Raw genomic sequence first — 72,089 nt, 5'->3', positions numbered from 1 at the left:
CGTTTTCCAATAATATACGATCACACGTCAGCGGGGGTAGGTGAATAGATGGTAAACATCTAGAAGCAGTGGCGATTGGCGAAGTTACCTAAGTAGATTGGGTATTTCGCGTAATTCCCCCGTTGCCTTTGAGAATCGATTTCTTGATTAATGAAAAATCAAGCATTTGAGTGGGGAAATTTTATCTTAAAGCGAAAAAATAGAATAATTAAGGATTTGTCTCAACAGTATAGACAATAACTCAAGTAAATCTTAATTAAGGATAAGTTGATTGAAGTATTATCACCCGCTCGGCCTCAAAAAATTGAACGTTCATCATCAGAGGTAGTAGACCATTCCATATGATATGCGTGCAACTCAAATAAACTTCAAAATATTAATGTATCATTGATCACATGAAACTACGGTAGAAACACTTGCCAGAATTAAAGTGAATCAAAAACCAAGTCATAGTAAGTAGCCATTACAAATCATAAAGGGAGGAGGTAGGAAACATAAGCTCGTCAGGAGAATTTGGGAATCAAATCAGAGGGGGCCTTCTGAGTAATACGCTCATAATACAGGAAGCTACTAGGAGGAGTAGAAGTTAAATAACCGCCTTCATCTCGTTGTTTCCAGAGAGCCTTGCGCTCCCAAGGTAAGTGCTTGAAAAATAGAGGTAACAATTGGAGCGTTAAATTCTTGAGAGGCGAAAAGCTGCTTCTTTTTCTTCTTCGCCTGGAATCGATCTTCTTCCCCCTCACGGTAGTGTTTCCACTCAGATTGGATTGCTTTCACTTCAACTTGAACAGATACTAGATCAGATTGGGTGCTCTCCAAGTCCAGTAGCAATGAGCTCTTCTCGGTAGTCAGAATGACTAGCTCAAAAACTTTGGCTTGTAGGCGAGCATTTTCTTTAGTTTGTTCGGCCAATTGCGCTTGTGTTTTCTCTCGGAGACTTATTTCTACTCGAAGTTAAGCCTCCATAGATTCCAGAGTGGCCGTTAATTGGTCCGCCTTCTTCAGTTCATTTCTGGCCTTTTGAGCTTCCTGAAGTTGAACTAATAATTCTTTTATTTGGTCAAAAGAATTCTGTTGTTTCAACAACTCATTCTCTTGGGCTAAGTCGTGAAGGCATTGAACAGCATGCATATTCAAAGCTCATCCTTGGATAATGAATAATAAGTAAAGGCACGAATGTATGATCAAACTAAAGAGAAAAAGGAAGACAGTAAGCAATGTCAATTATCATACCTTAGTTTGAGTATAAGCTAACTCATCCGACAGCTTTTTATTAGAAAGACCGAGGTATGAGTTTTTAGCGTCGGACCACGCACTCACCAAACGACCTCCCAGTAGTAGAAAAGGAAAGGTAACAGAGGGTAAATAATTGGGGGAAACAGGACTTGGGGTGGAAGGAAGGAAAAAAAACATAGGAGAAGGGTCAGGTTCTCCGGGTACAACACTGCTAGAATCTTTGAGAAGAGAAGGTAAAGTAGTAGAAGCTGGGGGATCGCTTGGTGAAGAGAAACCTACCCCAGTTTAAGGGGGACTAGTTAGTCTGAGGTTCGGATAGAGAGCTGATAGGGTGGGCTCTGGGGATTGTCTTTGCATTTCCTTAGACACATCATCTTCTGGAAGGGCAATCACCTATCTTTTAGGAGAGGGAGCAAGAATAAGTCTTCATCCTTTTCATTTTTCTCTTTAAAGGTGCTTCGAGCTCTGGAGAGACATCCTTTCCTTTCGGTGAAGGTGAGGAGATAAGAGTGGGCTCTTCCGGAGCCGCCGCGTCATTGACACTAGGTGCTGAGACAGAGGTGGTAGTAGGAGGCAAGCTTCGTTCAGCTAGTAACTCTCGCTCTTTAGCAAAAAGTTTCTCCCTAGAAAGAGCAATCTTCTTGCTAATCAAGGCCTTTTGGATGACATCTACTGTACCAAGAATATTTCAATTAGTGATAACATAAGCATTTAACTACTAGAACTTATCAAAAGAACAAGGTAGACGCTTCTGAACAGAGCTTAAATCAAAGAGATACAAGAATCCATCTTGAAGCCATTGATGGATCTTGAATCGTTGGCTACTCAATTTGGGGAGATAAGAAGTGAAAATAGTATCCTGTTTAAGCTTGGTAGAATCAGGAAAAGGAAGAAATGAAGATTGTCATGAAATGGACCATGTAATTGATTCTGGAATCTCCAAAAAGAAGAAATGTGATTTCCAATTCTTTATGGAGGAAGGCATGTCTTCAAAGAAAATTACCTTTGGGCGAGACTAAAAAAGGAAGCTTCCGGGTTTTGACTTTTTAGGATAAGTGAATAGATACCGGTTGTGAGGGGTAGGAGGAATGCCAAATAACCGAAATAATATATACATCCCACATAGATACTGAAAGACATTTGGGATAAATTGTTGTGGGGGAATACGGAAAAACTGACTTACTTCAGAAAGAAAAGGGTGTATAGGAAAACGCAAACCTGCTACTATTTGGTCAGAGAAGAAGGTAATGTGGTTGGTAGGAGGAAGATGAGGACGTTCGTCCAGAGAGGGAAGGCGAATTCGATAATTGGGAGGTATTTCATATTTGGAATAGAGGACAGCTCGATCGGAAGCATCGAAGTCAGAGGAAGTAATGATGTACCACGGGGTAAAGGATTCTTCAGCCATAATCGGTTAGAAGGAATGCTAAACGAAAGGTAAAAAACTTTACTGAGTATGTTTGAAAGTTGGGGAAGAAAGAGTAGGGAAGAGGAAAGATCGTCGTAGAAGAATTGAGTCAAAGTAAGAAAAAATGAAGGACAAAAGGATACATATGGTTTAGGGTTGTACAAAGAAAGAATATGATCATCACCGTCAGATTAAAATAGTCGGGGCAAGAAAGATCTTGATTTGATTAAATATACCTTCGCGATTTACTAAGACAAAAAAGGAATGTGGAGGGATGTTATAGAGAATGAGTGGGTTGGACACGTGGCTTCTATCTAGGAAGAGACATTTATAAGTGAAGGGACAAGTGATGTAGGAGGTACTCGAAATTACCTTTTCGTACGAGCCTTGGTAATGGTGTGGGTAAAAGTGCGAATCATTTTTGAAAAAAAGATTGCTAAACACTTGAGACACGAAAAAGAACCAGAACCACTATTTGACCAAGGGAAAATTCTATTAATCCACAAAAATATGTAGATTTGGTTGTCCTTCATGTTGTTCTTTTTCCTTTATGATAATAAGGGGAATTTGCATTAAAACTTGAGTCTAGTTAATCGATTATGTCTCATTCGACTAGACTTGAAGAGAAGGCTAGTGATATGGATTATAAAGACCGGTACCAGAGGATGATGTGATTATTTAGGATTATAATGTAGAAGTTGAAGGTTAGACAGAGCAAGAAGGGTTATCTGGTTCTGCCTATCGCTATATATTGAGGGGTCCGAAATTACATCCGGAAGTCCCCTAAATACGAATTGATCGGATAAATAGGTAGTCTCTAATATACTATCGGCTAAATGAAGGCTGAACGAATATAAGACTCTGCATATATGTTTGGTTGGGCAAAGCCCGAACGAGCTTAAGTATATTTGGCCTCATATGTGTTGGTGCAATATCCCTCAGGTCAAGGTTGACCTGGTTGACCAAGCTTGAGTCTTGGTTTGGGTTTCAATGTTTGACAATACAAGACTTCAATGAAGTGGACAAGTGCAGATGCAGTTGTCATTTGGGGAGATTGTTTGGAGCAATTCCCCTCTGATCAGGATCTGATCAGGTTGATTGAAGAAGAGTCAGATGGGTCAAGGTTGACTGGATACTTGACTGGGAAAGTCCTAGTGAGTGAAGCCAAGCAGAAGAGAAATCCTAGTGAGTGAAGCTAGGTGAAAGTCCTAGTGAGTGAAGCCAGGCAGAAGAGAAAGTCCTGGTGAGTGAAGCCAGGCAGAAGAGAAGTCCTGGTGAGTGAAGCCAGGCATGAGGGAAATCCAGATGGGTCGAGGTTGACCAGACATCTGGTGAAGGCCCAAGTAGGTCAAATGATTAACTGGATACTTGGCACGGAGAAATCCAGATGAGTCAAGGTTGACCAGACATCTGGTGAAAGTCCAAGTAGGTCAAGGGAGTGACCGGATACTTGGCATGATGAAGAAAAGTCCAAGTGGGTCAAAGGGATTGACCGAACACTTGGTGAGGGAGTCTTAGCAGGTCAAGGATGACCGGATGCTAGGCATGATGAACCAACAGGTCATGGATGTTGGATCGAGATCGCGCTAGAGGGGGGGGGGGGGTGAATAGCGCTCGTGGCTATTTCTCGCGATTTAAAACACACAGTAGAAACGCAGCGGAAAGTAAATGCAAACACACAGAAGACACAAGTGTTTTACTTCGTTCGGAGCCTATGACGAGTCCTACTCGAAGGCCCGCGATCCTTGATCGCTTACGGTGGGCGACAACTATAGGCTCGTTAAATGATTACAATTTGAAGTACAGTAATTAATAACAATAAAATATACCAACGACAATGAACGATGGAAGAACTGAGCTCCGGGTCGTCGGGATGATGAAACAGCACTTCGAGATCGCCTTGTTAGCAGCAGGAAGTAGAAGGTTCGCTTCTGTGATTGATTATCGAAGCTGCTCCCCAAGGCTCCCTTTTATAGCTCTGTAGACGCTGATCCTGATCCCCAAGTCTCGGGATCAGTTTTGACCCGAAGCGGATTGGTCGACCGATCCTCACGTTCGGTCGACCGATCAGATGATCTCCACCGCATCTGATCCGTCCATCCGTCGCTCCGCTTCGATCTGGTCAAACTTTATCCCTGGGATCGGTCGACCGATCCCAAGGTTCGGTCGACCGATCAGCTCCTCTGACCCGCACACCTCGGCTTGATCCAGTCGACACCTATCCCAGGTTCAGTCGACCGATCCCGAGGTCCGGTCGACCGATCCCTGGTCGAACCTGGTCCAACTTCTGGCGATCTGGTTTGGTAGCTTGGAGGCTCGGTCGACCGATCTCAAGGTTCGGTCGACCGATCCCGGTCAGTACTAACCCTGCACAAAAGTGTTAGTTTCCTGTAAAACAAAGTTAGAACACAAAAGATAATATATAAACAAATGAGTTGACAGCCTTTGGATTGTCCGGGTCTGACTTCGGGTTTCCGACCGGAAACCCTAGGTCGACCCGACGCCTACTGTTCCCTCTACGGGGAACGCGTCCTCACCTACTCCACTCAGGAGATTTACGTGATGCCAGTCCGGTCCTCCAGACTGACTGGACTTTCCGCATAGGGTTACCACCCCGTAGGACCTAGGGTTACCGCCCCCTAGGGTTTTTCTCCACCTAGGGTTACCACCTCCTAGGACCTAAGGTTACCGCCCCGTAGGGTTTTCCTCCACCTAGGGTTACCACCACCTAGGGTTCCTGCAGAACAGAGTTAGAACATAAAAGATAATATATAAATAAATGAGTTGACAGCCTTCGGACTGTCCGGGTCTGACTTCGGGTTTCCGACCGGAAACCCTAGGTTGACCCGACGCCTACTGTTCCCTCTACGGGGAACGCGTCCTCACCTACTCCACTCAGGAGATTTACCTGATGCCAGTCCGGTCCTCCAGACCGACTGGACTTTCCGCCTAGGGTTACCACCCCCTAGGACCTAGGATTACCGCCCCCTAGGGTTTTTCTCCACCTAGGGTTACCACCCCCTAGGACCTAAGGTTGCCGCCCCTTAGGGTTTTCTCCACCTAGGGTTACCACCCCCTAGGACCTAAGGTTACCCCTCTTAGGATTTTCCTCCACTTAGGGTTACCTCCCCCTAGGACCTAGGGTTACCACCCCCTAGGGTTTTCACCTGCCTAGCCGTAGCTAGGACTTTGCCTAAGTATCACTTAGGACTTTCCTACAAGCTCCATGAACCTTGTTAGATAACACCACACCTTAACTTTGAGCTCTTTCCCATAATCAAAACTCAGGTTCGATCATCTAATGCTCACTGCACCAACAATCTCTCCCTTTTTGATTATGACAACCTTGGTTCAAAGTTAAGTAAAACATAACATTCAATAAAGGAATAAATAATGGAAGTTAACCATGAGCAAAGTTAAGTAAAACATAACATTCAATAAAGGGATAAATAATGGAAGTTAACCATGAGCATCAATGCAATTTAAAGTTTATGCTCCCCCTTTCATTTAATTTCTTGATTTCTTAACTTTAACTTTTCTCTCCCCCTTTGACATAAATAAAAAAGAATTAATAAAAGAGAGAAATAGTCTATTTAATTTTAAGCTCCCCCTAAAGGGTAGAATAGTTAAGTACTTAGACTTTGATAAAAAAAAATTTGGTTAAGTACTTAGCTTAATTTATAAGGCTTTTGAAAATAATAATTTGGTCACGTATTTAGTCTTAAAAATACTTAGCTTTTCAAAAAGACTTGTTTTTAAAAAAACACTTAGCTAAATTTGAAATGCTTAGCTATGTTTTCAGCTTAGAAATGATTACGTTGAGAAAACACTTTGCCGGATAGCTAAGTTTAGAACATAAGTTTAGTTTAACGAAAACTTGTTTAAGCTTGAAAAATACTTAATTTAAGGATAGATAACGTAGTCAAAATGTTTTCAAAAGAATATTGACTTGATTTTTCAAAGAAAACTTAGTCAAAGTTGTTCGAAAGATACTTAATTAAATTTGAAAAAACTTTCGAAGCAATATTTAGTTAACTTAAGAAAAACTTCTTGAAAGAAATATTTAGTTAACTTTTTAAACTAGAAAATGATTTTAACAAAAGTATAACCAAATTTGAGATAATTTTGAAAGACCATATAATACGAAGTTAAATTTGAAAAGTTTTTTTTTTTTGAAAGATATTTAATTAAATTTGAAAAGCTGAGTTTGAAAAAAAAAAAGACTTTTCAAAAGTTACTTGATAATTAGCTTGACTCTGCTTACTCCCCCTTAATTAATGCAAAAATGAATTCCTAAGGTCCAAACATGTCTTCAAAGGTAATTATTTTCCTAATTTACCATCACACCCATTCTAGAATATCAAGCATCTTCAGCTTATGAGTGAGTGTGAGATAGAGTTGCCTTTATTTAAAAAAAATAAGTTTAAGTTTGATTTTCAAATGAATGAACATTTAGAATTTTCATGAATATATTAAAAATTAATACTTTGATTGAAATTAATTCGCTTTTAAAAATTATGATTGGAACCTTAATAATTAAAGAATTAAAAAAGATTTTTGACATGATATAGAATTAAATAAGATTTACGATTTTAAAATTAATGATTTCAAAATGGCTTTTTAAAAGAATTTTTCAAATAATTTTGAAATGATTTTTAAATAAATTTTTCAAATAATTTTTAAAATGATTTTTAAAAAAATTTTCAAATAGTTTTGAAATGATTTTTAAAGGAATTTTTCAAATAATTTTGAAATGATTTTTAAAAGAAATTTTCAAATAATTTTGAAATGATTTTTAAAGGAATTTTTCAAATAATTTTTAAAATGAAAGAATTTTTCAAATAATTTTTAAAATGATTTTTAAAAGAATTTTTCAAATGACTTTTAAAAGAATTTTTCAAATAATTTTGAAATGATTTTTAAAATAATTTTTATTATTTGAAATGATTTTTAAAAGAATTTTTAAAATAATTTTGAAATGATTTTTAAAAGAATTTTTCAAATAATTTTTAAAAGAATTTTTCAAATAATTTTTAAAATGATTTTTAAAAGAATTTTTCAAATAATTTTTAAAAATGATTTTTAAAAGAATTTTTCAAATAATTTTCAAAATGATTTTTAAAAGAATTTTCAAATAATTTTCAAAATGATTTTTAAAAGAATTTTTCAAATAATTTTCAAAATGATTTTTAAAATAATTTTTCAAATAATTTTTAAAATAATTTTTCAAATAATTTTGAAATTATTTTTAAAATAATTTTTCAAATGATTTTGAAATGATTTTTAAAATAATTTTTCAAATGATTTTTAAAAGAATTTTTAAAAGAATTTTTCAAATAATTTTGAAATGATTTTTAAAGGAATTTTTCAAATATTTTTTTAAATGATTTTTAAAAGAATTTTTCAAATAATTTTTAAAAGAATTTTTCAAATGATTTTGAAATGATTTTTAAAAGAATTTTTCAAATAATTTTGAAATGATTTTTAAAAGAATTTTTCAATTTAAGTTTTAAATTCCTTAGTCATCTCACCTGATCTAAATTTTCAATCAGGAAATCCTATAATCTTTGTGAGATGAATTGAAGTTCAATTTCAGAATTATATTTAACTTTGTGTTAGATTCAGGTTTAGCTTTGGGTTCAACAAGTAAGCATTCTTTGGATAAACTTCTGGGCTATGGTGAGTCACAAGGAACTCATTAAAGTAACCATGCCTTCGAGGTTTTCCAAATAGTCTTACCCATTGAACTTAATACTAAACTTTGGTCTAACTAGTTATGATCCATTTAAGGGTAGCTTCGGTCAGTTCCACTTGGCCAAATGCACCAGGTCAAAGCCATATCTTCCTAGACATGCGATGCCCAAGCTTCCCTAACGTACTATCATCCAAAAACTTCACCAGTACCGTGGGTCAAGTTAAACCTAGCCCATTTTATCTAACCTTAATTACCCTGCCGGGTAGTCTACTCTTGTTTACCCATTTCGGGTAGATTAAATTCGGAGGTGCCAGCTATTCTGGAGCCTTCCTTTGGATTTTAAATTTGATTTTGATTTAATTTAACTCGAATTTAACTTGATTTTAATTTAATTTGAATTTTAAGTTTATTTAATTTGATTTCCTTTTTAGCTTGTTTCGTAGTATTTACGTTTTACTTTAGACTTGTAATCTAAGTCTAGATTTTGTGATTTGACTAAATTATTAACAATCTTCTCTAATTTATCAATTTTATATTTTAAAATATTATTTTGTATTCCTAATTTTCTTAAAGTTAATTTCTTATTTTTACTTAATAATTTTGAGTTATTCCTGTTTAGATATGGATCAAATTTAATCATGGTATTATTAGCATGCGTATCTAATTTTGAAGAAAAATCTATACTTGAGTAAGCAAGATTAGTTGAATTATTGCAATCATGTATTATAAAAACTGGATTTTCATATAATGTAAATTTATTTACCTCGATTTCTCCCTCTGGATTATTGGATCTTCTTTCTGGGCATTGTCTTTTGCAGTGTCCCATTTGTTTGCATTTGGAGCATTTAATTTGTTCCTTCCCTCTTTTGATCATTTTCTCCTTCTCCTTCGATTGTGCCGGCCGAGTCTTATGAGTAGGACACTCGTTTTTATAGTGCCCTCTCTCCCTGCACTTAAAACAAGTTATGTGACATTTGCATTTTGAATTTACAATCTTACCTCTCAAAGTCATGACAGGATCCTCCCCCTTGACTGTTGCCACCTCGAGTTCAGACTCAGATTCAGCAATTTCCTCTCTAGCCATTAGTGCTATGAAATCGGTCTGATCTGATTCTTCTGAGTCTAGTTCAGAGGTTGACTCTGGAGATTCGTATTTAGGTTCGCAGTCTTGTTCAATTTCTGACTCTGAAGAAATCTCATGAAGTTTGAGTAGTTTCTCCCAAAGCTCTTTAGCAGTGTCGAACCTTCCGACTCGATCAAGCTCTGAATTTGATAGTTCGCCCAGGAGAATACATGTTGCCTTTGCATTTGTCTCGAAGTTTCTTATCGTTTGTGCATCCCACTTGTCATAGGTGATGGATACACCTTCTTCAGTTGGGAGAATGAGTCCAATTTGGACTATGGTCCATGTCTCCACTTGAGCTTTCAGTTGGTGCTCCATCTGGTTTTTCTAGTAATCAAAATTTTCGCTGGACAAGAGTGGTAGGCTTGCGGTGTTGTATCCATCTTCATAGGCCATTTGAAAACCTAGCACGCAATATGAGGAAAAAAAATTGTTCCAAGACTTGGTCTTAGATTAGTAGTGCAGAATAAAGATAGAAAATAGCAATTTACAAATTTTGAGGAAAAAAATAATAAGATAATAAAAAAATATTATTAAAATAATAAAAAAATATTATTTCAAAATTTGCTAAATGCGATATTTCGTTAATCCCAATCAATTGTGAAAAGATGAAAATGAATTTTTGAAAACAGTTTTGGAGGGAAAAAACGAAAGACGTAAGGTTTTATTTTTAGCCTAAATAGATGAAAAAGTCACAAAAAAAAAATGCTTGAATGGTGGTTTCACCTATTCGAAGCGACCCCGCTCTGATACCAATTGTTGGATCGAGATCGCGCTAGAGGGGGGGGGTGAATAGCGCTTGTGGCTATTTCTCGCGATTTAAAACACTCAGTAGAAACGCAGCGGAAAGTAAATGCAAACACACAGAAGACACAAGTGTTTTACTTCGTTCGGAGCCTATGGCGACTCCTACTCGAAGGCCCGCGATCCTTGATCGCTTACGATGGGCAACAACTATAAGCTCGTTAAATGATTACAATTTGAAGTACAGTAATTAATAACAATAAAATATACCAACGACAATGAACGATGGAAGAACTGAGCTCCGAGTCGTCGGGATGATGAAACAACACTTTGAGATCGCCTTGTTAGCAGCAGGAAGTAGAAGGTTCGCTTCTGTGATTGATTATCGAAGCTGCTCCCCAAGGCTCCCTTTTATAGCTCTGTAGACGCTGATCCTGATCCCCAAGTCTCGGGATCAGTTTTGACCCGAAGCGGATCGGTCGACCGATCCTCACGTTCGGTCGACCGATCAGATGATCTCCACCGCATCTGATCCGTCCATCCGTCGCTCCGCTTCGATCTGGTCAAACTTTATCCCTGGGATCGGTCGACCGATCCCAAGGTTCGGTCGACCGATCCCAAGGTTCGGTTGACCGATCAGCTCCTCTGACCCGCACACCTCGGCTTGATCCAGTCGACACCTATCCCAGGTTCGGTCGACCGATCCCGAGGTCCGGTCGACCGATCCCTGGTCGAACCTGGTCCAACTTCTGGCGATCTGGTCTGGTAGCTTGGAGGTTCGGTCGACCGATCCCAAGGTTCGGTCGACCGATCCTGGTCAGTTCTAACCTTGCATAAAACTGTTAGTTACCTGCAAAACAAAGTTAGAACATGAAAGATAATATATGAATAAATTTGATTGTCATAGGACTGTCCGGGTCTGACTTCGGGTTTCCGACCGGAAACCCTAGGTCGACCCGACGCCTACTGTTCCCTCTACGGGGAACGCGTCCTCACCTACTCCACTCAGGAGATTTACCTGATGCCAGTCCGGTCCTCCAGACCGACTGGACTTTCCGCCTAGGGTTACCACCCCCTAGGACTTAGGGTTACCGCCCCCTAGGGTTTTTCTCCACCTAGGGTTAGCACCCCCTAGGACCTAAGGTTACCGCCCCTTAGGGTTTTCCTCCACCTAGGGTTACCACCCCCTAGGACCTAAGGTTACCCCCTTAGGATTTTCCTCCACCTAGGGTTACCTCCCCCTAGGACCTAGGGTTACCACCCCCTAGGGTTTTCACCTGCCTAGCCGCAGCTAGGACTTTGCCTAAGTATCACTTAGGACTTTCCTACAAGCTCCATGAACCTTGTTAGATAACACCACAGCTTAACTTTGAGCCCTTTTCCATAATCAAAACTCAGGTTCGATCATCTGATGCTCACTGCACCAACAATGGATTGACTGGATGTTGGTTTGGGGGCTTTGGGACTTGGTTTTGGGCAAAAATCAGAAGCTGGATCGATCAACCGATCGATTGGCTGGAGCCCAATCGATCGATCGATCGATTGGGGTGTCCCTGCGAGAAGCCTTCGTCCCAATCGATCAGTGGATCGATTGGGAGGAAGTCGCGAGCGCACAAAAGCTTGCTGGATCGATCAGTGGATCGATCCAGAGGTCCCAATCGATCAGTGGATCGATTGGGAGCTGCGATTTCGCGCGATAAGCCCTGGATCGATCCACTGATCGATCCAGGCTATTCCAGAGAGCACAGAGGCGCTCTGGATCGATCCATTGATCGATCCAAAGCCTCCCCGATCGATTGGGAGCATTCCAATCGATCGGGATCCGACCGTTGGCATCGTATTTAGCTGTAGGCGCTCGACTCCTTCGGAAGATACTACGCAGTGCTTTCAGGTTTCATCTCCGATCTTCACCAGCGACTCCACAGAGCTCTCGACGCCAGTTCTTGAAGGATCTTGGAGTTTCTTCCAAGTCAAGAGGCGGCTCTATTACAAGAAGAAGAAGCTAGGGTTAGGGCTTTTGTACTCATTGTAAGCTTGTGCTTGTATTTCATTACCTTTCCCTTTTCTTCTTGTATTGAGAGTCTTGTAGGGCTTCTCCACCTTTGGTAGTAACCATAAAGGAGTGTTTTATTAGTGGAGGGTGCGTGAGTAGGTGTCGATCCTTGGACTAGTCACCTCTTGTGAGGTGGATACCAAGTAAACCATCCTTGTTAGCGTTGTGTGTTTTTGTTTCTTGTATTTCCGCTGCATATCTCTGAAGAAACAAACAACACCAAGCACAAGAGCACGCGACGAGCTATTCACCCCCTCTAGCTACTTTTCGGTCCCAACAAGTGGTATCAGAGCGAGATCGCTCTTCACCTGAGTCATCGCCGGAAGGGGCAAACAAAGCAAGCAAGCTAGAGGGTGAAGAAGTTGGATCAATTCTACAAGTCGAAGACTTCATCACAAGAAGCTCAACTTCAAATGGAATTCCGAGATGGACTCGGATTCGACACGAGGGTGCCTCCACCATACACATCTACAAGCTTTGATCTTTGAAAATCAAGGATCGAAAACTTCTTAATGGTGGAGATAGAGCAATGGTTTGCTCTCATGGAAGGTTTTGAAGCTCCCACAAATTCCAAGGGCAAAGTACTCAAGAGGAGCAAGTGGAGCCAAGACCAAATCCAAAGATGTGAGGCAAATAACAAAGTAACCAAGCTTTTGGTCAATTTATTGCCGAGCAACATCTTGGAGAAAATAGGAGAATTTGAAGATGCCAAAGAGCTATGGAGCAAATTGGCAAAGATTCATGAGATCCCCTCCACTGTACAAGATCAAGAAGAATCCAAAGAGGGTGACTCATTGGATCAAGACCAAGAGGAGGAAGACTCCGAGGTTGAGAGATGCTCAACTTCCGAAGAAGAGGAAGTCCAAGAAGCTTCATCCTCAAAGGAGTGCAATCAAAAGAGCAAGGAAGGAGTATATCCCTTGTTTCATGTACAAGAGGATGAAGAAGAAGGTGAAGTCTCCACCTCTAGGATTGAGGGGGAGCAATCCTTGGAGACACTGGATCAAGAAGAAGAAGAAGCTTCTACATCCGGGTCAAGAGAAGAAGTGGAGGAAGAAGCTTCCACCTCCACAAGTCAAGCTAAATCTATAGGAGGAAAATCATTTGCGGATCAAGAGGAAGCCTCTACCTCCGGATCTAAAAGAAAAAGTGCCATCCCTACACAAGAAGGTATAAATAGTTTAATTAATAATAAAAATCATATTATATGTTTTGAGTGTAGGAAGAATGGGCACTACAAGAGTAAGTGTCCCAACTTGGCCAAGAAGAAGGGCCAAGTGACACAAAAGGGCAAGGAGAAGCCCAAGGAGACGATTCCCGGAACAAAGAAGAGCAAGGAGCACATTGTGTGCTTTTCTTGCAACCAAAAGGGGCATTACCGAAGTCAATGCCCTAAGGGGAAGAAGGTGGTCAAGGCTCATGGAGGAAGCTCAAGTCAAGGGGGAGCCTCCAAGGTAAAAAGAAAGGTAACTTTCATTGAGCCTACCCCTTTAAATTATGGTAAAAAGCATGATAGTTCTAACTTATATCATTTTAATGCTATTTACCATGAAAATATGAAGCATGATAGCGTTAAGGAAAAACATATAGCTTTTCATGCTAAAACTACTACACCTAAGGCTAGGAATGTAGGTAAAAGTCTAGGCAAGAAATCAAAGGATTTTAGCTACAAGCCTAGAAACAAAAATGCTCATGGATTTAATGGAAAACCAAAAACTAAGGACTTAGTGATGGAAAATCAAGTCTTGAGATCAAGACTTGACAAACTAGAAAAGACCCTAAAAAGGATGGAAAATATCTTTAAAGGGCAAAGTGAGCAAAATCTAGGTTTAGGACAACAAGGGTCATCCAAGGGCCATAGAGATTTGGGATACAAACCTAAAATCAAAAAGGATGTACCTACTTACCATAGGGTTCCATATAGCTATGGAACCAACTCTAAGTCTAGAAGTCAAGCCAAGGATACAAGGGAAGTCATCCCTAGAAGTATCTTTGCAACAACAAATGTGACTAAGACTTCTAAAAAGTCTAAGAAAATCACTAACAAGGTCACAAGGGAAGCAATCCCTAGGGTTGACCTAGAAAAGGTGACCAAGGCTTCTAAGAAGCCAAACAAGGTCACTAGGAAGGTATCTAGGGAAGTTATCCCTAGTGAATACCTAGAGCATCCAAGGAGCACCAATAGATTTTGGGTTCCTAGGAGCATCTTCTCTACCCCATAGAAGGGTTAGAGAGTGTCAACTCTAAGAAGAAGGGTAGTTAACCCAACTTTGAAGAAATTGACACTCAAGGAGCATTTTCAAGATTATTATTAACCTTTGAAAATGAAATGGATTTATGTTTACTCTTGGGAAGAGTAAAATGTGTCACAATTTGATAAATTGGATGATATTTTAAGTGACACAAATTGGGAAAATCATAAGAATTACCAAGTTGGGATTTTGGTATTTTCTTAGTAATTTAAGGTAAATCTAAGCCTTAATTTAAAGTGCTACTCTTGTGGAAGAATGAAATATGCCAACATCTGAGGAATAAGCTTAATTTCAATTGGCATAAATTAATCAAGAGAATTAGAAATGGCCATTTAGGGTTTGACATTTTCTTGAAGCACTCTGGGCAATCTAGGGTTTAAGTGTTAGGATTAGCAAAGATTAAGGATACTTAGATAGGTAATCTAGGTATTTTATTTATGCTAAACCTTGCCATGATTGTTTGCTCATTATATGCCATGACATCATGTTTTATTTTTGCACTCATGCCTTATTATGAAAAATACAAAAATACCATGTCATGTCATACATACATCATGTAGTTATAGGAATCTTTCTTTTGAAAGCTATTTCATTTTGATGTATGCCATAACATTATCATGCATTATGTTCATTTCCTTAAAATTAAGGACAAATGACATTAATCAACAAGTCAACAAGTGACATCCTAGGTGGATGTTCAATATCCACAAAATGCCTAGATAGATATGCATGATCCCTAGATTAGGTCAAAACCAAATCTTACATCTCACAAAGACCTATAAGATGACTTGTATGTGTTTTAGTGCACATTAGATACAAGTGAGATGTAAGGATGATGAACAAAACTCAAGATGTTAATTTAGTGCATTCTTTTGAGTTTTAAATTCATCAAAACACATAGTTATGTGTTTTCCCATCATTGGGAAAGCTAATGTACAAGTCATGTACATTAAGCCCAAGGAACATGGTGGGATATTGGTTTTGAAAATGTTTTAAAATGATTTTGGAAAACTTTGGTGAAGACTATTTTTTGATAGTAATCACCATTGAATAGTTAGACACAAACTTGAAGAAAATACTAAAGTTTTTACAAGTTTTCAAATTTGTATCAATCTTTGAAAATATGATGTATTTTCATAAAAACCTATTTTTCCATGATAAAGTATACCCTAAATAATGTCTACACAAATTTTTTACAATTTTTGGAATTTTGTAGAATTTTCTAGGGGTTTCTGAAGTTGACTGAAATAGAATTTCAGCAACTATCAGAACTCCAATCGATCACCCGATCGATTGGAATACCTCAATCGATCGGGCGATCGATTGGGAAGGCAAATCCCGCAAGCAAAAGCTCGCTGGATCGATCCACTGATCGATCCAACCCTTCTGAATCGATTAGTGGATCGATTCAGCATGGTCCGATCGATTGAGACCTAACTCCAATCGATTGAAGTTGCTGATTTTGGCTGGTAAAGCCTGATTTCAGCACTTTTGTACCATGGTTAGTCTAGGTAACCATTCCAAACCCTTAAAAATATATTTGTATACATAAAAAGGGTGTTTTCGTGTTGAAAACAAGGATGGATTGGTTAAGGAAGACTAAATTGAAGTTAAGGTTGAGATTTGTTTCAATATTGAATTTTTGAACCTCAAAACTTCTAAATTTGGGTTTTCTAAAGGTTTAGGGATTCCAAGTCATTGTTGGTGCAATGACAGAAGTTACCACCATGTCTTTAGGGGGAGGTACTCTTTAAAGACATGAAAATTATTTTTCATGAACCTTGGAAGGTGGTTTACCTTCTTTTCAGACAATGCTCAAGGTTGAGCGTTTGAACTTTAATGGGGAGTGGATATCCTAATTGTTCAAGTGGTTTAAGTTAAAAAATACTCAAGGATGGGCATTTGACTACATTAATGGGAAAATGTAGGGTTAAGGATAATGAAGGGTATGGGACTTTCATTATCGTGTTGATCACAACGAGTGAAGTTGTGAACAATGATGAGCAACTCTTCAGGGGGAGAGTCTCAAAGGGGAGAATTTTCAACAAGTGAATTTGTTGATGTGTGCCCAAGGATGGGGCATGTTGTTAATGTGTGCCAATAGGGGGAGAATGAAGGGTTTAAGTTAGGACTTCATTACCTAGAGGGAGTTTGCCCTCCTAGGAGGAGAATGAAGGGTTTAACTTATGCCTTCATTACCTAGTGGCATGAAGGAGGTTTAGGCTATGAGATTAGTCTAACTTAAGTGTGGTATTGTCAAACATCAAAAAGGAGGAGATTGTTGGTGCAATATCCCTCAGGTCAAGGTTGACCTGGTTGACCAAGCTTGAGTCTTGGTTTGGGTTTCAATGTTTGACAATACAAGACTTCGATGAAGTGGACAAGTGTAGGTGCAGTTGTCATTTGGGGAGATTACTTGGAGCAATTCCCCTCTGATCAGGATCTGATCAGGTTGATTGAAGAAGAGTCAGATGGGTCAAGGTTGACTGGATACTTGACTGGGAAAGTCCTGGTGAGTGAAGCCAGGCAGAAGAGAAATCCTAGTGAGTGAAGCTAGGTGAAAGTCCTGGTGAGTGAAGCCAGGCAGAAGAGAAAGTTCAGGCGAGTGAAGCCAGGCAGAAGAGAAGTCCTGGTGAGTGAAGCTAGGCATGAGGAAAATCCAGATGGGTCGAGGTTGACCAGACATCTGGTGAAATTCCAAGTAGGTCAAAGGATTGACTGGATACTTGACACAGAGAAATCCAGATGTGTCAAGGTTGACCAGACATCTGGTGAAAGTCTAAGTAGGTCAAGGGAGTGACCAGATACTTGGCATGATGAAGAAAAGTCCAAGTGGGTCAAAGGGATTGACCGGACACTTGGTGAGGGAGTCCTAGCAGGTCAAGGGTGACCGGATGCTAGGCATGATGAACCAACAGGTCATGGATTGATCGGATGTTGGTTTGGGGGCTTTGGGACTTGGTTTTGGGCAAAAACCAGAAGCTGGATCGATCAGCCGATCGATTGGCTGGAGCCCAATCGATCGGCCGATCGATTGGGGTGTCCCTGCGAGAAGCCTTCGTCCCAATCGATCAGTGGATCGATTGGGAGGAAGTCGCAAGCGCACAAAAGCTTGATGGATCGATCAGTGGATCGATCCAGAGGTCCCAATTGATCAGTGGATCGATTGGGAGCTACGATTTCGCGCGATAAGCCCTGGATCGATCCACTGATCGATCCAGGCTATTCCAGAGAGCACAGAGGCGCTCTGGATCGATCCATTGATCGATCCAAAGCCTCTCCGATCGATTGGGAGCATTCCAATCGATCGGGATCCGACCGTTGGCATCGTATTTAGCTGCAGGCGCTCGACTCCTTCGGAAGATACTACGCAGTGCTTACAGGTTTCATCTCTGATCTTCACCAGCGACTCCACAGAGCTCTCCATGCCAGTTCTTGAAGGATCTTGGAGTTTCTTCCAAGTCAAGAGGCGGCTCTATTACAAGAAGAAGAAGCTAGGGTTAGGGCTTTTGTACTCATTGTAAGCTTGTGCTTGTATTTCATTACCTTTCCCTTTTCTTCTTGTATTGAGAGTCTTGTAGGGCTTCTCCACCTTTGATAGTAACCATAAAGGAGTGTTTTATTAGTGGAGGGTGCGTGAGTAGGTGTGGATCCTTGGACTAGTCACCTCTTGTGAGGTGGATACCAAGTAAACCATCCTTGTTAGCGTTGTGTGTTTTTGTTTCTTGTATTTTCGCTGCATATCTCTGAAGAAACAAACAACACCAAGCACAAGAGCACGCGACGAGCTATTCACCCTCCTCTAGCTACTTTTCGGTCACAACAATATGGAGTCTTCAGTATACGATCAACCAAATGAAGGCCGAATGAATATAAGACTCTGTATATATGTTTGGTCGGGCAAAGCCCGAACTGTTAGGACCCTTGGCGACCGGCTAGAGAGGGGTGAATAGCCCCTGCACAAAAATAAAACAAATGAACCTTTCTCAGACTTGAAAGAACACTTGCATATAAGAAATAATTAAGATACTTAAAAGACAGAGGCACAGCAGGTTTACTTGCTTACAATTGGGAAGATTGTTAATATAAGATGGATAAAGTTGTACTAATTTCTCCTTCAGGCGGAGAAGTCTCTTTACAGCAATGAAAGCTCAAAATGACAAAGCTAAATAGAAAAGGAAGTGTGTACAAGTGTTGCTTAGATCTTTCTTGTTGTGTTTAGCTTTTAGGAGCAGGACTGCTTATATAGCCCTGCTCGAGGTGCTTGGAAGTGTTCTAGGCTCCTGGAGGGGTAAAACTTTATCCCATTCGTAACAGATTATGTTTGATTGCACCCGGACAAAGAAAGTCAACCAAGTTGACTTTTTTCCAATCCAGGCCTTCCGCTTTGGTTTCACTCACCTTGGTCCGGGTCTTCCGCTCTAGTTCCTCTTTCTTGGGTGATATCGGCCATCTGAAATAGAGCTCACCTGAACCCAACTTCCGGCCTTCTCGAGCAAGCTTCTACTCCAGCTTCTCGTTCTTCGGAATCGCCGTGTGCTTCCTTCTCGTCCGCCAGTGTAATCTTCCACAACTTTTCGTCCTCGGACAACTACGTCTTTTGCTCCTAAAGCAATCTTCCGCTCCGACTTCTCATCCTTCAGAAACACCGCATGCTCCCTTCTCGTCTGCCGGTGTACTCTTCTGCAGCAACTCGTTCCACAGTCGCACCGAACCCGTCGGTTCTCTCCCGTGCCGTCCTCCTCGCTAGCTGCATCTTTTGCTCGACATCCTATGCTCCTAAGTTCCTGCACACTTAGATACATGATTAAATACAACAGGATCTAACCTAACTTGTTTGATCACATCAAAACTACCTTGGGGTACTAATAATCTCCTCCTTTTTGATGTGAGCAACCTAAGTTAAGTTAGGGTAAACCAATATAAAGTAAAAGCAATAAATTTGCAATTAAAGTGTAAAAATAAAAAATGTTAACTACCCCCCTTCATTAAAGTGCAAAAATTAAAAAAGTTAACTACCTCCCCCTAGACTTAATCTTCTCTTCTCTCCATTAGATCACATAAAAAATGGGGTACCTCAAAAAAAAAAAAAAAATCTAAGGATAACTTTTCAAAAATAAGAAAGTTTGTAAAAAAACTCTAATTTTCAAAAACATTTTGAAAAACTTTGAAAATAATTTTGATATCACTTAAAAAATTTGCAACATCAATATTTTTAGAAACTTTAAGTTTTACAAAAATAATTTATTAAGTTAAACAAATTTACAAAAAAAATATTTGAGTAATTTTAGAGAAATAATTTTGGTAAAGTAAAGTTGATACTTCCAAAAAAACTTTGATAGACAAATAATTAAAAAAAAAAACTTTAAGTTTCTAAAAAATTTCTATGTTAAAAACACCAAAAAAATGTTTAAGTAACTATTTAAAGTATTATTTAATTAAAATTAAATACTTTATCAGTTAGTCAATTAAACATTTTATTTCATTAATTGACTTCCAGGCTGTGGCGAGACACTATGCATTCTTAGTTATTGGAGCAATAATCACTTTCTAAACAAAACCTCTTAAGGAAATCAAACATTTAATTTTTTTTTCTAAAAGCCCTAACTTTAAAGTTTTAATCCAAGAATGATTTTGGAACCCAATATAGGTTCCTTCTAACTGGGTTAATTGAAAATCTTTTAGGAACATATTTTTAAGAAATTTTCTTAATTTGTCCTTTATGGTATTTAAAATACTAGTTTAAATTATTATATCTTTTATTGTTTTGATTAAACGAACATGCATGATTTGTCAAGTGTGTTATTTCTATTTGCAAATTATCATTTTCTAATTTTATTTTATTAAATTCTTCTAATGGATAAGATTTTGCTAGAATTAATTTTAACTCATGACTTTCTTTTTCTAGTTTGCAATAATTCTTTGATAAATACTTTATAAATTGGAATGACTTATCAGGAGGAAGAGATCGTACCTAACTTACCTTGTCGATCCCGTTATCTGTAGCTCCCCCTGAAATGCTACTTTCTTCCGATGTAGCTCCTCCTTCATTGATGCTTTTGATGCTCATTTCAGATGAGCTTGCTTCGTTTTCGTCTTCTTGATGACTTGCCACTAATGCAAGTCCGGCGATGGCTTCAATTTCTGATTCGGACGATGTTTCGTCCCACATCGCCTTTAGAGTCTTGTACTTGTCCTTTTGAATGGGCTTCTTGTTCGTTCCTTTGTCCTTGTTCTTGATTTTTAACTTGGGGAAGTTGTCTTTAACGTGCCCTTCTTCATTGCAGTGGTAACATCTGATTGTTCTTTTCTTTTTACCCTGCAGATGGTTAGTTTTTCTAGATTTAAATAATTTTTTAAATTATCTTACCATCATTACCGTTTCGTCATCATCAAGAGAGGATTATGAATCTTGTTCATCCATTTTTGCCTAAAAGACAATGTTGTGCTTCGGCTCCTTGTTTGAATCTGCACATCTCATTTCATGGACTTCAAATGTTGAAAATATTTCTTCTAAGGTAACAGATTCTAAATCTTTAGATATATAGTAAGCATCTACTAATGATATCCACTCAGTAGTTCTAGGAAATGTATTAAGCACGTAACTTAGCGAATCTCGGTTGCTTACCTTTTCTCAGAGATTCGTGAGTCCGGTGATTAGTTCCTTCATTCTCGAGTGAAGATGTGCAACGATTTCTTCTACTTCTATTTTTATGTTACTTAACTAGTTCCTTAATAGATCCCGTCTCACAAGCTTGGCTTCGGACGTCCCTTGGTGTAGCTCAAGGAACTTTTCCTAAAGATCCTTTGCTGAGTCGTAGACGCCGATCCGGTTGACTCCTTGTGGTGGTAAGACGCTTAGCGGATGGAACTCTGCTTTGCCGATTGCCACGAAGTCGGCCTGCTCCTTGTTCGTCTACTAGTATTCTTCCTTGCCTTCAGGTGCTACAAAATCATATTTCATTATTAAAAGTAATTCAAAATTGGTTTTAAAGAATACCTCCATTTTCTTTTTCTAGCTCGTGAATTCCCCCTCGAACTTCGGTGGGTAGATGCTCGGTTCGGTCATCTTGTGTGCTTAATTAGGAGGTTAGTCCTTCTGAAGCACCCTGGTTGTGATACCAGTTGTTAGGACCCTTAGCGGCCGGCTAGAGGATAGGAGGGGGGGGGGGTGAATATCCCTTGCACAAAAATAAAACAAACGAACCTTTCTTGGACTTAAAAGAACAATTGCATATAAGAAATAATAAAGAAAGACAGAGGCACAACATGTTTACTTAGTTACAACTGTGGATGTTGTTAATCCAAGATGGATAAAGTCATACTAATTTCTCTTTCAGGCGGAGAAGCCTCTTTACAGTAATGAAAGCTCAAAATGACAAAGCTAAACAGAAAAGGAAGTGTATACAAGTGTTGCTTAGATCTTTCTTGTTGTGCTTAGCTTCTAGGAGCAGGGTGGTAAACGAGTCTGTCACACCCGCAAATCAAATTAATAATTTATATCCATTGTACCCCTTGACTACACAATGATGTTGTAATAACGAGCCCAGGATCGAATCTCTCGAGGAACTAACGGTAGGATGTAATTTAGGATTGTATGTTATTCATATTTTTAGGGTTTTAATATATAAATGGAGATTTTAGCTTTGAATCTAAATCTAACAATTGAAAACCAAGCAAATAAAAAACTTATCTAATGCATAAATGAAATCTACCTAGGTGCCAATGATCAAACCATAACGCATTATCACCCTACGTTATAATTAAACCATCAACACACTTAAACTAAATATGAAGTAGCGAGACACAATTAAATTTGATCTACAACAAACATTAAACCCTAACTTAAAATCATCCAACTTAACAATTAACCAAATGTTGGACCCCGTGGTAGTTTTGATGTGATCAACCAAGTTGGTTAGGTCCTGCTTTGTGTTTGATCCCTGTGTCTAAGTGTGAAGGAACTTAGGAGCGCAGGAAGTCGAGCGGAAGACGCATCTAGCGAGAAGGACGTCACGGGAAGGGAGCCGACGGGCTCGGTGCATCTGAAGGACGAGAGAGCTGTAGAAGAGTACACCGGTGGGCGAGAAGAACGTGCGCGGCGTTCGAGGGATGTTAAGCCGGGGAGGAAGACTGCTCGAGGAGAAGGCCGGAAATTGGGTTCGGGTGAGCCCTATTTCGGTTGGTCGAAATCACCCAAAAGATCGGAGCGTCAGAAGTCAAAGCGAAGCAAAGAAGCAAGCTGGAATTCAAGCTACCAGCTTGGAGGCGCCTCCATCAGGCTTGGAGGCGCCTCTATCTTGAAGGCGCCTTCAGCCTTGTTGAAGGCGCCTTCAACAGGTTAAATTGACCGTTTCGAGCTGCGGATAAAGTTTTATCCGCTCACCCATTGGAGGCGCCTTGGACCCCTATTGGAGGCGCCTTGGACCCTCGAGATCAGATTTCTAGAGGCTATTTAAAGGCCCCTGGAGTTAGGAATTAAATACAACTCAAGCAATCAATTGTGTAGCCATTCCTAGCAATAGTTCTAAGCTTCCAAAGTGTAAAAGGCTTCTCCGCCTTCAGTAAAGGAGATTCTTTTTAGTGCGCTTCTCATTGCCCTAGATTAACAACCTCCTTGGTTGTAACCAGGTTAAATTCCTGTTTCTTTTTTGTTTACTGCTTTATTACTTTACTGCTTTATTTACTATTGCACTAATTGAGTTGAAAGCACAAGGAGGGTATAGTTTATTTTTGATTTCAGCAATTCACCCCCCTCTTGTCGGCCTCCGCTGCACCTACAGTTGGTATCAGAGCCTGATCGCCTCAGAAGGACTAATCGCCAACTGAAGCACTACGATCAAGACGATGGCCGGAGCGAACATCCATCCCCCGAAGTTCGACGGAGACTTCGCCACATGGAAGCGCAAAATGGAGGTATTTTTTAAAACTAAATTTGACATTCTTTTAATAATGAAATATGGTTATGCAGTTCCGAAAGATAAGGAGGAAAACACCTGGACGAAAAAGGAGCAAGAAGATTTCGTCGCCAACGGAAAGGCTGAGTTCCACCTACTCAGCGTTCTGCCGCCTCAGGAGGTAAATCAGATCGGAAGCTACGACTCCGCGAAAGGTCTCTGGGAAAAATTCCTAGAGCTTCACGAAGGTACCTCCGAAGCAAAGCTAGCGAGGCGCGACATCCTCCGGACCCAGTTGACGAACCTCCGGATGAACCAAGGCGAGAAGGTAGCGCAACTCCAAGCGAAGATCAAAGAGCTGATAACTCAACTCAACAACCTTGGAGAAGAAGTAACGAACCGGGACTCGATCCGGTAGGCGCTCAACGCTTTCCCGAGAACTCCCGATTGGGCTTCCTTAGTAGATGCATACTACATCTCTAAGGACTTCGAGGTAAGTACTTTAGAACAATTGTTTTCTACTTTTGAACTTCATGAATCTCGAGTTGCAAAGCCCAATGGAGTGGAGAAGACCAGTCAGAACATTGCCTTAAAGGCAAAAATAAACGGTTCTGACTCAGAAGCCTCGATCGATGAATCCGAAGCGGCACTACTGGTAAGACGCTTCAATAAATTTTTTAATACTAATAAGTTTAGATCGCAGAGGCATCAACCAAAGAAAAGGATGATTCGTTGCTACAACTGCAACGAAGAAGGGCACATCAAGGAGGATTGCCCAAAATTGAAGAGCAAACAGAAGGATAAGGAAAGGAGCAAGAATCCAGCTCCACCCAAACACAACCTAAAGGCCACGTGGGATGATTCATCGTCCTCCGAATCAGAAGTCGAAGAATTCTCGGGAATAGCACTGATGGCCAACCATCAGCTAGAAGAAACGTCTAGCTCAGAGATGAGCATCGATGAAGGGGGAGGAACATCAGAAGAAGAAAGCAACAGTGAAGGGGGAGCGTCACCAGATCAGGTAAGTAAGGTACGCAATCTAACCCCGACTCAGTCTTTTAAATTTATCAAGTCTCTGTCCAAAGAATTAGATCAATTAGAAAAAGAAAATATTGAATTGAAATTGATCCTTGCAAAAACATGCCCAGTAGAAAAGTATGATAATTTAAAGTTAGAAAATGAAAAATTAAAAGTTGAAATTGAGAAATTGAAATATCATGATGCATGCTTAAATAAATTTCCTAAATCAAAATTAAGAATTTATGAAAAATTAAATTGGTACATTAGAAAACACCAGGGTCAACTTAGAAAAATGCCCAAAAATCATGTACCCCCTAAGTTTTTGACCAATCTTGTAGGAAGGAACCTTTATTGGGTTCCAAAATCTTTGTTAGTTTAAATTTCTCTTTTAGTTAAAAGCTTACAGTGAGAAAATTAAACATTGAAATTCTTTATGGAAGCTTTGTCTAAGGAAGTAGTTGTTGCTCCAATAACCAAGAAGGCCTAGTGCCTCGCCACGACCTGGAAGCTAAAATATTGAAAGAAAATGTTTAATTAACTTTCTGAAAAAGCATTAAACAAGAATTAAATAATGCTTTGAAAGTTTTTCAAACATTTTTGAAAAATTCTAAAAAATCGATTTTGACTTAGAAATTATTGTGAAAAAGTCATAGATTTTTTTCTTAGAATTTTCTTTAAATCTTAGTTATTTTTACTAAGAATTATTTTTAAAAATTAATTTTTCCTTGGAAAATTTTTGGAAAATTCAAAAATTCATTTGACTTGAAATTTTTAAAAAAAAATTCAAAAATTTATTTGACCTAGAAATTTTTTTCAAAAACCTCATTCTTACTTAGAATTTTTTTTTGAAAAATTCAATTTTCTGAGATATCATTTTTATTAATTTTATCTAAAGTTAAAATTTTTTTCTAAATTTTTTTTTGAGTTATCACCCCGTTTTTGCTGTGATCAAAGGGGGAGAGAAAAGTTAAAAGTTAAGGAAATAGGAACAAGTTAAGTAAATAGAAAGTTTAAAATTTTAATATTTTTCTAAAATGTGTTGCAATTTTATTTATTGCAAAACTTATGCTTAACATGCTAGTTTAGTAATTTTTCTTTAAAATTACTTTTTGTATCTGTTTTTACCCTAACTTGAACTTGGGTTGATGTACATCAAAAAGGGGAAGATTGTTGGACCCCGTGGTAGTTTTGATGTGATCAACCAAATTGGTTAGGTCCTGCTTTGTGTTTGATCCCTGTGTCTAAGTGTGCAGGAACTTAGGAGCGCAGGAAGTCGAGCGGAAGACGCAGCTAGCGAGAAGGACGACACGGGAAGGGAGCCGACGGGCTCGGTGCGTCCGAAGGATGAGAGAGGTGCAGAAGAGTACACCGGTGGGCGAGAAGAACGTGCGAGGCGTTCGAGGGACGTTAAGCCGGGGAGGAAGACTGCTCGAGGAGAAGGCCGGAAATTGGGTTCGGGTGAGCCCTATTTCGGTTAGCCGAAATCACCCAAAAGATCGGAGCGTTGGAAGTCAAAGCGAAGCAAAGAAGCAAGCTGGAATTCAAGCTGCCAACTTGGAGGCACCTCCATCAGGCTTGGAGGCGCCTCCAGCTTGAAGGCGCCTTTAGCCTTGTTGAAGGCGCCTTCAACAGGTCAAACTGACTGTTTGGAGCTGCGGATAAAGTTTTATCCGCTCACCCCTTGGAGGCGCCTTGGACCCCTATTGGAGGCGCCTTGGACCCTCAAGATTAGATTTTCAGAAGCTATTTAAAGGCCCCTGGAGCTAGGAATTAAATACAACTCAAGCAATCAATTGTGTAGCCATTCCTAGCAATAGTTCTAAGCTTCCAAAGTGTAAAAGGCTTCTCCGCCTTCAGTAAAGGAGATTCTTTTTAGTGTGCTTCTCATTGCCCTGGATTAACAACCTCCTTGGTTGTAACCAGGTTAAATTCCTGTTTCTTTTCTGTTTACTGTTTTATTACTTTACTGCTTTATTTACTATTGCACTAATTGAGTTGAAAGCACAAGGAGGGTATAGTTTATTTTTGATTTCAGCAATTCACCCCCCTCTTGCCGGCCTCCGCTGCACCTACACCAAACACAAATTAAACACAAATTAAACTTCAACAAGGTAAAGAAATGCTAAATTACTTGCTAACAATATAACAAACATAAATGAAATCTGTTCTAGCTTCTAAAACAGTAACAAAAGGAACTAAAATGACAAACTGATCCAATCTCACAATCAATCCACCAAACGTCACACTCTTGTCGTCACACAAGAGGCTGGAGATGAGAACACCCAACTCCGGTCATCAGTGAAAAACCTCAGTAACAATTCAGTTCCAAAATTACTTAGCAACACTGGCGGAATGCCCCCGGTAAGCTAGAAACAACCCGAAACCTATAACCGGCCGAAAATCTGGAATTCTGTAAACATTAATCTCTGAATCTGGAATGTGGTTGCGGATACTGGATTGTCGTCAGATGAAGCTCAGCAACACCAGAGGAACGCCGCCAAATGTCGCTGATGAGAGGCAGATCATAGATATGAGGGAACACCCGTCAAATCTGTGAAAACAGAGTATCGCCGGAAGCAAAAAACGCGCTGGAGGGAATGCCCGCCGACGACTCTAGATGATCGGGACTCAGCTGCCTTGAAGCTCTGCACCGAAGTCGTCACCTAAGAAGATGATCGGAGATGGAAATCAGGATCGGAACTCATCAGAGATGCCGCGCGACGTGAAGCACAGTGTGAAGAGATCGACAAACATGAAGCACTGTAGCTTCTCATTTTAAATAAGATCTCAGATCTGAATGGACGATTGTGATTGATTTGGATCTTGATCAAAAGTGAAAAGTTACTTAAAATCTGATCTGAATGCATTGATCTTGATCAAGGGTGTGAATCTACTCTCCCTTAGGTCGGATGGACCAGATCTTCAATGGATGGTTCAAATCTGTCCAATCTTTGATGAATGGTCCATAATGCTCCGTAGCTTGATCTTCTCGTTTAAACTCCGATTCAAGCACAAATTCGGTTCGAATAAATCAACATCCAAGATCCTTTGATGCCTACAAAATAAGAATCAAATATTAGCATCAAATAACACAAGAAATAAGATAATTTACAATTAAGTCCAAGAATAAAGACAATGCATGAAATGTGATGCAAATATAGGTTTCATCTATGAACATAACATCAAACCATGCATGTATGATTCAAAATAATATAGTAAAATTATGGTTATCAAATCCCCCACACTTAGTCTTGAACGTCCCGTGTAAGTAAAGAAAACTAAAAATCATCTCCACACAAATTTCCGAGCAATACCTAGAAGATAGTAAAAAGAATTTAACTAACACCATCTAAAGATCACAAACAATCATGAATACAATCCAAACAATAATCAGTAGATATGGTAGTTTCAATCCAATTGAAAAATTAAGCTAGTTGCAATCTCACAAGGTATTTACCTATTCTATCTCTCACACTCAAACATGCATATAAGTGGGGCTCACTCAATGTCACCTACAACATTTCACTACCATAAGCTTGCTTATTTTCTAATTCTCCACCACTATAAAATATAGCATACATAAATCAAAAGGATTTTATCATCAAGAATTGAAATGAAATCAAGAAGAACAATTTAAGTGGATGAAATAGGCAAAAGAAAAGAATTTAATGAAGAAAATGAGAAGATGAGAGTATTGGAGGAATATACTTGATGAGTTGACCAATTTGATGTGTAAAGAGATAAATATCATTTGTCGTTACCAATTCAAAAGATCAAGCTAACCTCTCCTTCAATTTGATGGCAATCCAAAATTCTTGATACTCTATCTTCACACTTGATACTCTCTTTGATTTGACATTTTTTTTCTGTTTTCACCCTCAATTCCATCACTTGGAAACTTATGAAGAAGAGTTCCCTCCCCCATACTTAAAATGTTGGCCGTCTCGGACAATGAAACATATCATGCTTTCCAATTACTTAACACCTTTTAACCACTATTTTTTTTTTCTCTTCTGCAAGTTTCCTTTCCCTATTCCTGTTATTTCTGTGGTTTAGCAGCCTTAATGTATATATATCTGAAAAGGTTGCAACAAAAGGACTAACACTAAAGTACATCTTCAATGAGTGCTATCATCACATATACTAGGCACTCAACTAACATTCCAATGCTCTATCAGTAATAATATTCCAAGTTCAGTAGGCCAGCTGTGCCATAACTGATTTAAAAACTGAAGTGCAGCTTTTGCATTAACAGCACACAATTCAGAACTGAAAACAGAACTGAGGAACACTAGTAAACTCCAACAGCAGCATTAAACAATTCAGTTTCCTAAATTTCTATTAAAGCATTGATTAAATAGGAAGTGAAATTCCAATTCCTACTATTCAAAATCAGCACACAAAATTTTTCACTAAACAGGATACAATTTCAACACTTCAAAATCCATTTTCAAACTTCACTTATGCATTTTTTTTTGTTTTAAGACTTAGCTCCATATTTGTGTTCACTTATAGCAGCTTGATCATAAAATTCAGCTTCAATCACAAAACTTCAACTTAAAAGAAGATATCATTAAGCATTGAATTAATAGGTCCAGAGTTCAATTTATATTTTGGGCAGAAACAACATAGTTATGTTAATATCGAGTCCCAGAATTCACACTTCTGATGCACAATTTCAATGTATATTAGACGTTTTTCAACTATATCTCCTCAATTGTAAATGGTTTCTAACCCTTGCTTAGCTGGTATAGCACACTCACTTCGTATGATTGAAATCCCAAACAAAATATATGCCTAGCAGCAGCAACATCCATAAATTAAACATCTCAAATTCTGCACTCATTTTAGATTTCGTAAATCTGGATTTCTAGTTTATGGAAGACCTGGATGTTAGAGTGTATACTAAAAACCTAGCTTTTTATAAACATTTATTTTGAAATAAAGAATCACATTTGGCCAAATGTCTACATTTATAGGCTAATTGTAGTTCAATTAATTTATATTGAAGATAACATGGTGTGTGGTGTTCCACACAGAAGATCATGTTATCAGTTCCTTATAAATTATAAACAATAGCTCACGACCAAGATGGATAGGAACAAACCATCAAAACGATAGTAGTGTAATTAGGTATTAGTTTATCTTAACTATATAATTACACTAGTATACTCTGAGTGTATTGAGTAGGACCATTTGAGGTAGTTCTTTTTATACTGACTGAATAAAAAAACAAGACTTCGGTTATTATGGAAGTGTGTGCTCTTAATCCTAATATAATAACAAACACATATATTTAGTATATATTTCTTTGACTTATCAATGGGTGAGATTTAGTTCGATAAATCAAAAGTCCCAATAAGTTGCGAAATAATATTAATTATAGTGTATGTTGTTGATTATAGAAGGAAAATGTGTCTTAGTAATCTAGGTTGATAATGTCCCCAAGAGGAGCTCATAAGGATTGTCATGTAAACCCTGCAGGTGGACTTAGTCCGACATAATGATAAGGTTGAGTGGTACTACTCTTGGAGTAAGATATTAATTAAGTGAGTAGTCAGTAACTCATTTAATTAATGGACATTTGATATCTTAAACACAGGGAGACTAACACACTCATGATAAGAACAAGCCTAAAATATAATTTGGGATTAGTGCGATAGTTCAATAATAATTCTTTAGTAGTATGAATTATTATTGATGAAATTAAGTTGGGTGTTCGGGGCGAACACGGAAAGTTTAATTTTATCGGGAGACCAAAACCAATTCCTCCTCTCGGTCCCTATCGTAGCCTCTTATTTATTAAGTGTTATATCCAACTATAACCACCTTCCTACCCACCTTAAGGTGGCCGGCCAAGCTAGCTTGGAGCCCAACCTAGGGCCGGCTAAAACCAAAAGGTTGAGCCAAGTTGGTGGTCGGCCAATGCTTGGAGCCCAAGCATGGTATGGCCGGGGCCACAATAAAAATAAAAGGATTTTATTTAAAATCTTTCCTTGTGTGGAAGCCATTATTTTAAAAGAGAGTTTAAAATTTAAACCTTTCCTTTTATAGTTTTCTACAAAAGATTAAGAGAAAGATTGGATATCTTTCCTTATTTGTAGTTAAAAGGAAGATTTTAATTTTAGAGAAAACTTTTCTTTTTTGTAATCATCCACATGTTTTAAAAGAGAGATTTTAATTTATAAAATTTCCTTTTATAACCAACCATGAAGGGAATTAAAAAAGAGAAATTTTTATTTTAAAAATTTTTGGAAGCAAATAAGGAAGTTTTAATTTTGTGTTCAAAATTTTCCTTATTTTAGAGCTCTTGTAGGTGGCAGGCCATAGCATGGGTTAAAAGGAATTTTTAATTAAAAATTTCTTATTAACCAATGACAAGAAAGATAAGGAAATTTTAATTATAATTAAATTTCCTTATTTGCCATGACCAAGGATATAAAAGAGAGGGTAGGGGTGCCTTCATGAGATACAACTCTATTATATTTTCCTCTCCTCTCTTCCTTGGTGTGGCCGGCCCCCATCTTCTCTCTTTTCTCCTTCTTGTGGCCAAACCTCATCTCTTTCTTGGAGTCCTTGTGGTGACCGGTTCTAGCTTAGAGAAGAAGGAGAGAAAGGAAGCATCCCTTGGAGCTTGGTTGGTGGCCGAAACTTGCTAGAAGGAAGGAGGCTTGGTGGTTCTCGTCTCGGTAGATCGTCGTCCACACGACGTCCGGGATAAGAAGAGGAATACGATAGAAGATCAAGAGGTTGTTGCTTACAAAGAAAAGTATAACTAGTAATTCAATTCCGCATCATACTAGTTTTTTCTTTGTATAGTTTTTGAAATATCAAACACAAGAGGCTAGTGATTCTAAGTTTCGAATTTGTGTTTCTTTTCTTTTTTGATCTTGTGATTCGATTGTTCTTAGTTGTTAAACCTAGGGTTACTATAAGAAGATTAAATATTGAATTTCTTGAAAAGGCTTTGTCTAGGCGGTGGTGGATGATCCCATAACCAAGAAGGCCTAGTGCCTCGCCATGCAGTCCTGGAAGCCGATTTTAGAAATAAATATTTAATCAACTTTGTAACATGGGTCTGACTTGGATCAATAGTGTTAAGTTTCACTTATAATCTAAGTCTAAACCTCTAAGAATAGATAAGTTAAACTTAGAATCAATAGTGTTAAGTTCCGCTTGCGATTCAAGTTTAATTTCTAAAGAACACATGGTAGCTAAGAAAAGGTTCAGACCTTGTATAAAATTTTTGTACAGGGGAACCAATAGGTATTCCGAGTAGCAACCAACAATTGGTATCAGAGCTAGAGTTTGACTCTGTGTGTTTGGTTTTCAGTTAATTATGCACATGTCATACATAATTTAGGCAGGATAATAGTAGGATATGCTAACTCTATGGTTGCAGGCTCCAACTATTATGGCTTATGGTTATTGTGTGTGATTGGACCCTTGGGCATGTCAAGGGCATTTTATTGTGTGTGCATGATTGTACTTATTAAATATAGCAGGAGCTGTATTAGACCTAGGGTTTTTACATTTTGTTTCGACCTAGACTTTATGTACATTCGCTTGTGGAATATAGGATCGACATATGTAAAAAAATTTTATTTTTGTCGTGGATCATATCCTTGAGAGGCGTGGTGATATTGGAGGACCAGAGGCACAGTGGAAAAGGAAGCTCGATGGACCCGACAACATGCACCCTAGGGCTGGCAGCTCACGAAGGACAGTGATGGAAAATGCCATAATAGTTGGAAAATTAATTTCCATATTTATTGCTTTTATTTACTGTGATGTGTGTGATGTGTGCTTGCTAGGTTAAAGTTCCTTACCTTAAATAACTAAGTGGGAGAGGAATTTTTAAATAAATTCCACGGTCTCCATTACTGGTTTGTAAGTGATGCAAACAAACTTGCGTGTTGACTCTGAGTGCCTTCTTTCATATCGGTATACACTTAGGCATATTTAATAGTATCCTCCCTATCAGAGTCATTGCTATTATTTGTGTGACCGAAGAAAAACCAACTATTAATTTTATTTGTCATAAAGTTAGGTTGACAAGAATAAAATTAATGGATAAAACCTCCTCTTACAAATGTTTGATTTTGTATACGTCCGCACTATCGTGGCATGCAAAATTCACGGTGATTTGAGGAGTTGGTAAATTTAAAAAATATTGTTTGAGGAATCAATGTTATTTTAATTTAGAGTCCTGATCAAAGTCTTTTTGTGATTCTTAGGATTTCTAATGGCCTTCAAACCACTTGTAGTTATTCTCAAAGAGAATAAACTCACTGGTCCCAACTATATAGATTGGAAATGAAACTTGGACATTGTCCTTACTACTGAAGGCTATAAGTTTGTACCGTTAGAGGCCTGCCCTAATGTGCCCAATAATGATTCTAGTGAAGAGGAGATTGAATATCATAGAAAATGGGTCAAGGCAGATGAGATGACGCGGTGTTACATTTTGGCTTCTATGTCAAATGTATTGCAACATCAGCATCAGGACGTGCCCACAGCCTATGATATGATGCAAAATCTCAAGGAACTCTTCGGACACCAGAATCGGGCAGCTAGCCAAGAGGGAATGAGAAACTTAATGACAGCCACCATGTCTGAGGGGACACCCATGAGGGATCGTATCCTCAAAATGATGGCTTACTTGAACGAAATACAAATCCTTGGAGTAGAGATCGATGGGGAAACCCATGTTGATATAATTCTCCAAACGCTACCTAAAAGTTTTGAGCAGTTCTGCCTCAACTACAACATGAATAAAAGGAGTTATTCATTGCCAGAACTACTGACAAAACTTCAAGCAGCAGAAGGGCTATTTCGTCATAATTCTCAAGTTCACTTTGCTGGAAGAGTTTCTAATTCTAAACCGAAAGGCGAAAAGAAGAAGAAACAAGCTGGTTCAGTAAAGAAAGTGAATCAATCTCTAGGTACTGGACCAAAAGCTGGAGTGAAGAAGCCGAAAGACAAGTGCTTCATCTGCAAGCAGGCTGGACATTGGAAGGCGGACTGTCCTTGTAGGAAAGAGAACAAAAAAGGTATATCTCATTCTCTAGTAGTTGAAACATGTTTAGCGGTGTTATCTACCAGCACATGGTGTGTAGATACGGGAGCCACTGATCATGTCTGTAACTTTTTGCAAGGGTTCCAAGAAACCCGATGACTATTTGAAGGAGAGATAACTGTCTACATGGGCAATGCTACTAAGGTGGCGGCTGTTACAGTGGGAGACATCTACTTATCATTTGATAGGAATAGAAGTTTGGTTTTAAGAAATTATCTTTATGTACCCAGTTTCAGAAAGAATTTAATTTCAGTTTCTAAACTGCATTTGGATGGATATTCTGTTTCTTTTAATAATAATGTGGTTATCAAGAGAAATAGGGTTATTATCTGTTCTAATGCATTGGTTGACAATTTATATACTTTAAATCAAATTTCTCCCATAAAGCAACAAATGGAAATTAATAACACATCTTCTAACTCTAATAAGAGAAAAGAACCTTCGGATATGAACCAAACATATCTTTGGCATCTAAGGCTTGGACATATTAACTTAAGTAGGATTCAAAGGCTTATAGTTGATGTACTCTTGGGTTCATTAGTGTTGGAAAACTTTCCAACCTGTGAATCCTGCTTGGAAGGTAAAATGACCAAGAGACCTTTTAAGGCCAAGGGGTATAGAGCCAAAGATGTGTTGGAATTGGTTCATTCTGATTTGTGTGGTCCTATGTCTATCCAGGCAAGAGGTGGTTTCGAATATTTCATCACTTTTATAGACGACTATTCGAGATATGGATATATTTACTAAATGCGCCACAAGTCTGAGTGCTTTGATAAATTCAAAGAGTACAAGGCTAATGTGGAGAAACATCATGGTAAAAGTATCAAGACACTACGATATGATCGTGGTGGTGAATACCTCTTAGGAGAGTTTAGGAATTACTTATTAGAGGCTGGGATTCAATCCCAATTGTCTGCACCTAGTACACCCTAACATAATGGTATGGCAGAATGAAGGAATAAAACTCTTATGGAAATGGTTAGATCGATGATGAGTTATTCTGAATTACCTAATTCATTTTGGGGATACACTCTGGAAACGGCAGTGCACATTCTGAACTTGGTACCTTCTAAATCAGTACCCTCTACTCCTATAGAATTGTGGAATGGGCGAAAGCTCAGTCTGAAACATATTTGGATTTGGGGTAGTCCAACACATATGCTGAAAGCAGATACTGATAAGTTGGAATCTCGTACAGAAGTTCGCGTGTTTGTGGGTTATCCTAGAGGAACAAAAGGTTGCTTATTTTATAGTCCTAAAGATCAGAAGGTCATTGTTAGCACCAATGCTAGATTTTTAGAAGAAGACTATATAATGGACCACAAACCCATAAGTAAAATTGTTCTAGAAGAAATTAGAGAGGACACGTCTACTTTAGTACCAACAATACAAGATGAAGTACCACAAGAAACTGCAACACGTGTCACAAATGATGCACAGTTATAGACAGTGCCTCATCATAGTGGGAGGGTTGTTAGGCAACCTGAAAGATTCATGTTCTTAGGAGAGTCTTCGGACATGATCCCTACTGAACATGAACCTGATCCCCGTTCATATGACGAAACACTCTAAGATAAAGATGTAGCATCTTGGCAAATAGTGATGAATTCTGAAATAGAATCTATATATTCTTGGTATAAATGGATCGTAAGAAAAAATGTGTTTTTCCCGAGCTTCATAAATCGATAATATCCTAGCTTGTTTTAGCATGCAAAACTCCAAGAAAGGTTTCTTACCTTTTTGGATGGAGTAGCTTTATCTAAAGAGATGTCTCCGAAGACAGAGATAGAGGACATGAAGGCAGTTCCTTATGCTTCAGCTGTCGGAAGCCTAATGTATGCAATGCTGTGTACAAGACCGGATATCTGTTTTGCCGTGGGCATGATTAGCATATATCAAAGTAATCCAGAAAAGGAACATTGGACTACCGTAAAGCGTATGTTGAAGTACCTGAGAAGGATTAAAGATTATATGTAGATTTACCAGTCAGATGATTTGCTTCTTGTGGGTTACACGGATTCTAACTTCCAATCGAATAGGGACGATAGTAAGTCGACCTCGAGGTTTTGTGTTTACTTTAGGAGGTGGAGCCATAGCAATGAGGAGTGTTAAGCATAGATGCTTTTCGGACTTCACCATAGAAACTGAGTGCGTGGTAGCTCAGGGGCAGTCAAAGAAGTTATATGGCTCAGAAACTTCATGTTAGACTTAGATGTGATTTCTGGTTTGCCCAAAGTTATCACAGTTTGTTGTGATAACAGTGGTGCAGTAGCAAACTCGAAGGAACCACGAGTCTATAAGGCAAGTAAGCACATTAAGCGCAAGTACTACCTAAAACGAGGCTTAATTGTTGTCGCCAAGATTACATTAGAAGATTACCTGGCAGATCTTCTCTCTAAGGTCCTTCTATCAAGAGCTTTTGATGGGCATGTTGAGAGGATAGGAATCAAATGTATGGCAGTATTGATGGTAGCATAGTCTTTTAGTATAAGTGGGAGATTGTTAGGATGTATACTAAAAGCCTAGCTTTGGTATAAATATTTATCTTGAAATAAAGAATCACATTGGTCAAATGTTTACACTTAGATGTTAAGTGTAGTTGTTCAATTAATTTATATTATAGATAACATGGTGTGTGATGTCACATACAGAAGATCATGTTATCAATTCCTTATAAATCATAAACAGTAGCTCATGACCAAGATGGACAGGAACAAACCATTGGAAGGTCGTAGTGTAATTAGGTATTAGTATATTTTGACTATATAATTATACTAGTATACTTAGAGTGTATTGAGTAGGACCATTTGAGGTAGTTTCTTTTTATACTGACTAAATAAAAGAACAAGATCTTTGTTATTATAGAAGTGTGTGCTCTTAATCCTAATATAATAACAAGCACATATATTTAATATTTATTTCTTTAATTTATCAATGGGTGAGATTTAGTTCGATAAATCAATAAGCACGATAAGTTGGGAAATAATATTACTTATAATGTGTGTTGTTGATTATAGAAGGAAACTGTGTCCTAGTAATCTAGGTTGATAATGTCTCCAAGAGGAGCTCATAAGGATTGTCATGTAAACCCTGCAGGTGGACTTAGTCCGACATGACGATAAGGTTGAGTGGTACTACTCTTGGAGCAAGATAATAATTAAGTGAGTTGTCAGTAACTCATTTAATTAATGGACATTCGATATCTTAAACACAGGGAGACTAACACACTCATAGTAAGAAGGAGCCCAAAATATAATTTGGGATTGGTGCGGTAGTTCAATAATAATTCTTTAGTAGTATGAATTATTATTGATGAAATTAAGTTGTGTGTTCGGGGCGAACACGGGAAGCTTAATTTCATCGGGAGACCAAAATCAATTCCTCCTCTCGGTCCCTATCGTAGCCTCTTCTTAATTATAAAGTATTATACCCACTCATACCCAACTTCTTACCCACCTAGAGATGGCTGGCCAAGCCTAGCTTGGAGCTCAAGCTAGGGTCGGCCAACCAAGGCTAGATGGAGCCAAGTTGTGGCTGGCCCTAGCTTGAGCCCAAGCATGGGTGACTGACCACAATTAAAATAAAAGGAATTTTATTTTTTAAAATTTTTCTAATGTGGAAGTCATGGTTTAAAAGAGAGTTTAAAAATTTAAATATTTCCTTTTATAGCTTTCTACAAAAGATTAAGAGAAAGGTTTGATATCTTTTCTTATTTGTAGTTAGAAGGAAGATTTTAATTTTGGCGAAAACTTTCCTTATTTGTAAATCATCCACAAATTTAAAAGAGAGATTTTAATTTATAAAATTACTTTTTATAACCAACCATGAAGGGATTCAAAAGAAGAATTTTATTTTTTAAAATTCTTCCGAAAGTAAATAAAGAAGTTTTAATTTTGTGTTCAAAATTTTCCTTATTTGTGGTGCTATGAGGTGGCCGACCATGATATGTTTAAAAGGGAATTTTTAATTAAAATTTTCTTATTAACCAATGGCAAGGAAGTTAAGAAAATTTTAATTGTAATTAAATTTCCTTATTTGCCATGACCAAGGATATAAAAGAGAGGGTAGGGGTGCCTTCATGAGACACAACTCTCTTCTATTCCTCTTCTCTTTTTCCCTTGGTGGTGGATGGCCCTCTTCTTTTGCTTTTCCTTTTCTCTTCTTCTTAAGTGGCCGGTAGCATCAACATCTCTAGGAGCTCTTGGTGGTCGGATCTTGCTTGGAGAAGAAGGAGAGAAAGGAGGCGATATTTCTAGCATCCCTTGGAGCTTGGTGGTGGCCGAACCTCTTCATCTTTGGAGGAGGTTTTGGTGGCTGAAACTTGGAAGGAAGAAGAAGGTGCTTGGGTGGTTCTCATCTCAGTAGATCGTTGCCCACACAACGTCTCAGTAGATCGTTGCCCACACAACGTCTGAGATAAGGAGAGGAATACAATAGAAGATCAAGAGGTTGTTTCTTACAAAGAAAGGTATTACTAGTAATTATTTTCCGTATCATACTAGTTTTTCTTTGTATGAATTCCAAACACAAGAGGCTAGAGATTCTAGGTTTCAAATTTATGTTTCGAATTGTGTTCTTTTGTTTTTTTGATCTTGTGATTTGATTGTTCTTAGTGGTTAAGCCTAGGTTTACTGTAGGGAGGTTAAATATTGAATTTCTTTAAAAGGCTTTGTCTAGGCGGTGGTGGATGCTCCCATAACCAAGAAGGCCTAGTGCCTCGCCATGCAGTCCTGGAAGTCAATTCTAGAAATAAATATTTGATCGACTTTGTAACATGGGTGGATTTGGATCAATAGTATTAAGTTTCACTTGTAATCTAAGTCTAAACCTCTAAGAATAGATAAGTTAAACTTAGAATCAATAGTGTTAAGTTCCGCTTGCGATTCAAGTTTAATTTTTAAAGAACACATGATAGCTAGGAAAAGGTTCAGACCTTGTACAAAATTTTTTGTACAGGGGAACCAGTAGGTATTCCGAGTAGCAACCAACAATTGGTATCAGAGCTAGGGTTTGCCTCTGTATGTTTGGTTTTCAGTTTAAGTATGCACATGTCATACATAATTTAGGCTAGGTAATAGTAGGATGTGCTAACTCTATGGTTGCAGGCTCCAACTATTATGGCTTATGGTTATTGTGTGTGATTGGACCATTGGACATGTCAAGGGCATTTTATTGTGTGTGCATGATTGTAATATTAAATACAGCAAGAACTGTATTAGTTATTAGTATTTTATATTTTGTTCGATCTAGACTTTATATACATTCCCTTATGGAATATAAGATCGATAAATGTAAAATTCTAATTTTGTCGCAGATCATATCCTTGAGAGGCGTGGTGCTATTTAAGGACCAGAGGCGCAGTAGAAAAAGGAAGCTCGATGGACACGACGACATGAGCCCTAGGGCTGGCGGCTGGAGATGACGACTGCTAGGGCTGGCAGTACACGGAGGACAGTGATAGAAGAAGCCATAATAGTTGGAAAATTAATTTCCATATTTATTGCTTTTATTTACTGTGATGTGTGTGATGTGTGCTTGCTAGGTTAAAATTCTTCACCTTAAATAACTAAGTGGGAGAGGGATTTTTAAATAAATTCCATGGTCTCCATTACTGGTTTGTAAGTGATGCAAACAAACTTGCGCGTTGGCTCTGAGTGCCTTCCTCCATATCAGATGAGTTTGTTTACAGATCACTAGATCAAACTTCCATTTTGGATGATTATAGGAAATTAATTAGGAGCGTGTGATCTTCTCCATCGGAAGGGGCACAATCTTATTTAATGGACTAAGTATCAAGTAATGGTATACACTTAGGCACATTTAATAGTATCCTCACTATCGGAGTCACTGCTATTATTTGTGTGACCGAAGGAAAACCAACTATTAATTTGTCATAAAGATAGGTTGACAAGAAAATTAAATTAAAACCCCCACTTACAAATGTTTGATTTTATATACGTCCACACTATCGTGGCATACAAAATTCACGGTGTTTGAGGTAATTTTATTTGTCAGTTTGACAAGATAATAAAATTAATGGGTAAAACCCCTCTTACAAATGTTTGGATTTGTATACATCCACACTATCATGGCATACAAAATTCACGGTGTTTGAGGTAATTTTATTTGTCATAAAGATAGGTTGACAAAATAATTAATGGGTAACAACCCTCCTTTTACAAATGTTTGATTTTGTATACGTCCACACTATCGTGGCATGTAAAATTCATGGTGATTTGAGGTGTTGGTTAATTTAAAATAATATTATTTTGAGGAATCAATATTATTTTAAATTTAGAGTCTTGACCAAAGTGGTTTTAGTGATTCTTAGGATTTCAAATAGTTTTCAATCCCCTTGCTATTAGACAACAGACTTAGTGGTCCCAATTATATTGGAAAGAAAACCTGGACATTGTCTTAACTACTGTAGGCTACAAGTTCATGTTTTTGAGATATGCCAAGATGGCCTAATAGTGATTTTAGTGAAGAGGAGATTGAGTGTCATAAGAAAAGAGTCAGGGCAGATGAGAATCTCTGAGTTGAGCAGTAAATTTGGAAACCAAATTTTTATTAGTGGGGGAGAATGTAAGATACCGAAAAATTAAATAATAAATATTATTGGACGAAAAATATTATTGGATTTTTCCAGAATTTTTAGAAATTTTCTGGGAATTTTTCGGATCTCGTACGACGGGTTTTACGGGGACGTATTTATGGGTTCGGATAAAGCCTGTTTAGGATACCTCGTTTAAGTGAGGAAATGTTGGATTTAATTTATATTTCTCTCCTTTTTCTTTTCCCAAACGCCGAACCCTAACCCAATTACCTTCCTTCCCCGACAACTCATCTGCCGACCCTTCTCCGGCGATTCCTCCTTGCTCGATCGCCGACCACCGCGAGTTCACCGCCGGCAGCGACCTTTCCTCTGCGTGCCTCTCCGATGCCAAGCTCTCTTGGCTACTAGGCGGCTCGATCCTCTCCTCCCTCTCCTTGGCGATTCCTCCCCTAACCCGCGATGCCGACCCCGTGCCGCTCCGATTAGCCATTGCCGGACATCCATGAGCAGCTGGTGCTGGCCATCGCTTCCTGAGCCCTAGCTTCGGGTCTACAACCTTCTTCTTGATCCAAGGTGCCGCCTCAGCACAACTTGATCTTGGCCAAGAGCAAGAATCGGAGCCCTAGTTTCGGTTCCTCGTTGCAGTAGTTGTGGATCGCACGACACCAGCTGTAGGGATTGATTGAGGTAGGGCTTGGTCGAGAGATTCTATGAATTCAAGGATTTTTTATGCGTTTATGGTGCTCTCTCTGTTCTGGTCTAGGAGGATGCTTCGGATAAACCTAGTGATGGATCTTCCTTGAGAAGAACTTCTTCTTCTCCAATTCTTGTGGCTGGGGTCTTTGGTAGCTCTCGGGTGAAGAGGTAAGGTGCATAGTTGTTGTTGGAAATGAGTTAGTGATGTGTTGTTTGGTTGAATTCTGATCCCTCCTTCTTGATCCGGGTGGTGAACAGCAGCTTGATTTGGGATCAATTGAGGTGAGTGTGATTCTGGTTGTAGGATTCAGTAGATACATTGCTGTATTTTTGCTTCTTGGACAAATTTTTGGAAGGATTGATGTATGAATGCTTTGGTAGCTGTTGGCAGGGTTATGGTGGGAGCTGTGAGTGTGGATCAGCTACAACCTTCCAAGGTAAGTGATGTATCAGTGAGGTATTTCTGATTGGATTGGAATTGTTGATGATGATGTTAGGTTGTTGTAGATTTATGATAGAGATTTGTTATTGGATTAAAGGATGTGTTGATTTGGAGGATTAGTCAGAGATCAGTTTTGATTAGAGTGATCCTATTGCGTTAGGGATTTTATTTAGCTATTTAATTCATATAAATTTAGCTAAATAAAATATAAATATATTGATTGCTGCAGGACTTGGATTCGGGACGAGAGTCTCGACGCGGGATTACTTGGCACGATCTACATTTTAAGGCGGGTATTTCTTCCTTGACCTCTATGTAGATTTTCTTATACTTAGTGCATGGTTATTATTGGATGAATTAGGCTGCTTTATTTTATATCATGATCGGTTGCTATTTTTCCTGCATGATACTTATGCTTGATCCTTGAGATGATCTATTTAATTCATATATAGTCTCAACTCTTGATATCTACTCTGTTGTGATTTCACGTGTAGAGTATGTCTTGTAGGGATTGTCGGGTTGTTGGTATTACCATGCTGATTGGGTATATGATGTGGACTGTACATAGATGGGTATGTGTTATAGGAGTCATCTAGTTGACCGTGCATTTACATGTGGTGTGTACATACGTATTTGTCATGTACTTTTGGAGGAGTTGTGTTGATTGTATGTTTAGAGTATATACACATGTCTGTTGTATTGTTATTGGAGGATATATGTTGATTGTACTTATCGTTTGTGTACATGTGTCTGGTGGGATTATTGGAGATTTTTGGTTGATTATACATGTGTAGTGTGTACATATGTTTGGTGGGATACGTGGAGGTATCATGACGATTATACTCATGTTGGAGGTATTTATGAGGTTTGGAGTTATTGCATGGATGATGATTATATATATATATATCATGTTCATCATTCATTGCATCTGATGACCATTGTCTCCCTTGTGGTGAGAGAGTCGTCAGTTGGTTTGGTTTAGCGCCGCACACTCGGCCACTCATGGGTAGTGGTAGCTGGAGCAGTTGCCGCTCGTCCTGTCGTGCCACCCGGTCACGAGGTTTAGTGAGATCCGGCGTTTTGAGCAGTCAGGGACCCTGATGCTATTTAGCTAGATAGCTATTAGCGGACTGTCCGCCTCGACCACTATATAGTGGGCTGGAGGGTAGTACATGTTGGAACCCCGAGGTGTTTTGATGTGATCAAACAAGTTAAATTAGGTCCTGCGTTGTTTAACCCTTGTGTCTAAGTGTGCAGGAACTTAGGAACACAGGAAGTCGAGCGGAAGACGCGGCTAGCGAGAAGGACGGCACGGGAGAGAGCCGACGGGCTCGGTGCGTCTGAGGGACGAGGTGTCCGCGGAAGAGTACACCGGTGGACGAGAAGAACGTGCGCGGCGTTCGAGGGACGAGAAACCGGGAAGGAAGGCTGCTCGAGGAGAAGGCCGGAACATGGGTTCGGGTGAGCCCTATTCCGGATGGCCGAGATCACCCAAGCTAGTGGAGCCGGAACAGAAGACCCGGACCGAGACGAGCTGAACCGGAGAGCGGAACCGGACGAAAAAAGTCAACCGGAGTTGACTTTTGGGGTCCGGGCGCCCGGAACCATCCGGGGGCTCGAAATGGATTTTGAACGTTGGGGGATAAAGTTTTATCCCCCCAGGGCGCCCGGAACCCTTCCAGGCGCCCCGACCAAGGCTATAAATATAGCCTTGGTCCAGAAGCAAATCAATTTAATCAGAACGACGAACTTGTAATCAACTTCTGTGTGCTTTACTTTTCTTCTTGTACGTTCAACGCTGTAAGAGGCTACTCCGCCCAGAGGAGAATCAGATAGTGCGCTTACATTCCTTGGATTAGCAATCCCCTGATTGCAAACCAAGTAAAACTCTGGTGTCTGTTTTTCTTTACTTAGTCTCTACCTTTTTTAATTACAAGTTCTTTTAAGTTAGTTGAATATCCGAGAAGGGTTTTTGGTTTTATTTTGTAGGGCAATTCACCCCTCCCCTCTTGCCGGCCTCCAAAGGGACCTACAAGTGGTATCAGAGCGAGGACGCTTCAGGAGGACTAACCGTCGATCGAAGCAAGAAAGATGGCCGGACCAAGCATCGTTCCACCAAAATTCGAGGGGAACTTCACAGACTGGAAGCGTCGTATGGAGGTATTTCTAAAAACCGAGATTGAAATTTATTTTATTATGAAATATGGTTTTGTAGCTCCAACAAATCAGAACGGTGAAGAAAAAGAAGAAAGCAATTGGACAAAAAAAGAGCAGAATGAGTTCGTAGCAAACAGCCGTGCGGAACATCACCTGCTAAGCGTATTACCGCCTCAGGAAGTAAACCGCATCGGAAGCTACTCATCAGCTAAAGAACTTTGGAAGAAGTTTCTAGAACTCCACGAAGGCACATCCGAAGCGAAGCTCGCTAGAAGGGACATCCTCCGAAACAAACTAATGAACATCCGCTTGGAGAAAGGTGAGAAAGTAGCCGGTCTACATGCAAAGGTAAAAGAACTAGTTACTGGTCTTGAGAACCTCGGTGAAAAGGTAACAAATCGGAACGCCTTACGCTGCGCACTCAACGCCTTTCCCAGAACTCCAGAGTGGACGTCAATCATCGACGCCTACTACATCTCAAAGGACCTGGAGGTAAGTACATTAGAGGAATGTTTTTCTACTCTTGAATTACACGAAACTAGATGTGCAGGAACGACAAAGGATACAACCCAGACTATAGCGCTGAACACAACTCAGAAGGATGAACTCGAGTCAGACTCCGAAGACGATCAAGAAGCGCACATGGTAAGAAATTTTAAAAAATTCTTTAGGTCTAATAAATTTAAAATGCAGAATAAAAAGAATCAAAAAGGAGGAAGAAAGGTGCGATGCTACCAGTGTCAGAAGGAGGGACACATAAGAGAAGACTGCCCAGAACTCAAAAAGGACAAAAGGAAGTCTCCCAAGAAACACAACCTAAAAGCAACTTGGGATGACACTTCTTCATCTGAATCAGAAGCTCAAGAATACGCCGGGATAGCACTGATGGCAAGCTACGATGGACAAAGTATATCAGAATCGAGCAACGATGAAGAGGGAGCGACCTCGGATGAAGGCAGCGAAGCAGGGGGAGATTCAGGCTTTAAGTCTGACATGGTAAGTGAGGTATGCCTCTTACCCCCTGATCAACTTTACTCTGGCATTAAGGCAATGACTAAATCCATGTATAAATTAGAAAAAGAAAATGCCAAATTAAAAAATGAAATTTTGGAAACAAAAGGAATTTTAGCAAAATCATGTCTAATAGAGGATTTTGATAAATTGAAAATTCACAATGAAAAACTAAAAGAAGAAATAGAAAGATTGAAAAAATATAAAAGTTCAAATATTTCTACTTTTAGAAATTATAGAGGTTTAAATTGGTATTATAGATTTCATCAAAGTCAAATTAGAAATATATCAAAAATCTATGTACCTAGGAAATACTTGGTTAACCCTGTAGGTAGGAACCTCTACTGGGTTCCAAAAACCTGTTTAATTTAACTTAGCATTTTCAGCAAGGAAATTAAACGACTAATTTCATTATGAGGCTTTGTCTAAGGAAGTGGTTGTTGCTCCAATAACCAAGAAGGCCTAGTGCCTCGCCACGACCTGGAAGCCAAGTATCGAAATGAAAAGTTTAATTGACTAACTGAAAAAGCATTAATTTAATTTACCTAATGCTTTAAAAGAGTTATTCAATTTATATAATTTATAATAATTTTTTTTTTAAATTAATTTTTTTTTAATTGACTTAGAAAATTTCTGAAAATTATTGACTTAGAAATTTTCTGAAAATTGACTTAGAAATTCTTTTTGGAAATCGACTTAAATCTTTTTAAATTAACTTAGATATTTTTAGGAATTTTCTATGAATACTGTCTTAGACATTTTCCTTTGAAAATTACCTTAGAAATCTTTTATAAAAATTCACGTTAAAATTTTCTGAATATTGACTTAGAATTTTTTTTACTAAATATTCTCTTTTGAAACATTGCCTTAGAAATTAATATTAATTGCCTTAGAAAGTTTTTATGAAAATTCACTTAAATTTTTTTTTTTTTTACCTTAGACTTGTTTAAAGAACCCCTATTTTTAATGTGATCAAAGGGGGAGAAGAATGTTAAGTCTAGGGGGAGGTATATAAACTTTTTTATGAAATATCTTTGGACTTAATTACAAATAAATTGTTTTTATTGCATCTGTTTTTCCCTAGCTTAACTTGGGTTGCTCACATCAAAAAGGGAGAGATTGTTGGAACCCCGAGGTGTTTTGATGTGATCAAACAAGTTAAGTTAGGTCCTGCGTTGTTTAACCCTTGTGTCTAAGTGTGCAGGAACTTAGGAACACAGGAAGTCGAGCGGAAGACGCGGCTAGCGAGAAGGACGGCACGGGAGAGAGCCGACGGGCTCAGTGCGTCTGAGGGACGAGGTGTCCGCGGAAGAGTACACCGGTGGACGAGAAGAACGTGCGCGGCGTTCGAGGGACGAGAAACCGGGAAGGAAGGCTGCTCGAGGAGAAGGCCGGAACATGGGTTCGGGTGAGCCCTATTCCGGATGGCCGAGATCACCCAAGCTAGTGGAGCCGGAACAGAAGACCCGGACCGAGACGAGCTGAACCGAAGCGGAGCGACCAGACGGAAAAAGTCAACCAGAGTTGACTTTTGGGGTCCGGGGCGCCCGGAATGATGTTTTTGACCAGATCGAGTCAAACTCGATCTGAACGTTGGGGGATAAAGTTTTATCCCCCCAGGGCGCCCGGAACCCTTCCAGGCGCCCCGACCAAGGCTATAAATATAGCCTTGGTCCAGAAGCAAATCAATTAATCAGAACGACGAACTTGTAATCAACTTCTGTGTGCTTTACTTTTCTTCTTGTACGTTCAACGCTGTAAGAGGCTACTCCGCCCAGAGGAGAATCAGATAGTGCGCTTACATTCCTTGGATTAGCAATCCCCTGATTGCAAACCAAGTAAAACTCTGGTGTCTGTTTTTCTTTACTTAGTCTCTGCCTTTTTTAATTACAAGTTCTTTTAAGTTAGTTGAATATCCGAGAAGGGTTTTTGGTTTTATTTTGTAGGGCAATTCACCCCTCCCCTCTTGCCGGCCTCCAAAGGGACCTACAGTACAGTCGTCACAGACCCAAGCCTCTCGGCCATACAGGGGTCGTGGTTCGGAGAGGTGGCGGGGGTGAACATGGAGCATGCATGCACTTTTGCATATGATGCACGGTGCATCTGGGGGTTATATTTGCATACATGCCTACTAGATACTAGTTGCATGTGTTTGTGGTATGTTGCATTTGTTTGCGATATGATTGTTGCATATGGTTGTCATGCTGCATACATGTCATTTATTGTACATGTATTTGCAGTCGTATTTATATTGCACAGGTGTCACGAGTAGGTCTGTTGCAGATATGGTGAGTTTACAGACCATTGTACCAGGTATTGATTCCAGATTGGGTATGTATCTGTCATTATGTTAGTTGTGGTTTGTACAGTCGATATGTCAGGTTATTATGTCAAATATGTTTAGGTGCATTGATGATGATAGTATGATCATGTTCTTATTTCCCTACTGAGACTGTATACTTTTGATCTCCATGTTTATTTATAGTCCATGCACTATCTTTTCTATTACCCGCTGAGTTACCTATACTCACCACCGCATGTATATCCTTATGTTTTCAGGTAGATGGTTGGAGTGTCGCTCGGAGTATCCTGTCTGCCGGGTCCTACGTCACATCCGAAGGTCGTTTTTGGTTTTGTATATGTTTTATTTGTATTTGTTGTATTTGGTGGGTTGTTGTATTTGTGTTGTGTGGTTGTTGTATAAAGCCTAGCCGGCTAGCAGTGTGTTGATTGCGTTGTATTGGACTTTCCGTTTTCGTTTTTCAGCTGTGTTGGTTTGTTTTGTACAGCCGTGTGGGCTGTTTTATATATAACTGCGTGGTTGTGATTGTTTCATTCCAGCCGTGTGGGCTGTTATTATAACTGCGTGGTTGTGTATATAAATATTCCAGCCGCATGTGGCTGATGTATATTTTGTTTGTAGTGATGCTTCATATTGTCACCGGTACAGGGGAGATGCTGTCGGATTTTTGTCTGGCAGGGACTCCTTTGGGGGCATGACAGATTTTGTATACGTCCACACTATCGTGGCATGTAAAATTCATGGTGATTTGAGGTGTTGGTTAATTTAAAATAATATTATTTTGAGGAATCAATATTATTCTAAATTTAGAGTCTTGACCAAAGTGGTTTTAGTGATTCTTAGGATTTCAAATAGTTTTCAATCCCCTTGCTATTAGACAACAGACTTAGTGGTCCCAATTATATTGGAAAAAAAACCTGGACATTGTCTTAACTACTGTAGGCTACAAGTTCATGTTTTTGAGATCTGCCAAGATGGCCTAATAGTGATTCTAGTGAAGAGGAGATTGAGTGTCATAAGAAAAGAGTCAGGGCAGATGAGATGACGCGGTGTTACATTTTGGCTTTTGTGTCAAATGTGCTGCAACATCAGCATCAGGCCATGCCTACTCCTTATAACATAATATGCAATCTCAAGAAACTCTTCGGACACCAGAATTGGACTGCTAGGCAGGAAGCTATGAGAAACTTGATGACGACCACGATGACTGAGGGGACACCCGTAAGGGATCACATCCTCAAGATGATGGCTCATTTGAATGAGATCCTTGGAGCTGAAATCGATGGGGAAACCCAGGTCGATATCATACTCCAGAAACTGCCTAAAAGTTTTTAAGTAGTTCTGCCTGAACTATGAACAAGAGGGTTTATATATTGGTAAGAACTTCTGACAGAACTTCAAAGCAGCAGAAGGATTATTTCGTCAAAGTTCTCAAATTCACATTGCTGAGAACGTTTCTACTTCTAACAGGTAAGAAGAAGAAGAAACATGCAATGAAAGTGAATCGATCTCTAGGGACTGGACCGAAAGCAGGTGTGAAGAAGCCAAAGTCTAAGTACTTCACATGCAAGCAATCTAGACATTAAAAGGTGGACTGTCCTCTTAGGAAGTAGAACAATAAAGGTGTATCTTATTCTCTAGTAGTTGAAACATGTTTAGTGATGTTATCTACCGGTACCTAGTGTGTAGATACGAAACCACTAATCATGTCTACAAATCATTGTAGGGGTTCCAGGAACCTCGACAACTATATGAAGAAGAGATTACCAAATACATGGGCAATGCTACTAAAGTAGCGGCTGTTGCAGTGGGAGAAGTTTATATATTGATTTTGAGAAATTATCTTTATGTACTAAGTTTTAGAAAGAACTTGGTTTCAGTTTCTAAACTTGTATAGATGGATATTCAGTTTTTTTATGACAGAGTGGTTATCAAGAAAAATAGGAAAGTTATCTGTTCTAGTACATTGGTTAACGATTTGAACACTCTTAATCCAAAACTCCACAATGTAATAAATGGTAATTAATAAATCAGCTTCTAAAACTAATAAGAGAAAAGCGCCTTCGAAAATGAACCAAAGATATCTTTGGCATCTAAGGCTAGGTCATATTGACTTAAGTAGAATTAAAAGGTTTATAGCTAATGGACCTTTGGGCTCATTAGTGGTGGAAAATTTTCCAACCTGCGAATCCTGCTTGGTAGGAAAAATAATCAAGAAACCTTAGAGCCAAAGATGTGTAGGAATTGGTTCCTTCTGATTTGACCTAGGACTATCAAGGTGAGAGGTAGTTTTGAATATTTCGTCTCTTTTATAGACGACTATTCAAGATACAGGTACATTTACTTGATGTACCACAAGTCTGAGTACTTTGATAAGTTCAAAGAGTACAAAGCTGATGTGGAGAAGCATCATGGTAAAAGTATCAAGACACTATGGTCCTATCATGGTGGCGAGTACCTCTTAGGATATTTTAGGAGTTACTTATCAGAGGTCGAGATTTAATCCCAACTGTATGCACCTGGAACACTCCAACGAAATGGTGTAGCAGAACGAAGGAATAAGACTCTTATGGAGATAGTCAGATGAATAATAAGTTATTCAGAATTACTAAAATTCGTTTTAGAGATATGCTTTGGAAACGACAGTATACATTCTGAATATGGTACCTTCTAAATCAGTACCCTTTACTCCAATAGAATTATGGAATGAGCGTAAGCCTAGTCTGAAACATATTCGGATTTGGGGTAGTCCAGCACATGTGATGAAGAGAGATACTGACAAGTTGGAATCATGTACATAAGTTCGCCTATTTGTGGGATATCCTATAGGAACGAAAAGTGGTTTATAATTCTAAAGATCAAAAGGTCATTGATAGCATCAATGTCCAATTTTTAGAAAAGGACTAAGTAATAAACCACTAGCCCATAAGTAAAAGACGCATCTATTCTAGTACCAACAGTACAAGATGAAATATCAAAAAGAAACTGCAATACGTGTCACAAATGATACACAGTTATAGACGGTGCCTCGTCATAGTGGGAGGGTTGTGAGGCAACCTGAAAGATTTATGTTTTTGGGAGAGTCTCTGGACTTGATCCCTGGTAAACATGAACCTGATCCCCAGACATATGACAAAGTACTCCAAGATTAAGATGCAGAATCTTGGCAAAGTGATAAGGATGTCAAGACAGCTTTCCTTAATGAAAGTCTTGAAGAAAACATCCATATAAAGAAATCAGAGGGATTTATTGCGAAGTGCAAAGAACATCTTGTATGTAAGCTCAATCAGTCTATTTATGGACTGAAGCAAGCTTCAAGATCTTGGAACATCCGGTTTAATGAAGTAATCCAGTTTTATGGATTTATTCAGTGTCTAGATAAGTCTTGTGTATACAATTAGAGTGACGAAAACGTGATGGTATTTCTTGTACTATACGTAGATAACATTTTGTTAGTTGACAACTTTCCTTTTTGTAATCATTCACATATTTTAAAAGAGATATTTTAATTTATAAAATTTCCTTTTATAACCAACCATGAAGGGAATTAAAAAAGATAAAATTTTATTTTAAAAATTTTTGGAAGCAAATAATGAAGTTTTAATTTTATGTTCAAAATTTTCCTTATTTGGAGCTCTTGTAGGTGGTCGGCCATAGCATGGGTTAAAAGGAATTTTTAATTAAATTTTCCTTATTAACCAATGGCAAGGAAGATAAGGAAATTTTAATTATAATCAAATATCCTTATTTGCCATGACCAAGGATATAAAAGAGAGGGTAGGGGTGCCTTCATGAGATACAACTCTATTCTATTTTCCTCTCCTCTCTTCCTTGGTGTGGCCGGCCCCCTTCTTCTCTCTTTTCTCCTTCTTGTGGCCGAACCTCATCTCTTTTTTGGAGTCCTTGTGGTGGCCGGTTCTAGCTTGGAGAAGAAGGAGAGAAAGGAAGCATCCCTTGGAGCTTGGTTGGTGGCCGAAACTTGCTAGAAGGAGGCTTGGTGGTTCTCGTCTCGGTAGATCGTCGCCCACACAACGTCCGAGATAAGAAGAGGAATACGATAAAAGATCAAGAGGTTGTTGCTTACAAAGAAAGGTATAACTAGTAATTCAATTCCGCATCATACTAGTTTTTTCTTTGTATAGTTTTTGAAATACCAAACACAAGAGGCTAGTGATTCTAGGTTTCAAATTTGCATTTCGATTTGTGTTTCTTTTCTTTTTCGATCTTGTGATTCAATTGTTCTTAGTGGTTAAACCTAGGGTTACTATAAGGAGATTAAATATTGAATTTCTTTAAAAGACTTTATCTAGGCGGTGGTGGATGATCCCATAACCAAGAAGGTCTAGTGCCCCGCCGTGCAGTCCTGGAAGCCGATTTTAGAAATAAATATTTAATCAACTTTGTAACATGAGTCTGACTTGGATCAATAGTGTTAAGTTCCGCTAGCTGCGTCTCTTGCTCCCCGAGCAATCTTCCGCTCTAGCTTCTCATCCCTCCGGCTTCCTGTAGCATGGGCATGAACCCTAGGGTTGGCAGCACACGAAGGACAGTGATGGAAAAAACCATAATAGTTGGAAAATTAATTTCCATATTTATTTCTTTTATTTACTATGATGTGTGTGATGTGTGCTTGCTAGGTTAAAATTCCTCACCTTAAATAACTAAGTGGGAGAGTAATTTTTAAATAAATTCCACGGTCTCCATTACTGGTTTGTAAGTGATGCAAATAAACTTGCGCGTTGGCTCTGAGTGTCTTCCTCCATATCGGATGAGTTTGTTTGTGGATCACTGGATCAAACTTCCATTTTGGATGGTTATAGGAAATTAATTAGGAGCGTGTAATCTTCCCCATCGGAAGGGGCACAATCTTATTTAATGGACAAAGTATCAAGTAATGGTATACACTTAGACACATTTAATAGTATCCTCCTCATCGGAGTCACTGCTATTATTTGTGTGACCGAAGGAAAACCAACTATTAATTTTATTTGTCAGAAAGTTAGGTTGACAAGAATAAAATTAATGGGTAAAACCTCCTCTTACAAATGTTTGATTTTGTATACGTCAACACTATCGTGGCATGCAAAATTCACGGTGATTTGAGGTGTTGGTAAATTTAAATAATATTGTTTGAGAAATCAATGTTCTTTTAAATTTAGAGTCCTGATCAAAGTCTTTTTGTGATTCTTAGGATTTCAAATGGCCTTCAACCCACTTGTAGTTATTCTCAAAGAGAATAAATTCACTGATCCCAACTATATAGATTGGAAATGAAACTTGAACATTTTTCTTACTGCTGAAGGCTATAAGTTTGTACCGTTAGAGGCTTGCCCTAATGTGCCCAATAATGATTCTAGTTAAGAGGAGATTGAATATCATAGAAAATGGGTCAAGGCAGATGAGATGACGCAGTGTTACATTTTTGCTTCTATGTCAAATGTATTGCAATATCAGCATCAGGACGTGCCCACAGCCTATGATATGATGCAAAATCTCAAGGAACTCTTCGGACACCAGAATTGAGCAGCTAGGCAAGAGGCAATGAGAAACTTAATGACAGCCACCATGTCTGAGGGGACACCCGTGAGGGATCATATCCTCAAAATGATGACTTACTTGAACGAAATACAAATCCTTGGAGCAGAGATCGATGGGGAAACCCAGGTCGATATAATTCTCCAAACGCTACCCAAAAGTTTTGACCAGTTTCCTCCTCAACTACAATATGAAGAAAAGGAGTTATTAATTGCCAGAACTACTGACAAAACTTCAAGCAGCAGAAGGGCTATTTCATCATAATTCTCAAGTTCACTTTGCTGGAAGAGTTTCTAATTCTAAACCGAAAGGCAAAAAGAAGAAGAAACAAGTTAGTTCAGCAAAGAAAGTGAATCAATCTTTAGGTACTGGACCAAAAGCTGGAGTGAAGAAGACGAAAGACAAGTGCTTCATCTGCAAGCAGGCTGGACATTGGATGGCGGACTATCCTCGTAGGAAAGAGAACAATAAAAGTATATCTCATTCTCTAGTAGTTGAAACATGTTTAGCGGTGTTATCTACCAGCATATGGTGTGTAGATACAGGAGCCACTGATCATGTCTGTAACTTTTTGCAAGGGTTCCAGGAAACCCGACGACTATTTGAAGGAGAGATAACTGTCTACATGGGCAATGCTACTAAGGTGGCGGCTGTTGTAGTGGGAGACGTCTACTTATCATTTGATAGGAATAGAAGTTTGGTTTTAAGAAATTGTCTTTATGTACTCAGTTTCAGAAAGAATTTAATTTCAGTTTCTAAACTGTATTTGGATGGATATTCTGTTTCTTTTAATAACAATGTAGTTATCAAGAGAAATAGATTATTATCTGTTCTGGTGCATTGGTTGACAATTTATATACTTTAAATCCAATTTCTCCCACAAAGCAACAAATGAAAATTAATAACATATCTTCTAATTCTAATAAGAGAAAAGAACCTTTGAATATGAACCAAACATATCTTTGGCATCTAAGGCTTGGACATATTAACTTAAATAGGATTCAAAGGCTTATAGCTGATGGACTCTTGGGTTCATTAGTGTTGGAAAACTTTCCAACCTGTGAATCATGCTTGGAAGGTAAAATGACCAAGAGACCTTTTAAGGCCAAGGGGTATAGAGCCAAATATGTGTTGGAATTGGTTCATTATGATTTGTGTGGTCCTATGTTTATTGAGGCAAGAGGTGGTTTTGAATATTTTGTCACTTTTATAGATGACTAATCGAGATACAGATATATTTACTAGATGCGCCGCAAGTCTGAGTACTTTGATAAGTTCAAAGAGTACAAGGCTGATGTGGAGAAACGCCATGGTAAAAGTATCAAGACACTACAGTCTGATCGTTTTGACGAATATCTCTTAGGAGAGTTTAGGAATTACTTATCAGAGGCTGGGATTCAATTCCAATTGTCCGCACCTGGTACACCCCAACAGAATGGTGTGGCAGAACGAAGGAATAGAACTCTTATGGAAATGGTTAGATCGATGATGAGTTATTCCGAATTACCTAATTCATTTTGGGGATATGCTCTGGAAACGGCAGCGCACATTTTGAACTCGGTACCTTCTAAATCAGTACCCTCTACTCTCACAGAATTATGGAATGGGCAAAAGCCCAGTTTTAGACATATTCAGATTTAGGGTAGTCCAGCACATGTGCTGAAAGCATATACTAATAAGTTGGAATCTCGTACAGAAGTTCGCGTGTTTGTGGGTTATCCTAGAGGAATGAAAGGTGGCTTATTTTATAGTCCTAAAGATCATAAGGTCATTGTTAGCACCAATGCCAGATTTTTAGAAGAAGACTATATAATGAACCACAAGCCCATGAGTAAAATTGTTCTAGAAGAAATTAGAGAGGGCACGTCTACTTTAGTACCAACAGTACAAGATGAAGTACTACAAGAAACTGCAACACGTGTCATAAATGATGCACAGTTACAGACAGTGCCTCGTCGTAGTGGGAGGGTTGTTAGGCAACCTGAAAGATTCATGTTCTTAGGATAGTCTTCGGACTTGATCCCTGCTGAACATGAACCTGATCCCTGGTCATATGATGAAGCACTCCAAGATAAAGATGTCGCATCTTGGCAAAGAGCGATGAATTCTGAAATAGAATCTATATATTCTAATAAGGTTTGGGAACTTGTAGAACCACCAAATGGTGTAAAAGCTGTTGGATGCAAGTGGATCTACAAAAGGAAAAGAGGGACAGACGGGAAGGTAGAAACCTTCAAAGTAAGGCTTGTTGCGAAAGGGTATACTCAAAAAGAGGAAATCGATTATGAGAAGACCTTTTCACCGGTAGCTGTAACACCCCACCCTCCTCTCTACTAGCCTATGAGGGTGGAGCGCTACTGGACTACTAACTTAACATAATTAGAGTTGTTCACATGTAAATATCTATACATAAAACTCTCTAAACATGCAATTAGTGACAACGGAAAACTTAAACAACTCATCCTATCATATTCACAAGCATATGTTCACAACTAACACTACGCATTAATCTGAACATGCTAAACACATATCTATTAATCTGAACATACATGCAATAATACTACAACTCAAATAAATAGAACTAATGTGCACCACAAAAGAATTCTAAAACATAATTATTCCATAAGCAAATCTAACATCAAAGGAAAAATAATTCTAACATTCTGAATACAAAATCTTAATAAATTTCTAAACTAAGTCCCAAGGCTTCTATAGTCCAAACATCACACATCCATCTGCACCTCCTTGTCGCCTTCCTTCGCTATAGCTTTTCCTTTCCTTTATCTGTAGTAAGAGGAAATGCAACTATAAGCAAAATTGCTTAGTAAGCGCTATCTAACTCACAAAACTCGAATATGCATGTGAATAAAAATAAATCTAAAACTGAATGCTTTAAAGGAAATACTACACATGCTCATCTAACAGCAAAAGAAACATAGCATACTGAAATACTAAACATGTAAGCAAATCCAAACAACATGTTAGCATATAAGAAAACTAAACTTGCTGAATTTTAAACTTATGTGAAGCTTGTTTCACTTGTTTAAAATCTTATACTTTTATACTTGAAAATAATAATCTTTCCTTTCTTGGGCCCAGGCTTAGTACCAAATGTGCGCTCCCTAATAGAACTTAGGGTAGCGAGCCACTAGTCCTATGAGGGTAAAGACCTCGGTCTTACTAGGGCCAAGACCTCGGAAACGATCACCTGAATTTGTTTAACGACAACTTCGGAAGTCGGGTACTAGCCTTCTCAAGTAAAATACTTATACTTGTTAATACTTCTAATAAAAGAATGCTTCTTTCAAAACTGAAATGTTTAAACAATTCTAACATTGAAATGCTTAAACAAAAAAAAATTTGTCTACAAAGCTTTAATAAGAATCTGCATACTATGCAAACAAAAATTCTGCTGGTTAAAGGGTTAATGACTACAGGGTTGTTCTTGCCCGTGGAAACACAAGAGGAGTGGGTTGTTCTAAGCTCCATATAGGGCTGCTCGTATGACAACTTTGAAGAAAAAGAATTCTGACGTTTGTCACTTGGCCAAGTAGTATCCATCTGCCTATGGTGATCTGATAAGTTACCTACGCCATTAAAGTCAGGAGAATCTGTTTCTTCTAATTTGTCATCTGAAAGGTGTATCATCTGAAGGTACACCTTTGATTCCTTTAAAGAACTTAGGAGCAGATAAAGAAATACTAAATCATCTACTACACGTGAGGACATTTCATCCCTTAGTAAAGACAAGTCAATTAGCTTAAGCAAAAATGCCATATGCTAAAAAAATAATGCTGCTGCTATCAAAGAGTTGATACGTAAATATCATGATATACTAGAACATACACTTAATACACTTACACATTCTAAATTATTTCCAACAAAGCAAAGCATGTCTGTACCTAGAAAGCAAGTTGTACCACTTCAATTGCCAACTAAAAACGAAGTAGGTTTTCTTGATAGACAAGAATATGGGATCAGAAAATCTTAAACCTCCTAAACTAGATAGTAGGTTTATTCCCTTGCTTTGAGATTCACGGCAGCACTCCAAACAAACAGCATGTTCCGAAACCAAAAGAAAAAGAGAATCGAAGCTCGAAACTACCCTTGATGCAGGTGAGTAGCGCTTACCTTGTTATTAGACTTACAACCGAACAACAAGGCTTCTAGGGTTTTGGATAGCTCAAATTTTCGGCGACTCCTTGCATCTCCGTGTTCTCCTTACCGAGAGGATCGTGAGGCGGTGAAGAACTCTCGGATTGGACCCTTGACCGGCCATCGGAGATGAGCCCTAACTCCCCTCTGTTTTCCGCCCAAGCAGCCGTCGCACGCGAGAGAGAAGAGGAGAGGAGAAGTTTTGGTTTTCCAGAAAATAATCCCTAAGTTGTCCCTTTATAACTCCAATATTCTGTTATCAACTACTCCATAAATTAATTTCACTATCTCTTTTATCAGCACAGCCCTGCTGGGTTCTTGGTCATTACGCTTCGCTTAAGACTCGGGTCGGGTCGGAGGTCATGGGTTCGAACCTCGGCCGAACCTATTTATTTTTTGAAACTTCTTCCTTTTGGTAAAAAAACCAAACGAACTCCAAAAATTACATAAAAATACTCTAAAAATTTCTAAAAATCTCTAGAATATTTCTAAAGTATTTCTAAATATTATTAACCACTATTAGAACTTGTAATGAGGAAATTTGGGTTGTTACAGTAGCTATGCTTAAGTCTATCCGGATACTCTTATCCATTTTCGCTCATATAGATTATGAGGTTTGGCAAATGGATGTCAAAACAACTTTCCTTAACGGAAGTCTTGAAGAAAATATCCATATAAAGCAACCAGAGGGGTTTATTACAAAGGGCAATGAGCATCTAGTATTTAAACTTAATTGGTCTATTTATGGACTGAAGCAAGCTTCAAGATCTTGGAATATCTGGTTTAATGAGGTAATCTTGATCTATGGATTTATTTAGTGTCCGGATGAGTCCTGCGTATACAAGAAGAGTAACAGAAACGTGATGGTATTTCTTGTACTATACGTAGATGACATTTTATTAATTGGTAATAATGTCAAAGTGTTATCGGATGTAAGGGTATGGTTGTAATTCGATATGAAGGACTTAGGAGAATGTGCACACATTCTTGGGATCAAAGTCATAAGGGATCGCAAGAAAAGGATGTTGTGTCTATCTCAAGCTTCATATATAGATACAATTCTTGCTCGTTTTAGCATGCAAAACTCCAAGAAAGGTTTCTTACCTTTTCGGCATGGAGTAGCTTTATCTAAAGAGATGTCACCGAAAATATCAAAGGAGATAGAGGACATGAAGGAAGTTCCTTATGCTTCGGCTGTTGGAAGCCTAATGTATGCAATGCTGTGTACGAGACCGGATATCTATTTTGCCGTGAGCATAGTTAGCAGATATCAAAGTAACCCTGGAAAGGGACATTGGACTGCTGTAAAGCATAGATTAAAGTACCTTAGAAGGACTAGAGATTATATGCTGGTTTACCAGTCTGATGATTTGCTCCCTGTGGGATACACAGATTCTGACTTCCAATCGGATAGGGCCAATAGTAAATCTACCTCAGGCTATGTGTGTAAAATACCGGAAAAATAGACGAATATTAATAAGGGAAATTTCTGGAATTTTTGGAAATTTTTCGGAAATTTTTCGGAGCTCGTGTAGACGAGCTAACGGGGACAAGAACGGGGTCCGGAAAAGCCTGTTTTGGCTACCCGATTTAAGCGAGGAAAAGATTATATTTATATATCCTTTTTTCCTTTTTATTTCTTTATTTCTTTTGTTTTCTGTTGTCGCCGAACCGAGCCATCTACCCCGCATCTCTTCCCCGAGACCTTCTTCTCCCTCGCGACCTTCTCCTTGCCCTAACCGCCACAAGCGGCGGTTCATTCCCCTCCCTCGCGTATAAGCTTCGGCTCTTACCTCTTCTTCTTTCTTTCCGAGCGCGCAAGCCTTAGCCTCTGCCCCGATTTCTTTCTTCCCGCACGAAGCAGTCCAGCGACGCCGCCGAGCTTTGGTCGCCTCACAGCCACTCTCCTCGGTCGATTCTCTGTGCCGGCAACCGAGCCATAGCGCTGACTTCTTCCGGACGCCTTCTCTGCCCGAAGCCGATCACCTCTTCCTCAGCCCTAGCGTCACTTTTCGCGACGCCGGCCAAGGTTTGGCTGCCCTATCTCCTCCTTTCTTTTGGTACAGCATTTCATACCTTTCCTTCCACTCGCGTCGTCCCGATTGCAACGGCCGACACTGGTCGGAAAGCCGCCGATCACCTCACTGTGGTCACACCTGATGTGCTTTGCCTTCTCCACAGGGAAGACAGATTCAAGGATAGAGAGTTCGGTGCCTTGGCTGTTGGCCACAGGTTTTTGGTTCCAATCGGTTGTTATTGGCTATTGTCGAAGAGGAAACAGGTAGAAATATGATTTCCAATTTTTGTGCTTGGTGAGTTTTTGTGTTCATTTTGATGGTAGAATGCTTAGGGGAATATTGAATTCAATGTAGGAGTTATTTCTAAGAGTGTGTTGATCATTTAGTAGTAATTTATAGGTATGGATTATATTTAGTTTGAGATTCGATTTAGCTAATTAATTTATAGGTAATTGGCTAAATCTGTATATGTATTACAGGACCTTGACGCGAGAAGAGTATCTCGATATAGGAGTGGATCTTTATTATCGGAGGCGGGTACTTTTGACTTATGTCATTTGATATGCTTAGTAATTAAATTAACATGTTGTATTAATTGTGTTTCTTATCTATTTCGGTTAATCACTACCCAAATCTTACATGCTTGATTGATTGATTGGTTTTGCATCTCAGGTATATTTTACCTGTTTATACATGCTTATAGGGGTAGTGATATACCATGCTTGACCATGTTCAGGACCTAGGTTTTTATACCTTCTGTGTACCTTTGATTCGATATGATTCGTTGACCTAGGGTGCACTTTTCTATATATATATGGATTAGGTCAGGATGTTTATATGGTTATTGCCATGCATCATTTGCATGATTGCATGCTGTGCGATAGTCCGCTCCATTATTGTTGAGCACATCGCCAGTTACATGGATCTGCACACACCACCACTCATGGGTTAGTGGTCGATTCAGGCTGAGTGTGTTGCAGCAGGGACTCTGTTAGGCACCGTTGGTCCGCTCATGGGTAGTGTGACACAACGTGTTATCCGGCAGGGATTCCTCCCCGTCTTTGAGTACCGGGAGATGAGAGCATTGCGCTCCCCCATTTATGATTTGGGGTAGGAGGATAGGTGTACTCGTAACATCCCATCCACTCGGTCACTCATCGGGAGTAGTGACGACAGAGTGCAGGGTTGTCACCCTACCCACTCGGCCTCACTATTGTGTGAGATGATCGATGGCGTCGGGTGACCAGGGCGCATCATTGGCATCATATGCATGATGCATTTATTGCTGTGTTTGTGCATTTATCATTTATATGCTGCATATTGTTTGGATACCTATGTTTGACATGCATACAGGATTCCTATACCACTCGGACTGTTTGACCTTATACTCAGGACCTGGTTAGTACAACATTCTCCTGTTTACTTCAGATGCATTTTTATCTTTCTTATCATGAGACTGTACGCATGATTAGTGCTAGGTGTTGTTTCTTTACTTTGCATATCAATTGTACCTGCTGAGTGTTGGACTCACCCCGCCTCCATTGTTGTTATTTTCAGGTTGATGCTGTTAGGAGGGAGTTCCAGTCGCTAGTCCCCACTGCACGTAGTGCTACTCCGCTGCTGGTTTTTGAGTTGTTGTTTCATTTTAGCTTTTCGCTATCATACTTTGTTTTAGTTTTGTTTTGGACTTACATATGGATATTGTATGGAATCTTTCCGTTGGATGGACTTTTAGTATGATTTGGATTTACTCTACTACATGCCTGCCTGGACGGCAGAAGAGGTAAGATAAATCGGATTTGGGCTTTACGAGTGTAGTTGAGTAGGGTTGATTTCGAGTCAGAGTATTACTATGTTGTTTATTTTATTAACTGCATGGTTGTGATAGCCAGAGGCTGAATACATATATAAACTGCGTGGTGATTGATTTTATTTACTGTTATTATTCCAGCCGCCTGTGGTTGAGGTATTTGTGAGATGTAGAAAAGTTTCAGATTGTCCACCGTACAGGGGAGATGCTGCCGAAATTTTCTCGAACAGGGACTCCTCTGGGGCGTGACAATGTGTTTACTTTAGGAGGAGGAGTCATAGCATGGAGGAGTGTAAAGCAGGAATACATTTCGGACTCCACCATGAAAGCTGAGTATGTGGCAGCCTCTTAGGCAGCCAAAGAAGCTGTGTGGCTCAGGAACTTCTTAATGGACTTAGATGTAATTCCCGATTTGCCTAAAATTATCACAATTTATTGTGATAATAGTGGTGCAGTAGCAAACTTGAAGGAACCATGAGCCTATAAGGCAAGTAAACACATTGAGCGCAAGTACCACCTGATACGAGACATCGTAAAGCGAGGAGAAGTTGTTGTCGCCAAGATTGCATCAGTAGATAACCTGGCAGATCCTTTCACTAAGGCCCTTCCGGCGAAAGCTTTTGATCGACATATGGAGGGGATGAGAATCAGATGTATGGCAGTAGACATGACAACTTAGTCTTTTAGTATAAGTGGGAGATTGTTAGAGTGTATACTAAAAGCCTAACTTTTTGTAAACATTTATTTTGAAATAAAGAATCACATTTGGTCAAATGTCTACATTTATAGGCTAAGTATTGTTGTTCAATTAATTTATATTGAAGATAACATGGTGTGTGGTGTCACACACAAAAGATCATGTTATCAGTTCCTTATAAATTATAAACAGTAGTTCACGACCAAGATGGATAGGAACAAACCATCGGAACGGTCATCGTGTAATTAGGTATTAGTTTATCTTAACTATATAATTACACTAGTACACTCTGAGTGTATTGAGTAGGACCATTTGAGGTAGTTCTTTTTATACTGACTGAATAAAAGAACAAGACCTCGGTTATTATGGAATTGTGTGCTCTTAATCCTAATATAATAACAAGCACATATATTTAGTATATATTTCTTTGACTTATCAATGAGTGAGATTTAGTTCGATAAATCAAAAGGCCTGATAAGTTGGGAAATAATATTAATTATAGTGTGTGTTATTGATTATAGAAGGAAACTGTGTCCTAGTAATCTAGGTTGATAATGTCCCTAAGAGGAGCTCATAAGGATTGTCATGTAAACCCTGCAGGTGGACTTAGTCTGACATGATGATAAGGTTGAGTGGTACTACTCTTGGAGCAAGATATTAATTAAGTGAGGTGTCAGTAACTCATTTAATTAATGGGCATTCAATATCTTAAACACAGGGAGACTAACACACTCATGATAAGAAGGAGCCCAAAATGTAATTTGGGATTGGTGCAGTAGTTCAATAATAATTTTTTAGTGGTATGAATTATTATTGATGAAATTAAGTTGGGTGTTCGGGGCGAACACGGAAAACTTAATTTTATCGAGAGACCAAAATCAATTCCTCCTCTCGGACCCTATCGTAGCCTCTTATTTATAATGTTTATACCCACCTTCCTACCCACCTTAAGGTGGCCGGCCAAGCTAGCTTGGAGCCCAAGCATGGTGTGGCCGGCCACAATAAAAATAAAAGGATTTTATTTAAAATATTTCCTTGTGTGGAAGCTATGATTTTAAAAGAGAGTTTAAAATTTAAATCTTTCCTTTTATAGCTTTTTACAAAAGATTAAGAGAAAGATTGGATATCTTTCCTTATTTATAGTTAAAAGAAAGGTTTTAATTTTGAAGAAAACTTTCCTTTTTTGTAATCATCCACATGTTTTAAAAGAAAGATTTAATTTATAAAATTTCCTTTAATAACCAACCATGAAGGGAATTAAAAAAGAAAAATTTTATTTTAAAAATTTCCAGAAGCAAATAAGAAAGTTTTAATTTTGTGTTCAAAATTTTCCTTATTTGGAGCTCTTGTAGGTGGTCGGCCATAACATGGGTTAAAAGGAATTTTTAATTAAATTTTCCTTATTAACCAATGGCAAGGAAGATAAGGAAATTTTAATTATAATTAAATTTCCTTATTTGCCATGACCAAGGATATAAAAGAGAGGGTAGGGGTGCCTTCATGAGACACAACTCTATTCTATTTTCCTCTCCTCTCTTCCTTGGTGTGGTTGGCCCCCTTCTTCTCTCTTTTCTCCTTCTTGTGGCCGAACCTCATCTCTTTCTTGGAGTCCTTGTGGTGGCTGGTTCTAGCTTGGAGAAGAAGGAAAGAAAGGAAGCATCCCTTGGAGCTTGGTTGATGGTCGAAACTTTCTAGAAGGAAGGAGGCTTGGTGGTTCTCGTCTCAGTAGATCATCGCCCATACAACGTCCGGGATAAGAAGAGGAATACGATAGAAGATCAAGAGGTTGTTGCTTACAAAGAAAGGTATAACTAGTAATTCAATTCCGCATCATACTAGTTTTTTCTTTGTTTAGTTTTTGATATACCAAACACAAGAGGCTAGTGATTCTAAGTTTCGAATTTGCGTTTCGATTTGTGTTTCTTTTCTTTTTTAATCTTGTGATTCGATTGTTCTTAGTGGTTAAACCTAGGGTTACTATAAGGAGATTAAATATTGAATTTCTTTAAAAGACTTTATCTAGGCGGTGGTGGATGATCCCATAACCAAGAAGGTCTAGTGCCTCACCATGCAGTCCTTGAAGCTGATTTTAGAAATAAATATTTAATCAACTTTGTAACATGAGTCTGACTTGGATCAATAGTGTTAAGTTATGCTAGCTGCGTCTCTTGCTCCCCGAGCAATCTTCTGCTCCGGCTTCTCGTCCCTCGAAACCAGCGCACGCTTCCTTCTCGTTCGTCGGGGTACTCTTCCACGACATGTCGTCCCTCGGACGCACCGAGCCCGTCGGCTCTCTCCCTGTGCCGTCCTTCTCGCTAGCCGCGTCTTCTGCTCGACTACCTGTGCTCCTAAGCTCCTGCACACTTAGACACAAGGTTAGAAACACACAGGACCTAACTTAACTTGTTGATCACACCAAAACAACCTTGGGGTTCCAACAATGACCTCATTGAATTTTCATATTAACTCTGCAAATTGTCCTTGTACATCCTCATACTGATATTCAGGCTGATAAAATCCAGTCTGAAGCTGATAATAATGACTCTCCATCCTATCTCCAAAATATTGATAATATGGATCCATGATAAAAAGAATTTCCTATTCTTACACTGAAAACTAGCAAATAAAATCAAACACATAGATATATAATCATGAAAGCAATCAAAACAACAAAATTTTTAAGTTTTCAAAATAATGAACAATCTTAAGATTATCAAACATCGCTACAATTTCCCCGGCAATGGCGCCAAAATTTGGTAAGCGAGTCTATCACACCCGCAAATCAAATTAACAATTTATATCCATTGAACCCCTTAACTACACAATGATGTTATAATAACAAGCCCAGGATCGAATCTCTCGAGGAACTAACGGTAGAATGTAATATAGGATTGTATGTTATTCCTATTTTTGGGGGTTTAATATATAAATGTGGATTTTAGCTTTGAATCTAAATCTAACAATTGACAACCAAGCAAATAAGAAACTTATCTAATGAATAAATGAAATCTACCTAGGTGCCAATGATCAAACCATAACGCATTGTCACCCTACGTTATAATTAAACCATCAACACACTTAAACTAAATATGAAATAGCGAGACACAATTAAATCTGATCTACAGCATGTTGGTTAGTCCTAAGAAAATCGTACTGGTTCCACTGTACAAAATTTTTTGTACAAGTGTCGAACCTTTCCTTAAATAACCTATTGTGTTCTTTAGAAGTTAAATTAGGAATCACAGACGGAACTTAACATCATTGATTCCAAATTTAACTTATATGTTCTTAATGGTTTAGATTTGAATCGCAAGCGGAACTTAACACTATTGATTCAAATCTACCTAAGTTATTAATTCCATAAATATTAATTTCCAAAATTGGCTTCCAGGACTGCATGGCGAGGCACATGGCCTTCTTGGATATGGGAGCAACTACCACCGCCTAGGCAAAGCCTTTTAAGGAAAGCTAATATTTATTTCCTTAAATAACTCTAAGTTAACCAAAAAGAACAATCGAATCACAAATTCGAAAAAGAAGAAAGCACAAACTCGAAAAAAAACTATTTCAAAAACTCTAGAATCATATGTCTCTTGTGTTTGGTATTTCCATAAATAACTATACAAAGAAAACTAGTATGATGCGGAAAACAATTACTAGTTATACATTTTTTTGTAAGCAAAATAACCTCTTGATCTTCTACCGTATTCCTCTTCTAACCTCGGACGTTGTGTGGGCAACGATCTTCCGAGATGAGAACCACCAAGCACCTTCTTCTTCCTTCTAGGTTTCGGCCACCAATAACTCCTCGAAGGATGAAGAGGTTCGGCCACCACCAAGCTCCAAGGGATGCTAGAGACTAGGCTTCCTTTCTCTCCTTCTTCTCCTTGCTTGATCCGACCACCAAAGCAACTCCACCAATAAGGAAGATTCGGCCACAATAAGGAGAGGAGAGAAAAGAGGAGGGGCCGGCCACACAAAGGAAGAAAAAAGAGAGGAGAAAAATAATAGAGTCGTTCTAATGAAGACACCTCTACCCCTCTTTTATAATCCTTGGTCTTGGCAAATAAGGAAATTTTAATAAAAACTTCCTTAATTCTTTTGCCATGAAAAGGAGAATTTATTTTAATTAAGAAAACAATTTTCTTCTCATTAAAATAATGGCCGGCCACTAATCTCCAAAACAATGAAAGTTTTAATTAACACAAGAATTAAAACTTCCTAATTTGTCTCCAAAAATTTATAAAAATTTCTCCAATAATTTTTCCCTTCATGGTGGATTATAAAAAAGAAATTTTATAAATTAAAATCTTTCTTTTAAACATGTGGATGATTTCCAAAAAGGAAAGTTATCTCTAAAAATTAAAATCTCCTTTCAATCTACAAATAAGGAAAGATATCAAATCTTTTCTTAATCTTTTGTAGAAACTTATAAAAAAGAATATTTAATTTTTTAAACTCTCTTTTAAATCATGAACATGGTTAAAAAAGGAAAGTTTTCTCAAAAATAAAAATCTACTTTTCAATCTACAAATAAGGAAAGATTTCAAATCTTTTCTTAATCTTTTGTAGAAAGCTATAAAAGGAAAGATTTAAATTTTAAACTCTCTTTTAAAACCATGGAATCCACATAATAAAAATTTATAAATAAAATCCTTTTTAATATGATGTGGCCGGCCACCTAAGCTTAGGCTCCAAGCTATTGGCCGACCAACTTAAGGCTCAACCTTTAGGCTTGGCCGGCCCTAAGCTTGAACTTCAAGCTTAGCTTGGCCGACCCCTATTGGTTGGGTAAGAAGGTGGGTATATGGTGGGTATAAATCTCTATATACAAGAGGCTACGATAGGGACCGACAGGAGGAATTGGTTTTGGTCTCCCGATGAAATTAAGCTTCCCGTGTTCGCCTCGAACACACAACTTAATTCTATCAATAATAATTCATTCCACTAAAGAACTATTATTGAACTACCGCACCAATCCCAAATTACATTTTTGGGCTCCTTCTTATTATGAGTGTGTTAGTCTCCCTGTGTTTAAGATGTCGAATGTCCACTAATTAAGTGAGTTACTGACAACTCATTTAATTAATATGTTAGTCTAAGCGTAGTACCACTCAACCTTATCATCATGTCGGACTAAGTCCACCTGCAGGGTTTAACATGACAATCCTTATGCGCTCCTCTTGGGGACATTATCAACCTAGATCACTAGGACACAGTTTCCTTCTATAATCAACAACACACACTATAAGTGAAATCATTTCCCAACTTATCGGGCTTATTGATTTATCGAACTAAATCTCACCCATTGATAAATTAAAGAAATAAATATCAAATATATGTGCTTGTTATTATATTAGGATTAAGAGCACACACTTCCATAATAACTGAGGTCTTTGTTCCTTTACAAAGTCAGTATAAAAGAAACGACCTCTAAATGGTCCTGCTCAATACACTCTAAGTGTACTAGTGTAATTATATAGTTAAAATAAACTAATACCTAATTACACTGTGACCTTCTAATGGTTTGTTCCTTTCCATCTTGGTCGTGAGCTACTGTTTTTAATTTATAAAGAACCGATAACACTATCTTCTGTGCGTGACACCACACACTATGTTATCTACAATATAAATTAATTGAACATCTACATTTGGTATATATAAATGTAGACACTTGACCAATGTGATTCTTATAAATGTTTATACAAAAGCTAGGCTTTTAGTATACACTCCAACACAGCAAACATTAAACCCTAACTTAAAACTATCCAACTTAACAATTAACCGAGCACAAATTAAACACGAATTAAACTTTAACAAGGCAAAGAAATGCTAAATTACTTGCTAACAACATAACAAACATAAACGAAATCTGTTCTAGCTTCTAAAACAGTAACAAAAGCAACTAAAATGACAAACCGATCTAATCTCACAATCAATCCACCAAATGTCACACTCTTGTCGTCACACAAGAGGTCAGAGACGAGAACGCCCAATTCTGGTCATCAATGAAGAACCTCAGTAACAATTCAATTCCAAAATTGCTCAGCAACACCGACGGAATGCCCCCGGCAAGCTAGAAACAACCCGAAACCTAAAATCGGCCAAAAATCTAGAATTCTACAAACATTAATCTCTGAATCTGGAATGTGGTTGCGGATACTGGATTGTCGTCGGATTAAGCTCAGCAACACCGGAAGAACGCCGCCAAATGTCGTTGATGAGAGGCAGATCATAGATCTGAGGGAACGCCCGCCAAATTCGTGAAATCAGAGTATCGCTTGAAGCAGAAAATGCGCTGGAGGGAACGCCCGCCGACGGCTCCAGATGATCGGGACTCAGCTGCCTTGAAGCTCTGCACCGAAGTCGTCGCCTAAGAAGATGATTAGAGATGTAAATCGGGGTCAGAACTCGTCGGAGATGCCGCGCGACACGAAGCACAGTGCGAAGAGATCGACAAACACGAAGCACTGTAGCTTCTCGTTTTAAATCAGATCTCAGATCTGAACGGACGGCTGTAATTGATTTGGATCTTGATCAACGGTGAAAAGTTACTTAAAATCCGATCCGAATGTATTGATCTTGATCAAGGGTCTGGATCTACTCTCCCTTAGGTCGGATGGACCAGATCTTCAATGGATGGTTCAGATCTGTCCAATCTTTGATGAACGATCCATAATGCTCCACAGCTTGATCTTCTCGTTTAAACTCCGATTCGAGCACAAATTCGGTTCGAATAAATCCACATCCAAGATCCTTTGATGCCTACAAAATAAGAATCAAATATTAGCATCAAATAACACAAGAAATAAGATAATTTATAATTAAGTCCAACAATAAAGATAATGCATGAAATGTGATGCAAATATAAGTTTCATCTATGAACATAAAATCAAACCATGCATGTATGAATCAAAATAATACAGTAAAATCATGATTATCACAAGGCTGCTTATATAGCTCTGCTCGGGGCGCTTGGAAGTGTTCCAGGCATCTAGAGGGGGATAAAACTTTACCCCCTTCGTAATGGATCGCGTTTGACCATGATTCTAATAAAGTCCGGGTGCCTAGACTAAGTCCGAGCACTCGGACCAGCAAAGTCAACCAAGTTGACTTTCTTCAGTCTGAGCCTTCTGCTATAGTTTCGCTCGCCTTAGTCCGGATCTTCCACTCTAGTTTCTCTTGCTTGGGTGTGTTGGTGCAACCTTAGGTCAAGGTTGACCTGGTTGACCCGACTCGAGTTGACGTGACTCGAGTTGTATTTTGATGTTTGACTTGGGGAGATTGTCGGTGCAACCTTAGGTCAAGGTTGACCTAGTTGTGTTGCATGTTGATGTTTGACACTCGTGAGAGAGTAGTTCTATTCTTGGTGTGGGACAAGAATAGATGTTTGGGAGATTATTGGTGCAACCGTAGGTCAGGGTTGACCTGGTTGACCTGATTCGGGAAATGTCCAAGTATGGAGACTTGGCACGGAAAAGTCCAAGTAGGGAGCTTGGCACTGGAAAAGTCCAAGTATGGAGACTTGGCACGGAAAAGTCCAAGCAGGGAGCTTGGCACGTGAAAAGTCCAAGTATGGAGACTTGGCACTGGAAAAGTCCAAGTATGGAGACTTGGCACTGGAAAAGTCCAAGTATGGAGACTTGGCACGGGGAAAGTCCTGGTGAGTGAAGCCAGGCAGTGGGAAAGTCCTAACTGGGATGTTAGGCAGTTGGAAAGTCTTGGTGAGTGAAGCCAGGTAGTGGGAAAGTCCTAACTGGGATGTTAGGCAGTGTGGAAATCCTGGTGAGTGAAGCCAGGTGGAAAGTCCTGGTGAGTAAAGCCGGGCAAGGGAAAATCCAGATGGATCAGGGATGATCGGACTTCTGGTGTTGGAAAGTCCAAGTAGGTCAAAGGGATTGACCGGACACTTGGCAGGGAGTTCTAGCAGGTCAAGGGAGTGACCAGATGCTAGGGATGAAGTACCAATAGGTCAAGGTTGACCGGATATTGGTTTGGAAGTCTTGGGACTTGGTTTGGGCAAAACCAAGCTCGGATCGGTCACCGGACCGATCCGGTGATACTCGTTGCTCGATCGGTCGGTGACCGATCGGATATCAAAACTCTGTTCGATTCTTGTCGATCGGTGACCGATCAGCAACAGCGAAAAAGGCGGTGATCGGTCCACGGACCGATCAGGGCACTGATCGATCTGGGGACCGATCAGGAGACGATGTCGCGGAAGCACGGCCGGAGTTGGGATCGATGCGTGGACCGATCCAAGCTCTTTGATCGGTCCACGCCGATCGAATGCCGAAGGTTACGTGCACTAGCGGTCGATGCGGGGACCGATCGGCCTGATCGGTCCGTAGACCGATCGGGGTTCTCTTCTCTGCTAGTTTGCCACTTGTTTCTTCTTCGCAGGTATAAAGGAGTCGAGGGCTGCTGCTGCACGACAACTACTTCTTCCTCTTCTTTCTACTGAGCTGCTGTTGTGCTCTTGAGCTTTGTTGAGTTCCGAAGCTTCGTGTGAGCTTCTACGACTGGTTTCCTGCTGTTGTAGGCGTTGCTTGAAGCTGCTGCTTCATCCAGTCGAAGAGAAGGCAAGTAAGCGAAGGTTTTACAGTTGTATTGTATTTTGCTTCTTGCTGTATACTCCTTCTTGTATTGCTTTTGCAAAACTTTGTGGCGAGGTTCCTCCACCCAGAAGGAGTGATTATTAGCCGGTTCTCCGGGGACTCATCCACCGACGGATTGATAGGGCTCGTCCACCTTACGGACACGCCGAGGAGTAGGAGTTTATCTCCGAACCTCGTTACATCGACGCGTTGAGGTTTGATCTTCTTGTTTTCGTTTCTTGTTCTTATTTCCGCTGCGCTAACCCTAGTTTGTAGAAAGAAACGCGAACGATTTGGGGCGGCTATTCACACCCCCCTCTCTAGCCGAGTACGAACGATCCCAACAGGGTGATCTCGGTCATCCGGAATAGGGCTTACCCGAACCAAACTTCTGCTATGGCTTCTCGTCCCTTGGAATCGTCGCGTGCTTCCTTCTCGTCCGTCGGCATACTCTTCCATAGCTTTTCATCCCTCAGATAGCTGCATCTTTTGCTCCTCGAGCAATCTTCTGCTCCTACTTCTAGTCCCTCAGAAACACCGCACGCTTCCTTCTCATCCGCCGGTGTACTCTTCTGCAGCACCTCGTCCCTGAGACACACCGAGCCTGTCGGCTCTCTTCTGTGCCGTCCTTCCCGCTAGCTACATCTTTTGTTCAACATCCTGTGCTCCTAAGTTCCTGCACACTTGACACAAGATTAAACACAACAGGACCAAACCTAACTTGTTTGATCACATCAAAACTACCTTGGGGTACCAACACGAATGAGTTTAAGTATATTTGGCCTCATACGGAGTTTTCAGTATACGATTGGCCGAATGAAGTCGAACGAATATAAGACTCTGCATATATGTTTGGTTGAGCAAAGCCCGAACGAGCTTAAGTATATTTGGCCTCATATGTAGTCTTCAGTATACGATCGGCCAAATGAAGGCCGAACGAATATAAAACTTTGCATATATGTTTGGTCGGGCAAAACCCGAACAAGCTTAAGTATATTTGGCCTCATATGGAGTCTTTAGTATACGATCGGCCGAATGCAGGCCGAACGAATATAAGAATTTGCATATATGTTCGGTTGGGCAAAGCTTGAACGAGCTTAAGTATATTTGGCCTCATATGGAGTCTTCAGTATACGATCGACCAAATGAAGGCCAAACTGTTGGTGCGGGAAGCATCCGACGATCGAACTCGTGTTTTGATAACGGCAAAGAATTCAAAGTTAAGATGTTTTTTAGTCTAACAAGTCTACTTGAGGGTTTCAGGAAAGTCCTAGCTGCGGTTAGGCAAAGGGAAAACCCTAGGGGGCGGTAACCCTAGGTCATAGGGGGTGGTAACCCTATGAGTAAAGTCTTGGCAGGTTGATGGCTTCAGGCAAAAGTCCTAGGGGGTGGTAACCCTAGGTGAAAAGTCCTGGTGTCGCGAATCAGGTGAAAGACTGGACTAGCCGGGGAAGCGGATGTCCAGCAGAAAGTCCAGAAGCATCGAGTGCTGAGCAAAAGTCCAGTCGATCTGGAGGATCGACTGGCAACAGGTAAATCTCCTGAGTGGAGTAGGTGAGGACGCGTTCCCCGAAGAGGGAACAGTAGGCGTCGGGTCGACCTAGGGCTTCCGTCTGGAAATCCAAAGTCAGACTCGGACAGTCCGAAGACTGTCAATTATTACTTACTGTGTTTTATCAGATTCTAACATTGTCTTGCAGGGTATTTTGCTCGGACTAACCTTTGTTTGCAGGTGAGGAACCTGCTGGAAAAAGGCTGTCCGGGCGCCCGGGACCAAATTCTATCCCCTGCGCGACTTCGCCACGTGGAGCATCTTGGTTGGTTGGCCACGTCACACTCCAGGCGCCCGGAACCGCATATAAAAGGAGGGTTGAGGTGCAGCTTCAAAAGATAACAAATTCTAAGTGATCCTTCATCAACACGCTGCTCCAAAAGACGCTCCGAAGTTCTACTACAAGTGCCCGACGACCTGAAGCTTCAGAATTAGCATTTCTTGTTGTCGGTATAATTTTTGATAGCTTTTATTTGTACTCATTATTGTAATCTTTTAACGAGCTTATAGTTGTTGCCCACCGGAAGCGATCAAGGATCGCGGGCCTTCGAGTAGGAGTCGATCAAGGCTCCGAACGAAGTAAAAATCCTCTTGTCTCTGTGTGCTTACTTTGTTTTATTCCGCTGCTTAATTACTCCGATAGTTTTACGAATCGAACGAAATAGCCACGAGCGCTATTCACCCCCCTCTAGCGCTTCTCGATCCAACAATTGGTATCAGAGCGGGGTCGTCTTGAATCAGTGCAACCACTATTCGAGACAATTTTTTTTTTGTGGTTTTGTTCGGAGTCAATTAGAATTTAGCCTCATAGCTATATTCTAATTTCTTTTTACGAATCGATTTTCTGCTCAAAGCTGGTCAATACCACTTGAGCCTGTTATTTTTTTCCTTCCTCCCACACTACTAATCCAAGACTTAGTCTTGGAATAGATCTTGTTGTTTCTGTTTTTTTGTAGATCTAAATGGCCCAACAAGAAGGATTTAGCACCGTTCGTCCCCCATTATTTTCCGGAGAAGACTTCGAATATTGGAAGGGGCGAATGGAAATTTATCT

General features: G+C 39.2%; 2 long non-coding RNA genes across 3 annotated transcripts; one reads left to right on the top strand and one right to left on the bottom strand.

Annotated features, from left to right (window-relative positions):
* The first annotated feature begins 40,578 nt into the window (after positions 1-40,578).
* Positions 40,579-41,198, top strand: LOC121994535. Of its 2 annotated transcripts, none has more exons than XR_006115767.1 (4): positions 40,579-40,750; positions 40,827-40,927; positions 41,018-41,041; positions 41,151-41,198. It is a non-coding gene; the product is annotated as an uncharacterized LOC121994535 (long non-coding RNA). The 2 variants fall into 2 exon arrangements; XR_006115768.1 differs by having other exon boundaries at positions 41,141-41,197.
* A 13,558-nt stretch (positions 41,199-54,756) lies between these two features.
* On the bottom strand, positions 54,757-56,603 carry LOC121994533. Its single transcript, XR_006115766.1, has 2 exons — positions 56,338-56,603; positions 54,757-54,990 (listed from the first exon to the last, which is right to left on the bottom strand). It is a non-coding gene; the product is annotated as an uncharacterized LOC121994533 (long non-coding RNA).
* Between the last annotated feature and the right edge of the window lie 15,486 nt (positions 56,604-72,089).

Source organism: Zingiber officinale, chromosome 6A (genome assembly GCF_018446385.1).
Source record: "Zingiber officinale cultivar Zhangliang chromosome 6A, Zo_v1.1, whole genome shotgun sequence".
In the NCBI taxonomy this organism is placed as follows: domain Eukaryota; kingdom Viridiplantae; phylum Streptophyta; class Magnoliopsida; order Zingiberales; family Zingiberaceae; genus Zingiber; species Zingiber officinale.
The sequence above is the reverse complement of the archived record's forward strand: the minus strand, read 5'-3'. Positions and strand labels throughout refer to the sequence as shown.